This window comes from Furipterus horrens, unplaced genomic scaffold, assembly GCF_987537825.1.
Source record: "Furipterus horrens unplaced genomic scaffold, mFurHor1.1.pri manual_scaffold_2, whole genome shotgun sequence".
In the NCBI taxonomy this organism is placed as follows: Eukaryota; Metazoa; Chordata; class Mammalia; order Chiroptera; family Furipteridae; genus Furipterus; species Furipterus horrens.
The window spans coordinates 63,984,408-64,041,010 of record NW_028327172.1 but is presented as its reverse complement, the minus strand read 5'-3'; the positions used below and the strand labels follow the sequence as shown (position 1 = coordinate 64,041,010).

The 56,603-nt window shown below is 39.1% G+C and overlaps 1 protein-coding gene across 2 annotated transcripts; it reads left to right on the top strand.

Moving 5' to 3' along the window:
• Positions 1 to 18,737: 18,737 nt before the first annotated feature.
• On the top strand, positions 18,738 to 46,192 carry BIRC2 (baculoviral IAP repeat containing 2). 2 transcript variants are annotated; one of them, XM_090265814.1, is made up of 9 exons: positions 18,738 to 18,927; positions 20,132 to 22,277; positions 22,368 to 22,467; positions 28,200 to 28,278; positions 28,848 to 28,896; positions 42,722 to 42,964; positions 44,798 to 45,052; positions 45,328 to 45,369; positions 45,475 to 46,192. In XM_090265814.1, the coding sequence occupies exons 2-9, from the start codon at positions 21,446 to 21,448 to the stop codon at positions 45,666 to 45,668; spliced, it is 1,794 nt and encodes a 597-aa protein (XP_090121940.1). In that variant the 5' UTR covers positions 18,738 to 18,927; positions 20,132 to 21,445; the 3' UTR covers positions 45,669 to 46,192. The 2 variants fall into 2 exon arrangements, with proteins under 2 accessions (XP_090121940.1, XP_090121941.1); XM_090265815.1 differs by lacking the exon at positions 18,738 to 18,927 and adding an exon at positions 18,971 to 19,051.
• The last annotated feature ends 10,411 nt before the right edge of the window (positions 46,193 to 56,603 follow it).

Genomic DNA, 56,603 nt, shown 5'->3' with positions numbered 1-56,603 from the left:
ATTTTGTGGCCATAATCAATAATTCCTGAGCATCTTTAGTACCAGTGTTTTGAACTCTGCATCTGATAGGTTGGCTCTCTCCTTTTCAGTTAGTTCTTTTTTTGGAGTTTGATCTGTTCTTTCATTTGGGCCATACTTCCCTGTCTCAACTTGACAGCCTTCCTGTGTTTGCTTCTATGTATTAGATATAGCTGCTGCACGTGTTACAATTGTAAGGGGAGGAGCCTTAGGCATTCATCAGTGCTGGGTGACCTGGATCACCACTTTGTGGGACTGTATGTGGGGGGGGGTCAGAGAGAGAACAATGCTGCTTGTTTGGCACTTGCCCGATTTCCAGTCACTTCACCTGCTTCTTGTATGTGACTGGTGCCCCTCTAGCTGTTGACCAGGTGATAATTCCCAGAGTGGGTGGGTTTGCATATGTAAGACTGTGAGGGCCCTCTAAATGGACTCACCTGAGAGACAAGCAGTTTCTACCATCATTCCCAACCCCCTCTGGTATTCACCACCAGAAGCAATGAAGCTTATTTTCCCAGCGCTGGCCTGGCACTGGAATCATTACCCAGATGTCCCTCCTGGCTTTTATAACGTGGGGCTGCTCATTCAGCCAGCCAGCTGTAACCACTGCCTTGCCACTGCCACCCACCACAGCCACACACATCATCTCTGCCCCAGCTTATCGGCTCAGCCCTTCCTGTCTGTGTAAACACTTCCCTTTTAAATCTTTGGTTGTCTGGCATTCTGGTTGTTTTCTTTGTTTTGAGGTAGTTATAATCCTTAATAGTTGTGCAAGGAGGAGAATCGTGTCCACCTATACAATTCCATCTTGGCTGAAAGCTCTTGCCTGGGTCTTTTTTATGCTGTTGCAGTACCCAATGCGTTCTTTGAGCATCATGAAAACCAGTGTTTTGAACTTTGCATCTTATATGTTGCTTAGCTCCACTTTGTTTAGGTTTTCTGGAGTTTTGTTCTGTCCTTTCATTTGGGCCATATTTCTTTCTCTCTTCAATTTTGCAACCTCCCTGTGTTTGTTTCTGTATTTGACTCCCTAATAGTGTGGCCTATTGTAGAAAAGGACACCTGTAAATTGTGTTGGGCAGAGCCATTGATAATCACCAGGGTGGGGCAACCCATTTCACTACTTTGTGGATCTGTGTGTATGTGGAGGGGGACTCAGAAAGGGCACAATGCTGCTGCCTGGCCTTCGGAGATTTTCCCAGGAGAAAGCTGTCTCCTGACACTTGCCCTGTTGCTAGTCGCTTCACTTTCTCCCTGTATGCCACATGTGCCCTTCCAGCTGTTGCCCTAGTGCTGAACCCCAGAGAAGTTGGGTCTGTGTGAATCCTAAGACCTTTGCAGGCCCTTTAAGAGGAGTCTCCTAAGAATCCTGCAGTTTCTTCCACTGACCTAACCCCCACTGGTTTTTACTGCCAGAAGTTATGGGGACTTATCTTCCTAACGTGGAACCCTAGGCTGGGGGGTTTAGTGTGGGGCTGGGATCCCTCACTCCCAAGGTATCCCTCCTGATTTTTATCCACCACACGTGAATGTGGAACCGCCCATTTCACTGTCTCTCTGCACCACCCCGCATCTCCATGCCTCTGCGCCTCTCCACTTCTCTGTGTTTCTCTGTGTCTCCACTCCTCCTACGCATCCAGATGCTGTGGTTTCTTTAAATCCTTGATTGTTGGACTTTCATATGGCTTGATTGTTGATGAATCTGGTTGATGTTTGTTTTGTAGTGTAGATGTAATTTCTGCTATAGTTTATGGGAAGCCAGGGTGCTTGGTGGTGGCAAATGTAGCTCAGCTCCAGAGTGGAAAACCACTGGGAGCGTGGTGGCACGCAGGACCCACTCCACACACCGGTTTTCCCATGGGGGACCAGGCATGCATTTCTCTAATAGTTAAAAAGCTTGCTTTCTGCTAAAGGACCCCCTCATCCTGGGCTAAGAACAACAAATGTTCAGCGTGTAACCTTGAATCAATCTCTTAGAGCCTATTCTGGGCCAATTTCTAAGAACAGGATATGGCTAGACAAGTTATCCTTATCATCCATGCATGTATAACATTTTTTTCTCTAATATGCAAAGTAATAATCATATAAGGCAATGATTGGTACTATGATTCACAACTTTGTTGGATGTAATCCACCTAAGAAATCAATAAAAGCCTGCTAAGGCAGGGGCAAACTGCACTTTCTCCTCTAGAAAGTGGCCAGTTCTGTCCCTTCTTCTCCACAGGATTCTTGCAGTCGATGTGCATTTATTCCCTCATCCACAACACCGTGGACTCTGCTGGTCAGAAGTCCACGACAGTAATTGCGCAAGGCAGCAAAGCGTGTTTATCTACACCTCCACCTTGGCTGGAAGCCCAAAAATCAATGCCCTAGTTTTAAACATTGTGAAATGTTGCATATATTTCAAAAATTATAATGGTTTTGAGCAATCATCTTTTTAAAACTCAAAAGCAAAAAAACCTAAACAACCCAATTAAAAAATGGCAGAGCACCAGAAGAGACATTTTCCAAGGAAGCTATACAAATGGCCATTAGGTATATGAAAACATGCTCAACATCACTAATCATTAGGAAATGTAAATAAGAAAAACAATGAGATATCATCTCACACCTGTTAGAATGGCTATTGCCATAAAAAGACCAGAGATGAGTGTTGGTCACAATGTGAAGTAAAGGGAAGCCTTTTGCACTGTTGGTGGGGAGCAGACTCGTACAACCACTCTAGAAAGCATAATGGAGTTACCTTAAAAAATTAAAAATAGATCTGCAATCCCACTTCTGGGAATTTATCCAAAGAAATCCAAAACACTAATTAGAAAGAACATAAGCACCACTGTGTTCATTGCAGCATGATTTACAATCACTAAGATTTGGAAGCAGCCAGTGTCCATCAGTAGATGAGTGGATAAAACAACCATAGGACATCTACACAATGGAATACTACTTGGCTGTAAAAAGAAGAAAATTTTACCATTTGTGACAGCATGGATGGACTTGGAGAACATTATGCTAAGTGAAATAAGCCAGAGAAAGACAAATACCATATGATTTCACTTATATGTGGAATCTAATGAACAAACTGAACAAGCAAAAGAGAGACTCATAGATGGAGAGCAGGATGACAGCTGTTTTGGGGGGAGGTTAGGGGTGGAGGGATCGAGTACAAAAGGAAAAAGGACTCATAGTCATGAATTGCTGGGGGGAGGAGGGTATAAGGGGGTTAAATGGTAATGAAAAAATGCAACAATTTTTTTAAGGAATAGAAGTATATATTTTCAATATTATATATAATCTAGTTTACCTAATGTGTAAGAACTCAATTTTCTAAGTTATCGAAAGTTTTATTTATTTATTGCACTTGTATAAAGATTTTGAATAATTCTACTACTGATTCAACTGATCAGTCTCTCCCACGTGATTGCTTTTTGAAAAACCACAGGAAAAGCTTTCTCTGCACTTGCATCAGCTTTTTGGATTCTAGAAGTCTTTTATCTTTTCCTGCCTTGACAGGAAGTAGTATATAAAGAACAAGGTCCTCTACACTTTGTGTTGGCCAGCATGAATTGTTATGACTGTTTTTCTCCAATGAGACTTTTTATTTTGTTGAGTATGAGGATTTGGGGGCTGATGAAGGAAAAAGCACAAGGTGGCAGTAGCACACAACCTAGCTTTATTTTGATGGCACTAGACAGGTGACAAGCAAGGGTTAGTCTCACAGCAGGAAAGCTTTCAGAGGCAGAAGTGTGGAGTTACCACCAGAAGGGAAAGCAGGCAATGGGGGCACCAGAAAGGTGTCTAGGTGACGTTGCACAACAGCTAGATGGGGAGTCTCTGAGTCAGAAACCACAAAGGGAAAGGGCGGCTTGGGGTCTTTTATAGCCTGAGGGTTCGTCTTTGGTGGATACTGGCTATGCAAAGCAGGCAGGCTCTAAATGGTTTAAAACATCATTATTTGGGATATATTTATAGCAATTAGATGTGTAAAAATTTGAGTTTGGAGCAGGCAAGCTTTTGAGCTAATGGTTCCAGTCTGCCATGAGTAGTAAACAGTATAAAGCCAACACAGGACAGGGCAGAAGTAGGTATACCATTGTGAGTATGCAAAACAGTTTATTCTTATATTATTATTTATTAATTATCATATTATTTTCCACATGAACAACTGTAAAACTACTTTTGTTCCACTCTGTATATAAGGGCCATCTTTAACCCATTTATAAAACCTTTATCATCCTAACTTTTAGTTCATTGATTTTTTTAAATTAGAGCTGCTGAAATTCTAATTGACATTAAATTAAGTCCACTAAGCTTTTAAATAATATTTCTGAAATTTAAAAAATTTGACTTCTGATACAAACTTTTGAAGCTGTCATGACATCCTCACGTGTAAAATAAACAAAGTAAGCTTTCAGATTATTTCTAGTTTCAAAACCCTAATGAAAAGATTTTATGTAAAAAACCAAACGAACCAAAGTCTTAAGACAAATATATGAAGTGACAGGTAATGCCTCTAACTAAAAGCTGGAAAAGCAAGTTGCGATGTGGCCATAATTTAATTTCCAAGTTTTTAATGTACTGAGGGGTACCAGAACATGCAACCTCAAAATGGACCTCTTTGGCATATAATTTTGAGCTAAAGGTCATTGAGAACCAGCACAAAAAGCTCTAAAAATATGGCACAAGTTTTCCCTTCCTAAGGGAAATTTACATTTTTAAAGTACTACAGTAGTCCCTGTCTATATCGCGGTTCACTTAATGTGGGATTTTAGAAAATATTATATTTAATTATTTATCGCGGATTTTTTGCTACATCACGGGATTTTGCAGTACTGTATACGTATGCTGTTAAAGTTACGTAGGTTTAAGAGTGTAGAATATGTTTAAGAACATAAGTCGTCGGCAGTCGCCCGTCTCGAGAGACGATGGTGTAGCTTCTTAAGTGTCTATCTGCACCGCCGAGAATGGTTGTGCAGTCCGACTCGGGAGTGACACGGTATCTGTCTCCTCCCGTGTTGAATCGACATCTTACGATGACGCTGGAGTGTCCTCTCCAGTGAAGCTGAAGCTACAGAGCCTCGAGAGACGATGGTGTAGCTTCTTAAGAGTCTATCTGCACCGCCGAGAATGGCTGTGCAGTCCGACTCGGGAGTGACACGGTATCTGTCTCCTCCCGTGTTGAATCGACATCTTGCGATGACGCTGGAGTGTCCTCTCCAGTGAAGCTGAAGCTACAGAGCCTGGGCAGGGTGATATGGAGGGTCTGCTGTTGCCCATGCAGCAGACCCCCCCTCTCTTTGCAGCTGAAGGGTCCAAGGGAAAGACGGAGTCAATACAGCTTGGCTTCAGGTGCGCCGCAGGAGTTGCCGGTGTTGACTACAACGTCAAACCGCCTTAGGGACTCCAGCTCCGGATTTTCTGTCGTGGTTTACTCCCTTAGCCTTTTCCCTGAAGAGGTATGCCGCAAGGCAGCGGAGGTTTTTTGGAATCAGAGTTTTCCTTCTCTGATGTGCCCTGACTGGAAGATCGAACCAGCGACACTTAGCTCGCAGGCCGACGCTCAATCCACTGAGCCGAACCAGCCAGGGCAAGAACATAAGTAGTGTTTATAAAAGTGGCGTGGAAAAGGTTAATAAGGGAGTGGGAAAGGTTAATAAGGGACTGGGAACGGTTTATAAGTGTGTGGAAAGGGTTTATAAAGCCTTAAAATATATATAAATACTAAATAAATGTAACGTTCCTACTTCGCGGATTTTCACCTATCGCGGGGGGTGGTCTAGACGGTAATACCCATGATAAGTGAGGGAATACTGTCAAACATCTTTTCCTTTGATCGTATTTAAACCCATGTTATAGCCACCTCTTTGGGTTACTCCTCAATGTGTGAGGAGTCTGTTAATAAACTTGTTTGTTTTTCTCTTACTAATCTAGTTTTCAGCACCCCAGCTGGAGAATCTAAGATGGTCAGAGGTAGAGATTTTTCTTTCTCTACAGTATATACTGATATAGGGGAGGAACCCAAGACAACTGTGATTGGACACAGATTAACATGAATAAAAATAGAAGTTTAACATGTATACCTCATGTATACATGGGAGATACCCAATGAAAAATGAGTAATTCTTTGAGGTGAACTAAGTCACAGGCTTAAGTACATTCTTCAGCTAAAGACAAAAGAAAGAAGGGTGTGATGAGGTTACCAGGAAAAGCATGGTAAACAAGGGTAAATAGTTTAGTAAGAACGCCACCACCATTGATAGCTGACCAAATTCCTTAAATTCCACCTTTGATGTGTAAGCCCTCGGCCTATCTTCATCAAGAATCCCACTGCGCATGATGTTTCTACTAAGTAATTTTACATCTACTGACCCCCCCACCCCCATTCTGCTGGTTGTCTGCTGTATTCAGAGTTGAGCCTGATTTCTCCCCCCTACGGCAATGCTCTTAGACCAATAGTCCTGAATAGTCTCTTTCTTACCTGTTCCTTACTTGCTGACATCTTAACAGAAGTCAAAATAATTTTTCTTTAACAAACCAAATAACAACCATAATCTTTTATACTTATTTTTAAAACAAATAAACATTACATATGCAACTGATGAATATGAAAATTTTTCAATGTCATTCATAATAGAGAAAATAAATTAAAACTACACTGAAATAAGGGCTTCTGGTTAAGAAAGCAGTGTAACTAAATGCATTACTCACATCCTTCCACAACCACATCAAAATTATAACTAAAGAACAACCATCATTCAGAACCACTGGGAACATAGCTGATAATAAGTCCTACAACTAAGAACATAAAGAAGAAGCTATCAATACATCAAGACTGGTAACAGGGGCAGAGACTTGGAGTGGTCTGGTCACACACGTAAATGTGGTAGATAAAAATCAGGAGGGATATATCTTCTGTGGAGGACCCCGCTTGAGGAGTGATGGGTCCCGGCCCCACACCATGCCCCCCAGTGCCAGGAAGATAAGTCCCCATTACTTCTGGCAGGGACTGTGGCTGAGTGATCCAGAGGGCTTCTGGAGTCCCAGCTGTTTCTTTTAAAGGGCCCACACAAGAACTTATTCAGATTCACTGGCTAAGCCCCAGTGCTGGGGCAGCAGCTCAAAAGTCATTAGGGACATATAGGAAGGAAATAAATTGCCCAGCCTCGGGACGAGAGCTGAAGAGGCAGTTCTCTCCCAGACACAAGTGCTCACAGATTTCATTGTTCCTTTGCTGAGCACCCCCTCCCACTCCAGAGCCAGCAAATGGGCACCATATCTGAGTCTCCATTAACCTGGCAATCACTGTTTGCCCTGCCCTGGTAATTCCCTGAGACCTTGCCTCCTCCAACTTGCAGACCCATACAAGCTGTTTCCAGTGGCTTTCCCATACAAATGGCCTGCTTTGGCTCATACTTCAAACTTTCCTAAATTCTCTCAAACAAGCAGCATGGGGTCTCAGTGTGCCCTGTACCTCTCCTTAAGTGGCCTTAAGCACTAGTGGCAGCTGGCCTTGATTTGTAGCTTGGCCTCACCTGGGTACCTCAAAGCCCAACACAAATAGCAGCCATCTACAGATCACCCTGTAGCTCATGCCAGGTGGCCCTAGGTGGAATACAGTTGGTATATGACTTTGGCTTGCACCTCCTGGGAGGCCCCAAAGTCAGCTTACCCAGTGGACAGCTTCAGACCATTTCGAGGCACCACCTCACTACCTCCACAAGCAGTATACTCAAGGGGTGGACTCTGGAAACCTGAGCTCCGCTTAAGTATTGGTAAGTCCTGCTCCATGGAATGGGCCCCTGTAAAGCTAATACTACATGGTGGTCAAAGTTAGTACTTGTAGGTGATTGGTCTGGAGGTAAATCCTCCCATGGACATGCCAACAGCAATCAAAGGTCAACTAAAATAGGGGGGTATACACAGCCCACATTGGGAGGGGATGCACCTGGAGTGTCCAGCTTGGGTGAATGGGGAGGCTGTGTCACTGGACCCTACAGGGCACATACTATATAAGGCCAATCTACCAAACCTAGGAGACTTAGAAGCTCTGACAAATACATAGAAACAAACACAAGGAGGTGGCCAAAATGAGGAGACAAAGATACATGTCCCAAATGAAAGAATAAAAAAAACTCCAGAAAAAGAACTAAGAAAAATGGAGACAAGCAATCTATCAGATGCCGAGTTCAAAACACTGGTTATAAGGATACTCAATGAACTTAGGGGAAGAGTAGATAAACTTCATGAGAACCTCAACAAAGAGGTAGGAACCCAAAGGAGGACAGATGAAGACACATCATAATTAAATTGCCAAAGGTTAAAGACAAAAAGAGACCTTAAAAGAAGCAACGGAAGCAATTAGTTACCTACAAGGGATCTCCCATAAGACTGTCAACTGACTTCTCAACAGAAACTTTGCAGACCAGAAGGGATTGGCATGAAATACATAAAGTGATGAAAAGCAAGGACCTACAACCTAGATTCCTTTACCCAGCAAAGCTATCATTTAGAATTGAAGAACAGATAGAGCTTCTCAGACAAGAAGTTAAATGAGTTCATCTCCACCAAACCAGTGTTACAAGAAATGCTAAAGGGTTTTCTTTAAGAAGAAAAAAAAGATCAAATATCTGAATAAAAATGGCAATAATACATATTTATCAACAATCGAATCTAAAAAACAAATGAACATGCAGAAAAGAAACAGACTCATAGATACAGAGAACACTGTGATGTTTGCCAGATGGGAGGGGGATTATGGGATGGGTGAAAAAGATGAAGGGATATAGAAGTACAAATTGGTAGTTACAGAATAGTCATGGAGATGTAAAGTATCGCACAGGGAGTAAAGTCAATAACATTGTAATAACCATGTATGGTGTCAGATGGGTACGAGATTTACCAGGATGATCACTTAGTTATATAATGTCTAATATATGGCTTGTACACCTAAAAGTAATATAATATTGTATGTCATCTATAACTGAAAATTAAAAATTAAAGTCAAGAAAGAATATTCTGATTACATTCACTACATTTCTTTAGTAGGGAGAAAGGAAAAAGAAAAGAAAAAAAAAAACAACAAAAAACCCTAGTATTACCCCCACCTACAAAATTTCTCACTGTCTTAAAACAAGGACTGTTAAATATGGTAAAGGCATTTCTCCCACCCTCTTTCCAAGTCTTCATGTAAAACTGGGTTCTCTTTGTTCGCGCTACAGGTAAGGACAGTCATTTAATATCAATTTCAACCTATTGACAGCCTAAACGCAGAACAATATGCACTTTGTGGACATATAATGTACACATACATCTATTTCACATATGTATACAGACCTGCATGTAAGAATGAAAGATATGAGAGCATTAGACAGCTTTTTTTTTTTTTAAAGATTTTATTTATTTACTTTTAGAGAGAGGGGAAAGGAGGAAGAATGAGAGGTAGAGAAACAGCAATGTGCAAGAGATACACGGACCTGTTTTCTCTCACACACCCTCAGCTGGAGACCTGGCCTGCAATTCAGGCACATGCCCTGACTGGGAATTGAACCAGTGACCTTTTGGTTGGCAGTCCAGCACTCAATCCACTGAGCCACACCAGCCAGGGCTATTTTGACAGCTTTTAAGCTGACAAAAACTTTGTTCTTAAATGCATGTTTTATTTTCTCCAAATAAAAATTATCTTTTATTTTTCCTTGGGTTTATATAAAAAAACAAAACAAACTATACTGAAATATAATTTACCTAACAGCCTGGCAAAAATTCAAAAGTTTGATAACATACTACCCTGGTGAAGCTGGCTGCAAAATGGAATCTACATACATTGCTTGCTGGATTGCAAAATGCTAACACTCCCATGGAGGGAGAGGGATATTTGGCCATATCTAGCAATGCAACTTCTGAGAATATATCCTAAAATAAGATTTATGTCCATGACTATTCATTACAGCACTATTTGTAATAGTAAAAGATTGGAAACCACTCAGATGTCTATCAATTAGGGAAGTAGTCGAATACATATGGTACTAGTTCAATATAACGGTACATCTACAGAAAACAAGACCATATTACCCAGCTCTGTCCATGGATCAAGTTATAAAAACAATACAACTCAGTTACAATTAGCAGCACAAAGATTCAGATTTTTGTCTTTATGTACCATTTCCCATTAAAGGAACAGGCCACCCTGAATAAATGGTTTATTATAGGTAACAGGAAAAGATATGTACAAAACCAGCCCGGAAAGCTATCAAAGACTATTAGGGCCATGCCAAAGGACTCAGAAAACCAATGTAAATAAGCTTCTATTAGCCTAAGATTAAAACAAACAAACAAACAAAAAACCTTTTGAGCACCAATAATGACAATAACTGTAATGGGTTACAACTCACAACATATGTTTAAATCCCCAGATTCACAATGACAGCTATTCATTTTTAGGGTTTTTATCTACCAGGATTGTTTTTAATAGTTTAGGTCAAGATCTGACTTTTCTATGAAAATAACCATTCATTCAGCATTACTTATTGACTAGTTAATCCTCTTCTCACTAACATCAATGTCATATATAAAATTCATAAATAATACATGATATAGTCTATATCCATATACCTATATCTATCTATATATTACATATATATCTTTTAGGGGGGCTTCTTATCTTGTTCTTTTGTTTACCTGTCTATTCTTGTGCTAATACAATACTATATTAATTACTGTGGCTTTATTATACAACTTGTTATCTGGCAGACAAGTCCTTCCAATCTTGTTATTCCTTAAAATTGTCTGGAACGCTATACATATTTTTTCTACATAAATCTGAAAAATATTATGATGGCAATTCAGGAGAAATACACACTTCTATTGAAAAAAATCGCCAGCAATTCTACACTGAAAATATGAAAAAAATTAACTGAATAATTTAACACTTAACTATAAGATTATACAAGATTAGTTATAAAGTAGTATTTATTATATCCTATTGCTATTACATACTTTTGGGGGGAAATATCTAAGGCTTTTGAAGTATATTCATTACCTTTTTCGGTCAGGACAAGAACTGAAAAAGAGAAATAACTTTAAATTCAGAATGAACAATTCTTACTATAAAATTTTCCCACATGTGTAAGGAAGGTTCTGTAACTTTCCGAGAAATAGTCGTCGTCGGCAGCCGTCCGTCTCGAGAGACGATGGCGTAGCTTCTTGAGAGTCTATCTGCACCGCCGAGAATGGCTGTGCAGTCCGATTCGGGAGTGACAATCCCTGCCGCACTTGGTACAGGTGAAGGCAGATGGCTGTTGTTGCTGCTGTTGACGCTGCTTCCGCCTCGATCTTTTCTGGACCGCCTCCTCGTTGCGCGCAGCCTCCGCGCGTGACGTACCTTGCCTGACCGCGAGCCTCCAGGCTAGGCGGTCGTCTGCTTGAACTTCCCATGTGTTGAGATTGATGGAGCATTGTGTCATGTCCTTTTTGCAGATGTCTTTGAACCGCAGTTTTGGGCGCCCTGTCATCCTCTTGCCTTCTGCTAGCTCGCCGTAGAGGAGGTCTTTGGGGATACGGCCTGCATCCATTCTTTTGACATGGCCGAGCCACCTGAGGCGTCTCTCGCTAAGAACTGCATGCAAACTGCTCATATTGGTTCGCTTCAGCACCTCGGTGTTGGGGACCTTATCCTGCCAGGCGACATGCAGGACGCGTCGCAGGCACCTCATGTGGAAGCTGTTGAGTTTCCTTTCGTGCCTTGCGTAGGTGGTCCACGTCTCGCTGCCATAGAGGAGAGTGCTGAGTACACAGGCTTGGTAGATGCGCAGTCTGGTTTTCTCAGTGAGGCTGGAATTATTCCACGCTCGCCGATTCAGTCTGGCCATAACTGTGGCTGCCCTGGCGATTCTCCGGTTGACCTCCAAGTCGACTGACAGAGAGCTTGAGATGGTGGACCCGAGGTAAGTGAAGTCGTTGACAACCTCCAGGGTGTATCCGTCGATGGTGATGCATGGGGGAGTCCCCGTGCCTTGAGCCATAACATTTGTCTTCGTCAGGCTGATGGCTAGTCCGAACTCCTTGCATGCGTGGGAAAGGCAAGTGACTAGCTGCTGGAGTCCCTCTTCGGAGTGTGATGTCAAAGCTGCGTCGTCGGCGAAGAGCATCTCACGGATGAGCACCTCTTTGACTTTGGTCTTGGCTCGTAGACGGGCCAGGTTGTAGAGCTTGCCATCGGATCTGGTGTGAATGAAGACACCCTCGCTGCAGTCCTTAAAGGCGTATTGGAGGAGCATGGAGAAGAAGATTCCGAACAGCGTAGGCGCGAGGACGCAGCCCTGCTTTACTCCGCTGCTGACTGGGAAGGCCTCAGAGGTTGCGCCGTTGTAGGACACCGTGCTGTGCATGTTGTCGTGAAAGGACATGACCACAGCAAGCAGATGTGGTGGACAGCCAATCTTCCGTAGCAAGCTGAAGAGTCCGCTTCGACTGACCAGATCAAACGCCTTCGTGAGGTCAATAAAGGCGAGGTAGAGTGGTTTATGCTGCTCGTGACACTTCTCCTGCAGCTGGCGTAGGGAGAAGATCATGTCCACTGTTGATCGGCCAGCTCTGAAGCCACACTGGGACTCTGGGTAGACGCGGGAAGCAAGGGTCTGCAGGCGGGCAAGAGCGACCCGGGCGAATACTTTGCCGACGACGCTGAGGAGAGAGATGCCCCGGTAGTTGTTGCAGTCGCTGCGGTCTCCTTTGTTCTTGTACATGGTGATAATGTTGGCGTCTCTCATATCCTGGGGGATGTAACCCTCCTTCCAGCAGAGACAGAGTAGATGGTGGAGTGGCTGTAGCAGGACTGGTTTCCCGCTCTTTAGGATTTCTGGAGGGATTCCGTCGCTTCCTGGTGCTTTCCCGCAAGCGAGGCGGTCGATGGCTTTGCCGAGCTCTGCCGCAGTAGGTGGGGTATCTAGCTCCTCCATGACTGGTAGGTCTGGGATGGCGTTAAGAGCAGTGTCTGTTACGGTGTTCTTCATTGCGTACAGCTCGAGGTAGTGCTCGGTCCACCGCCGCATTTGCTGTTCCTGGTCAGTGATGACCTCACCTGTCTTGGACTTAAGGGGGGCGATCTTGGAGGGGATTGGGCCTGTTGCCTTCTTGATACCCTCATACATTCCTCGTGCGTTGCCTATATCGGCGGCTTCCTGAATGCTTCTGCACAGGTTTAGCCAATAGGTGTTGGCACAGTGGCGGGCGGTCTTCTGGACTTTGTTCCTGGCAGCCCGTAGAGCTTGAAGTGTACTGGGAGTGGGCGTGACCTTGTAAGCCAGTAGGGCCTTCCTCTTAGCCTCGATCACGGGTTCCATTTCTTCCCAATGAGCCTCGTACCAGTCAGCGTTCTTCCGCTCTTTCTTACCGTAAGCAATAATGGCGGAGTTGTATATGGCGTCGCGGAGACGTGGCCAATTGGATTCGATAATGTCATCTGCCGCCACTCCCTCGCCGAGTGCATCTTCCATCTTGTTGATGAATTGCTGGGTCTTAACTGGGTTGCTGGCACAACTGGTGTTGATGCGTGGGCGACCCTTCATCTTGGAGTGGTGCAACCTCTTCGGTATTATGCGCACCTTGCTTACCACGAGGGCATGGTCCGTGTCGCAGTCTGCACTGTGGTAGCTGCGGGTGAGGAGGGTGCTGCCAATATCCGTTCTTCTGGTGATGACGAGGTCAAGCTGGTGCCAATGGCGGGAGCGGGGGTGCCTCCATGACACCTGGTGGATCTCTTTGCACTTGAAGAATGTGTTTGTCACGCACAGGCCGTGGTGACACAAAAGCTCAAGCAGTCGCTGACCATTCTCATTGATCTTTCCTCTCCCAAAGTTTCCAAGGCAGGTGGGCCAGGCCATGTGGTCGGCTCCTACTCTTGCGTTGAAGTCTCCAAGGAGATAGAGAGCGTTACTTCTGGGAATCTTGGATAACGCTTCGTCCAGTGCATGGTAGAACTGTTCTTTCTCTTCAGTGGTGGCGCAGAGGGTTGGGGCATACGCGCTAAGAATGCTGACTGGGCCGAAAGTTGTTGACAATCGGAGGGTAAGTAATCTCTCTGTGCCTCCTGTGGGTGGCTCTATGGAGTTAACAAGCGTGTTCTTCACAGCGAACCCAACACCGTGCTGTCTTGGTTGGTCCGGAGACTTCCCTTGCCAGTAGAAGGTGTAGTTGGTTTCTCTGATAGTTCCGTTGTCGGCCAACCGGGTCTCCTGTAGAGCCGCAATGTCGATGTTTAGTCGTGCCAGTTCCCTATCGATGACAGCGGTTTTCCTGGCACCCTTGATCCATGGAAGGTCTGCAGTAAGTCCGGGGCACATGGTCCTGATGTTCCAGCTAGCGAGGCGAAGAGCCGGAGGCTTCTTTCTTGTTGTTTGCTTGGAATTAACTGGTGCGGGTGTTTTGTGGCCCACTTTTCGAGAGGCGCCTCTCTGATCCCCACGCACCCAGTGGGGCAGGCGAGCCATGGCGAGACGGTAGCTGTCCAGTGAGGTGCGATGACCTCTCCCACCGTCAGAGGAGACCCCTGGCGCTCGTTTCCTTCGCCAATCGGATGAGCTTATAACCGGTATCTGTCTCCTCCCGTGTTGAGTCGACATCTTGCGATGACGCTGGAGTGTCCTCTCAAGTGAAACTGAAGCTACAGAGCCTGGGCAGGGTGATATGGAGGGTCTGCTGTTGCCCATGCAGCAGACCCCCCCTCTCTTCGCAGCTGAAGGGTCCAAGGGAAAGACAAAGTCAATACAGCTTGGCTTCAGGTGCGCCGCAGGAGTTGCCGGTGTTGACTACAATGTCAAACCGCCTTAGGGACTCCGGCTCCGGATTTTCTGTCGGGGTTTACTCCCTTAGCCTTTCCCCTGAAGAGGTATGCCGCAAGGCAGCGGAGGTTTTTTGGAGTCAGAGTTTTCCTTCTCTGATTTTAGAGATGTCCTTCCTCTTTCCTCCTTTACAGTCTTGAGGGCAGCATTTACAGGCTAAAATAGAAAACTGGCAGTGTAACCTTCTAAGCAGATACTACCAATACCCTGCTTGGGTATACTCACCCAACAATAAATATCTCTTAAATGTCCTCCAAGTGCCATGCCTCGAATTAGTAAATGGCAGTGCAATGGCAGCCAAACATTTGGATCAGTTTCACTAAGTAAACCACCAACACAAGTAGGTTTTTAAAACAATAGAATAGTGTCTCATTTTATTAAAAATAATAACTATTTTTAAGCAACTTACCAGCAACACTGAATAAAAACCTGGCTGTGTTTCCCATTGTTTTAACTGCTCCTCAGCTGGCTTTAACACAGCAGTATCCTGACTGGTGGCCTGAGTTAAGACTTGAAGAACAACAGTGCTGGCACTATTGAGATCCATGGAAACCAATTGGCTCAGTCCGAATAGCCCAGCTCTCCAGCTTCCACTGTTCAACACGAAGTGGTGTCGGTTGGTCCCGCGCCCCACGCTTGCAAGTCCACGCGCCGCCGCCCACTGATGCCGAAAGCGGCTTCTAGGAACGTGCCATGTTCTGAGTCGCAGCTCTAAACGATGCGGACGCTAGAATATCGCGTCACAGACATCCACAGCAATAAAAAAGATCAAAATACTGATACACAAAACAACACAAATGAATCTCAAAAAGCATTACGCTAAGTGAAAGAAGCAAAGCATAAAAGTCTACATGAAGTTCTAGAAAATGCAAAATTATAGAGACAGAAAGTAGATCGCTGGTTGCCTTGGGCTATGGGGCTAGAGGAAAGGATGATACAACAAGACACAGGATAATTTTTAGGGAGATGGAAATGCTTTAATCTTGATTCAATAGTAGTTATGCTACCGAAAAGCAATTTGGGGTCCTGCTGCCTGCCGCCACCCTCTAGGCAAAATTCCAGAAGCAAAGGTTTGGTGATAAAGAAAGTCTATCCAGTCACAGCTTCAATTACTTAAGCCTATCAATTAAGGCTAAACTCTAACACCTGGGCCCTGCTATCATTTCCCCCTGTTTTAATCACCTTATTTCTATAGGGCTAGTTACAAACTAAAACAGCATAAAATACAAAAACTACACAACTTTGGAAGAATGACAGGCTTCTGCTTCATAGCCTGTTCCCTCTAGAACACCCAAAGAATAAACCAGGGACCCTCTGCCAGGCCAGCCCAATCCTTTAGAAAAATAGGAAGCCCCACACTTTGTTCTTCCACAGAGACACGAACTTAACAATATACTGTCTAAAAACGCTTTAAGAGAACTCCAGAAACCAGTTAAAAAGTCATAATATCCCAGGAAAGTGCAAAGCCAAAACCAGCTACATTAAAATGGTTAAAAAAATTATTTCACCCATGAGAGCCCCTCCCCTAAGCCAGCACAGAAACAACCTTAAAGAAATGAAGACCTAATAATTATGAGACAAAAATAAAAACGACCATCTTAAATAAGTTCAATGAACTTCGAGAGAAAACAGACAACTAAGGAAAATCAGGAAAATGATGCGTGAACAAAATGAAAATATCTTAAAAAACAGAACTTCAGGAATTGAAGAATATAATAATTCAATTAAAATATTCACTAGGAGGACTTCTGGCCAAGATGGAGGCATAGACAGACATGCGGCGTCTCCCTCCACAACTAAGAAGGAATACAATTACCTCAAAACTAGAAACAACCATAAGATCCAGAAAATCAAAGTGCATGGAAGTCCAGCAAACCTGGTAGATGCTGCCACTATGGCTGGCCCTCGAAATGGTCAACTAATATTTGACAAAGGGGGAAGAAACATAAAATGGAGTAAAAAAGCCACTTCAACAAGTGGTGCTGAGAAAATCAGACAGGGACATGCAAAATAAAAATGAAACTAGACCACCAACTTACACCATACACTAAAATAAACTCAAGATGGATCAAAGACTTAAATGTAAGCCATGGCAGCATAAAAATCCTAGAGGAAAATATAGGCAGAAAAATTTCAGATATCCCACGTAGCAATATTTTCACTGATATATCTCCTAAGGAAAGAATAAACACATGGGACTATATCAAACTAAAAAGTATCTGGTCAGCAAAAGGAAACATCAGCAAGATGAAAAGGGAACCAACCATATGGGAAAACATATTTGCCAATGATACCTTAGACAAAGGATTCGTCGTCGGCAGCCGTCCGTCTCGAGAGACGATGGCGTAGCTTCTTGAGAGTCTATCTGCACCGCTGAGAATGGCTGTGCAGTCCGACTCGGGAGTGACAATCCCTGCCACACTTGTTACAGGTGAAGGCAGGGTACCAGTGAGTAAAGTAGCTGTGTGCTTTGTGCTCTCGTGGAAATACCACTCGGTAGATGTGGTGTCTCTCAGAGTCCAAAGAGGAGAGAGGAATAGTGACTTGAACTAAATACTGAACTACTACCAAAACTCATGTGCATATTTAGAAATTTTTAGTCATTGGGAACCATGGCATTTCTTTTCTCTGTATCACAAACTATTACAAATGCTTTCTTTTTATTGTTAATGTTGGAACAGAAGACCTCCTGTTCTGTGACTGATAGGCAGGCAGAAACGACAGGGAGAGGAAATAGGAAATGTTTCAGGGTCTTGGAATTCCCGGCTGCCTAAGTGGCTTGTTATTTGGAAGTTTTTGAAATGTCTGTCCCCTAAAGTTCCCCTGAGAGAAGAAGACATCTGACTTCATTGGCAAAGAGTGTCTTCACAGAACATAAATTAAGAAGTTTGCTCGCTGCAATTCAATTTTTACTGCATCGCACTGCATTTGAGGCACCACTAGAAGGGGTGGGGAGGGGAGACAAAGCGTCCGTGACTAATAGCACCAAGATTTCTTATTTGCAATTTCCTAAGTTAACTACTGAAAACTCCAGTAAGTGGGCTCCTTTGTGGTTCATGTACGATTTTTTTTATCTATACACACACATATGAATATATAAATTCCATTTTAGTCACTTTCAGAAAAAAATTGGGAGTAAAACCTGGCTTGAAACTGTTCACGTTGCTGGCGATGAGCCTTTGAAATCAGGACACATTTTTGTTAGCGCATGTGTCTCCAGAACAGAAAACCAAAAGTTTAAAAATATGAGACACCCTTTTATTGCACAATAGATATAATTATAACCCCTAAAAGATTATAAAATCAAGCCTTCAAAATTAACCTGAAGCTGTTCTACTTCTCAACATTCCCGCTTTTTTCCAGTGTCATGCTAGCTGTTGAATATTGATGGTACGAGGCTGAGCTCGGAGGAAAAACGGTTACAACTGCTTAAAAACGGTTACAGTTGTTTACTTAATTGAAGCAAAAATGCCAATAGACTGACTCTATTCTCAAAGGCAGTCACCTACGTCGCGCAGAGGCGTCACATTAAAGGTATTTGGCCAGGAGCTGAATCAAATACCTCTGAGGTGACGCGGTGAAAAGGCGCAAAACCCCCGGCGTAGGGACGTTTCCACAGGGTTTCCTAAGATTCAAACTCTTCGGCTCATGGCTTGTCACGTCTCCCTCGGGAGAATATTAGGGACAGAGAGAAGGAAACGTGAAAAGTAATCAAATCGCGAGATTAAAAATAAAAACACAGGGTTAATTATGCGTGGTGCCGCCTCATCTGCAGGTTGCCCAACTGACCACAGCAGAAATGGCGAGTCCCGCTCTCCGACCACAGACTCCACGGCGCCCTCGCGCGGCCGTGACGTAGTCGCCGGCCAGGCGCGCTGACGTCGCCGTGCGTCGGTGTTGGCCCTGCTTGCGTGGGGGGCTTCGAGAGCGTTGGATCGGAGCCGGCCGCGCAGTAGCTGGTGTCTGCTCCGCTTCTCTTGTCTGTGTGTGTGTGTGTGTGTGTGTGTGTGTGTGTGTGTGTGTGTGTGGAGGCCGCCAGGCAGTCGCGCCGTTTCCGTGTGTGTGCGCCTGTACTGAGGTAAGTGCAGCTCCTTCCGGGCCCAGGCCGCGGGAGGCGGGTTGGGGCGCGTGGGCCCCCAAGGCCCATTTCCCAGAAGCTGCGGCGGGTCGAGGCGAGACAGGGCCCGGGGGTCGAGCGTCCAGTGAGTGCTCTGGTCTCTCCTTTTTCCTAGGCTTTTATTTATACGCAAGCTGCGACTCCAAGACTTGCAGTCGAAAATAATTTTTAAAAATTGATCTATTTGCATCCTTTCCCTGGCCGCCGCCCACTTTCCGGCCGTTAGACTTTGACCAAGATGTTTTCTCTCAGCGTTGGCAGGGTTTTAAATTTAACCCTCGGTATTCTTTTTAATTTGTTGAAACCAAGGCAGTTCTGTGGCTGCGAGATACCCTGTTTAAGGTTCAACTGTGCTTCGCCGCTTTAGTGGTCCTTTGTGTGCTGTGTGAAATAACACCTGGAAATTAATGGGTAAATCCCATAGTTGCTGTTCTTTTTTCTTCCAGTCTGTCCTCCCACCTAGCTAGAGTTTGCATAAAGAGGGCAAAATTCACACTACGGTTCTTGTGGGTAAAAGTTTATAATTTAAAGATGTAATATCAAGGCCTGGTGTAACGAAAGCATTTGTGCAAGTGGTCAGTCACGTTCCCAAGGCCAGTGTTTCACAGGCCTTTGTGCTGCGTTTTGTTTTTGAGGTGCTTTCTGTTGCTGTTGCTTTGGAATTGGGAGGGAATTGTAGAGCTTAAGGATTTACCTTAATGCCTTTCTGATGCATTTCACTCTTACTGGTCAGTTTGCCTAGACCTAGAGAGACAACGTTACTCTCTTAGTTATTGCACCACTATTGCTGATGGGGTGTAGTCAGTCTCTTTTTCACCACTGTCTCCTTTTGCCAGAGATACTATCCTTAAACTATTAAAAAGTCGTCACCAGAAAAAGGGAGGAGACCAAGGATAAAATATTTTCCTATAAGAAAATGTCCATCTGTCTGTAAAGTTGTTTTTTTAAAAATATGTATATACTTAGTGTTAAGGGGGCTACATTGCATTTATTTTAATTAAAGCTTTTCCCATTAGAAAGTTTAGGTCACAGATCGCTGGACTTAAGATATATTACCTAAAGTGTAAATCGTTTTTAGACTTCATTGAATGAACTGAATGATCTATAAATGCTCTTTACTATAAAAGTAGTTTCCTAAAACAGTGTTATTTTTTTTCTTCCCCAGATTTACAGCTTTGAAGATACTGCTTTTTTCCTCTAATTTTTTTCCTGCTGCAATAATAAATCCCATTATGGAGACCCAGAAACTTTATAAAGGGATATAGCTTGAATTCTGTGGAGTGTAATTTTGTGTATGAATTACATGTATTTTTAAAACATGAAGGGTTTTCAGAAAGAAGGCTAGTAGGGTTAATTACTGATACATTATGTATAAGTAATTCTGTTGGTAATAGAATATTTTATTAGGCATTTGTGATAATACTAGAAAGGACAAGCTGTATCTTGATAAATTGACTTATCTTTAATTACAAAATTAATGGTATTATAGATGCATGATCCTCAAATAATTTTTAAATGCAGTGTAGAAAGTTTCTGCTGGGGAAACTTTATGGTTAACTAGTTAAGTTTATGGAGAAAATACCATCAGTTCATCAAGTATAATAGTAAAGTGGTATGCAAAGTTAGGAAGAAAGACTATTGATGCTGCAGGAAATGGAAACATATATAGACAGTTATTAACAAAGGTAGAAAAATTAACAGTTTGTTTTAAGCAAAATTCATTTCATTTGACATCATACATGATATAATAGGCATAAGTTCAACATAAGTTGATGTTGCTCACAAGTTATCTGAAACTAATGTAACCCACTTAAGTAAATACTATGATAATAAGTTGTGTGAAATTAGCCTGTAGATAATGTGACCCCATGAAGACTTATTGTTACTAGCCTAAAACAAGATTTGGGGCATGGAGGTAAATCATATTAAAGTGCTTGTGGTGAAAGAAGCTGGCCTATAGTTTTTCCCTCTTCTAGCATATTAAGTAATTGACTTGCTATCCGGGCTTTGTAGCTTGTAACCAAAAGCAAAATAAAGGTATAATTTAGGTATTCTGTGGTTTAAAATTTTGGGAGTATAAACCTCCTTGAAAAGTCAAGGAGTTTTAAATATTTTCAAAAGTATGTCAATTTCTTTCAGACCATTATGTTAGTGTTATACCAAATAATGAGCTGATAGCACCTTAGTTACCTAAAAGAGTTAATATAATCTCAAAGAGTACTACAAAGTATCTTGGTAATTTAGAAGGGATATTCATCCCTGAGTGTAAACTCAGGTATAAATCCAGAAAAGTATGTATAGTAAATTTTAAATAGGTGTCTATCATTTGATTCTTTTTTATAGTAAAATTCTAATTTAGTGTGAAGAGATGAGAAATTTCATGTGAGTTTTTACCCATTAAAAAGTAAAATCACTCATGCACAAAACTACCTCCCAATGACTTGTCGCAGGTCCCTTGTATCAAAAAATTAAGAGTACAATGGAACATAGCACGATCTTGTCAAATTGGACAATCGACAGCAAACACAAAATGAAATACGACTTTTCATGTGAACTCTACAGAATGTCTACATATTCGACTTTCCCCACTGGCATTCCTGTGTCCGAAAGGAGTCTTGCTCGTGCTGGTTTTTACTACACTGGTGTGAATGACAAAGTCAAATGTTTTTGCTGTGGCCTGATGTTGGATAACTGGAAACAAGGAGACAATCCTATTGAAAAGCATAAACAGCTCTTTCCTAGCTGTAGCTTTGTTCAGAATCTTGTTTCTGTTACTAGTTTGGAATCCATCTTTAAGAATACTTCTCCAATGAGAAACAGTGTTGCGCATCCATTATCTCCCACTTTGGGACAAAGTGGCTCTTTCAGTACTTACACCAACCTTTCATCAAACCCTATTAATTCTAGAGCAGTTGAAGATATCTCTCCACTGAGGACTAATCCCTACAGTTATGCAATGAGTACTGAACAAGCTAGATTTCTTACTTACCATATGTGGCCATTAACCTTTTTGTCACCATCAGAATTGGCAAAAGCTGGTTTTTATTACATAGGACCTGGAGATAGGGTAGCCTGCTTTGCTTGTGGTGGGACACTAAGTAACTGGGAACCAAAGGATGATGCTATGTCAGAACACCGGAGACATTTCCCAAGCTGTCCATTTTTGGAAAATTCTCTAGAAACGCTGAGGTTTAGCATTTCAAATTTGAGCATGCAGACACATGCAGCCCGTCTGAGAACATTTATGTACTGGCCGTCTAGTGTTCCAGTTCAACCTGAGCAGCTTGCAAGTGCTGGTTTCTATTATGTGGGTAAGAAACTAACATAGCTCTACATTTTATCTAATTAATTTTGATTTATATGTTAGAACGTGTATTCAATTTTAGTTTTGTTTTCTTAAGGTCGCAATGATGATGTCAAATGCTTTTGTTGTGATGGTGGCTTAAGGTGTTGGGAACCTGGAGATGACCCATGGGTAGAACATGCCAAGTGGTTTCCAAGGTAATTGTTTTTAAAGATATTCCTACACAAAACTGCTTAAAGAAGTAGGCATCCTTGCAAGCTTAAGTTTACATCCCAATATAATAAAGTTCCTCTTATGCTATTGGGGAATTAGCCTTTTAAAACTCCCAATTTAAACATAAATTATTTTGATTGAAAATGTTGTAGAATGTTCTGTGTACTTTCTTTTTTTGTAGGCCATGTATTCAGGATATAGTTTAACTTGATGACTCATTTACTGTTATGGCCATACATTTCATTTATATAGTTTCCATTTTGCTTTAAGGAGACTTAAAGATTAAAGGTATGTAAAATACAACAAAAAGAACATAAGTTGGTAAGAAGGGAAAAGGAAAACAAGAAGTGACAGAAAACGGATCTACGAATAAGATAAATATAAATGCATATAATAAAATGTGATTGTTAAGTCTCATAATTGTAAATAATTTTTCTGCACTATTTTATCTTATGTCACATTATTCCTTTGTCTCTAGCAGTATTTCCTATTTTTAGAAAGAACTTAGAGGCAGTGTTGTTAGTGGAGATAGAAGTTCTGTTTTTGTTATGGAGTAGCTATGTGAACTTGAACAAATTGTGTGATGCCTTTGAGCCACCTGTAAATTGAAGGAGTTGGACTAGATAATTATTTTTTAAATTGTGGTAAAATAATCATAATGTAAAATTTATAATTTTAAACATTTTTAAGTTATGTGGCATTAAAAACATTCATATTATTTCTCAACCATTATTACCATTCATCTTCTCAAACTGAATCTTGGTACTCATTACACTAACTCAGCCTTTACTTGGCCCCCCAGGCAGCCACTGTTCTACTATGTGTCTATGAATTTTACTACTCTAGAACCTCTTATAAATAGAATTGTATGACATTGATGTTTTGATCTGTGAGTGCCTTTCACAATATGAGGAATCTCTTGAACCCCTTCAGGAAATTAAAAGATCGTTTTGTCATTTTTGTGTAAGATTAAAAAATTGAATAACAAATATTTTAATTGTTAGAAGTGTTTTAAAATTATATCTTTAATATTCATAAGGAGGGTACTGGGCGGAGGGGTGCAAAGGGGGAAAATAATTGGAACTATTGTAACAACATAATAAAATATACAAAATAAAAGATACTAAAAAATAAAATAAAATTATATCTTAATATTCATAACATATAAAATAAATTTGACTTTACAACTCTGAAAAGTGATATGTTTTGTCTACTTCAAATAATTTATATAGGAAGGAGCATGTTTTACTGTCAGAATTTTTTTTTTAGTATTTATATACTTATTAGAGAGACAGTAAGGGAGGGAGAGAAACATCAATGTGAGAGAGAAACATTGATCAGTTGCTTCTCGTATGCAACCCAGTCAGGAACTGAACCTGCAATTTAGGCATATGCCCTGACTGAGAATCAAACCAGCGACTTTTGCTTTGCAGGATGACGCCCAACAGAGTTACACTGGTCAGAATATTTTATTTTATTTTCATTTTTATATTTTTAAAGATTTCATTTATTTATTTTTAGAGGGAAGGGAAGAAAGAGAGAAAGAGAGGGAGAGAAACATCAATGTGTGGTTGCATCTTGCACTCCCCCAGCTGGGGACCTGGCTGCAACCCTGGCATGTGCCCTGCCTGGGAATTGAACTGGCAACCCTTTGGTTCTCAGGCCAACATTCACTCCACTGAACCACACCAGCCAGGGCCCATTCAGAATGTTAAATTACAATTATGTTTGACTCTATGGGATTGTGTACATATAATTTGAAATTTAACTGTACTGTATGAAAAAGACAAAGTAGTTTTTCAGTTCTAGTGTTTGAATAGCTGTATTTTGTTCTGTATAAAACAAAACAAAATAAAATCTTGGTTTATTTTTGTAACTTATGTTTTGCTTTAAATGGTTAAATAAGGGAAAAAGCTTTGGGGTGTTTTTTGTAAACATTTATAAATACAACAAATTTCCATTGTGGTAATCTTTCATCTCAGTAAATAAAAAACCAAAATGGATAATTGTTATTACTATGTTTTAAACAGTTCATTTATTTCTTTGTTCATTTATTTCTTTATCAAATATTTGAATGTCTAATGGAAATTATTTTAGATGCTGGTGATTTAACAGTGAATAAGACACACAAAAATTATCTTCATGGAATTTATTAGAGAAGGTGGAAATATGGGGCAGTCAGAATTTATTATACTTCCTGTCTTTAATCATTGTGAGTATAAAGTAATCAGTCCCAGGATAATAAAAAATTTTAAACTATCTAAAGATCAAAACACAGTGACAACTAGCTATGTTATTTGCATGATAAACTTGATTCTTGAGTATGCATATGATCTGCATATGATTACTAATTTTACCCATCCACCAGTTGAAGGACATTTGAGTTGTTTCCAGTTTGGAGCAATAATAAATAATGCTACTCTAAACATTAATAAACATTTGTGGATGCATGTTTTTATTTTTCTTGGGTAAACATGTCCAAGTGTGATTGGTAAGTTGTATGGCAAGTTTTTGTTTTAACTTTATAAGAAACTTCTAAATTGTGTTTTGAAATAGCTGTAGTACTTAAAATGTAAAATTTCCACTGACAAGGTATGAGACCTATAGCTGTTCTACAGCATGGTCAGGTGAGGACCCTCTTTGGAACTGCAGACTTTTTCTTTTAATGTATTTTTTTTTTTTAGATTGTTTATTTTTAGAGGTAGTGGAAGGGAGGGAGAGATAGAGGGAAACATAAATGTGTTGGGCGCACCCAACTGGGGACCTGGCCCACAACCCAGGCATGTGCCCTAACTGGGAATTGAACCAACAACCCTTTGGTTCTCAGGCTGGCACTCAATCCACTGAGCCACCCCATCCAGGGCCAAAAAAGGTCTTTAATATTAATTAGAATCTTCAATAGTTGGCTTTGCAAAAACTTTTTTAACAGTCATCACAGACAATATTGCTATGCTAAAGACATAAATACTTTTCACAACACTTGCAAAAGTATTTTGATAAGCGACTTGTTTTGGGTGCATAGCACCTAACACATCTTCTTTTTCTGCTTCTCAAGGGAGCCGTATCTTTGTCATCATTAGAATTTCCTTCAATTTGTGTTTGAAATTGATGACATCTCAAGTGTAAAGGCTTTATGCACACCTGTAGAGATTTCTGAATGCCTTTTTATTTGTTCTGACATTTAACTGTGTTACGAGATTTCTAATAAATATTCTCCTTATTTTCACATTGCTGTTCAGCATGTATATGAATAGTCTGAGCATTTATTCCTGCAATATTCAGAATTGTGTAGAAAATAACCAAGGCCATCTTCTGGTGTTCCTGGCCACATTATATGGACCTATCATTTGGTCCACAGTGTCAACTCTTCGTTTGGTTGTAATTTTCTATTATGTCAGGCTTTTACAAATCTAAATATACAGTGTCATTGAAATGCATGCTTGAAACTAAAATTTTGTTTTTTCCCTTTTTGAATATATGAGATACAAGTGTGCAATCTGCACCAGAAGCAAATAAGTTGGATTTTTTTGGCCTCTGTTTGAAAAACACAAATTCAAGGGGTAGTTGGGGTTTATTCTTAACAAATAGTACCTACATATGAAAGTTGCTTCTTTTTTAAGTTTGAGATAAGATTTTTATCAGTGAGCCAGTTATCTGCTGTAATGTTATTATGTCCTGATGAGTAAATGGGTTCTGCATGTCTCTTGATTATGTCTGCTGGTTTATTGCTAATCAAGTAAGGACCTTCAGGCTGCTTACTGGCATATATTCTCAAGATTTCCTGTGTAAAATACTTTAGACTTGACCATAACAAAAATTTTATACCATATTTATTGGACTTGGTGGAATATATTGTCTAAACCCATATTTGCCTCTAAATTCCGGTAACATTTGGTCTATTGTTACATTCTGTCCCATAGAGAAGCATAATTGACCATTTTCTACAAACGCTAAGAAAATGTCTCCCACAGCCGCTATTTTGTCCACTTTCAGGCATTCTAAGTGGGTAAATTTGTCATCAAACCTGTTAAATTATGAATAAATCTAAATCTCCATATGTAAAGATATTGTAAGCCTAAACAGTTCAATTCAACTACCATCTGTAACCCATAAGGCCTGTAATTTAGCCAGTTGCTTCTATGTAAACCAGCTAGATATGAGACCTAAAAATGCTTTCAATACAGATTTGTCTTATTTGTTTGGCATCTCTTTCTCATGAAAATTGACTCGAGGTAAAGTCAATGTATTTGTATATAATACGATTAGATCTAAAATATAATTTAGATAAATAATAAAGCCTTTTCTAGTTTCAAGTTCTGTCTTGGCATTTTTTGCATTTGGACAAACTAACGGAAGTTGACACAAAATATTCTGTGCCTATTTTCTAATTTGTCTTAATGGATTTTTCCTTCACTTTGATTCTTTTTCCTTTCCAAAAATATACCGTTCATTCATGTCTAATTCATCTTCACTTACTTCACTAGAATATCTTGCTTGGTATCTAAATCTTCTGAAGGAGCTTCCACATACATAATCTTCATCTTCTAAATCGCTTCTATTTTCACATTCGCTTAAGTTCTTCAGCATCTCTTGGCTTGTGGAATCAGTATGTTTTTCCAGCCATTTTCAACAGTAAATGGAAAAAAAAAGAAAATTACACCAACACTGACTTTGAAGTTTGTAGTATCTCTCAGATACAATTTACTGTCAAATATCACACCCTCACAAAATACGTGTTATAACTGAATTGACAACTTAAACATTATGGCTTAACATTAGTCATGTACAGACACGCAGCTAGCCATGACCTTGAACCTGTGCACCTGATATATGTAACAATATTTAAGAAAAGAGCTTTGTAGCTTTTAGATAGTTGTGACCTCTGCAGGGTTAACAGTGTCTTTTGATGAGCAGACTTTAATTTTGATGTCAGTTTATTAATTTTATCTTTTATGGATTATGCTGTGATATCTTAATCTGTACCTAACATAAGGATAGAAAGATTTTCTTTTATGTTTTCTTCTGTGTTTTACATTTTACGTTTACGTATATGGTTTATTTTTGTGTATAGTATGGGCATATATTGATGTTTATTATTCATTGCATATGGGTGTCTAGTTGTTTAGCACCATTTGTTGAAAACAAAAGGAATGAAATGGAAACAGCTTTGATGTGAACTTCCTGCAACACCTTTGGGAAACCCTAATAATTTAAAAACAAGTATTTGGAAAACACTGTCACATTACATATAGATGAAAATATTTGATTGAATTTTTTTTGGAGGGAAGGTTTCTACTTTAAATGTAATGGAAAAGTGGACACTGGAGAAAGATTATTAGTTATTATATTGTGAAAGATCACATTTTTAGGAATACTGTGTTATAGTTTCTGAAACTGTGTTAAGCCCCAAAAGTAAATTGTCTGAAACGACATTTTTCACACCTCACCTTGTTCTCCTTTGTAGGTCGAGGTCATTTTATTGTTGTTACTGTGTTAGTGGAATTAAAAAGAAAATATCACAATGCATCAACACGCAGTAAGAGTCTGTAGTACTTTATGAGAATTTTGTTCCTGTCAGGTTTGTATGTGTACTATGTTGTGATTTAAAGTATTTATATTATGGGGTACAAAGAGCATGAAAGCCAGTTTTTAGAATGATCAGGTAATATTTTTGATATAAAAAAATTTTAAAAATAATTTTCCTCTTATGTTTCAGATGTGAGTTCTTGATACGCATGAAAGGACAGGAATTTGTTGATGAAATTCAAGCTAGATATCCTCATCTTCTTGAACAGGTAAATAAATTTTTATGATCGACAACATTGAATTCTCCTAAATAATAATCACAAGAAATATTGTTAGAAGTGATAGTTACAGGTTTTGTAGCCATATTAATACTTTTAATTTTTATTTTTTTTAACTACCTTGCTGAAGGGCTTAAAATTAGATTGTCTTTTGTTTCCAGTTTTTTGAAAATCACAAAATACTAATATATAATTTGTGGTAAGGTTGGAGGGGACTCTTTAGTGTCTCCTCCATCTTTTCCAGAAAATACATTGTCAGGAATTTGGAACCTTGGAGAATGGTACAGCCGAAATATGACTTTCTAAAAGCAATGAGAAATCATTATTATTTTTTGCTACTTCCTGAAACTAGAAAAATACTTGAATTCTAATTTGGAAGTAGGTAAATTTTAAGAAAATTTTTATGATGATAAAGGTTAAAGCAAAGTGAAGTATTATGTAAATTTCCCAGTTTTCGAAAGGGTATGCACATTACATAAGGAAAACTTATTTTAATGTTGCTTTGTGCAGGTGGTTTGAGATTTCTGACTTTACCTATTAATTTTTCTCTTGTTTCATAGCTGTTGTCAACCTCAGACACTCCTGGAGAAGAAAATGCTGATCCACCAAGTATGTATGAAAGTACTTCAGATATAAAATGGTAATTTTCATAAGAATGTTGGGAATGAAAATATGTAAACAAAGGATTTCTGAGGTCATAGAAAAAAAAAACTGGAAGTTAACTAATATTACGTGTCGACTAATATTCATGACATTGTTAGAGGATCCTTAGCAGTACACTAGTCTTAGAGTACTGACATTCATGTGGGAGACAAGACACATGTAGAAGAAAAAGAACTGTAACAAATAGCTCAAAGAATACCAAAGCAATATGCAAATAATAAGGCCTCCAAAGAGGAAAAGTTGTTTGCTATAACCTAGCATGTTTGAAAAGACCCAGTTCACATATGATTTAGGAATTGGGCTAGATGTTAAGTATTTGTCAGGTATATAGTATTTTGGTGCAAGGATAAGAAGTATATCTTCTGGTTAGTACTTAATTTTAGCCATATCTGTCATTTAGTTCAGGGGTCCCCAACCTCCAGGCTGAGGACTAGAACCAGTCTGGGCCTGTTAGGAATTGGGCCTCACAGCAGGAAGTGAGCTTGAATGTAATGTGCTTGAATCATCCTGAAACCATCCCGCCTCATGCTCCTCACCCTGGTCCATGGAAAAATTGTTTTCCATGAAACCAGTCCCTGGTGCCAAAAAGGTTGGGGACCGCTGATTTAGTGTATATACATGTTTTGGTGTCCAAAATCATGAAGATAATAGTTCACTGATTTCTGTACTAATCGTGTTTAGAAAGGAGTATTCTGTACTTGGCACACCATTTCAAAGAGGACTATATTGGCAGATTGGTAGCAGGACCAGAAGATTATAAGATACATGAGTCCTAGAAACCATGGCTCAGGAAGATTATTTAGGATTTGAGTAGTATTTGACTTGGAAAAGAACAATAGTTGTTTGGTTGGGTATGTGATAACCATCTCCTGTATAATAGAGCTAGAAAAAAAAATATGACAGTAGTGCTGACTATTCTTTTTTATATTTTAAATATGTTTTATTGATTATGCTGTTACAGTTGTCCCAATTTCTTTTCCTTTTGTTCTCCTCTACCCAGTGACCCCCCTCCCTCCAGTTGTCCCCTCCCCCCCTTAGTCCATGCCCATTGGTTGTGCATGTAGGTCTTCTCAACATCTTCCTATCTACTCCACTCCCTTCTACTATGCTTCTTAATTCCTGCACCATCTCCCTTCCTTTCCCCCTTCCCCCTCCCTGCTGACCTCCCCCCAATATGTTCCCCATACCTATAGTTCTTTTCCCACTCTCGTCGCCTACTTAGTTTGCCTTTGTTTCAATTCCCTAGCTTCTGTTGTTGGTTGTTGTGGTACAGTTTTCATTTTAATGTTCATAGTTTTGATCCTCCTTCTCCTAAACAAGTCCCTTTAGCATCTCACATAACAGTGGTTTTGATCTGATGAACTCCTTCTGTTTTACTTTGTCCTGGAAGCACTTTCTCTGCCCTTCTATTCTGAATGACAGCTTTGCTGGATAGAGTATTCATGGCTGTAGGTTTTTGCTTTTCATTACTTTGAATATTTCTTGCCAGTCCCTTCTTGCCTGCAGTCTCCTTTGTGAAATCAGCTGATAGTCTTATTGATACCCCTTTCTACATAATTCTCTTCTTCTCTCTTGCTGCTTTTAAGATTCTCTCTTTATCCTTATTTTTTAACATTTTGATTATAATGTGTCTTGGTGTAGTTCTCCCTGGGTCGAGTGTATTTGGAAATCTCTGTGCTTCCTGGACCTGTAATTCCATTTCCTTCCCCAAGTTCGGGAAGTTCTGCTTCATTATTTTTTCACATAATTTTTCCATTTCTAGTTCTTAATCACCTTCCGGCAACCCTATGATTTGGATGTTGGCCCACTTATAGCTGTCCCAGAGGTTTCTGAGCCTCTCCTCATTTTCCTCACTTTTCGTTTCCTCTTACTGTACTGGTTGACTGTTTGTTCCTTCCCTACGTCCCGATTTGTTGATTTGATCCCTGGTTTTCCTTCCCTTACCACTTGTTTTGTATGTGTTTTTGTTCATTTCAGCAGGACTAGCCTTCATTCCTTCCCCATCTTGTTTAAGATCTGCTGTTAGGTCTGTAAGCTTTCTTATAACTATAGATCTGTACTGAGCCTCAGGAAGATTTCCTATCTGCTGATTCGATAGATCATATATTTGCTGTCTGGTCAGCTGTGTGATTGGGATCTCTATCATGATTTGTGCCATCCTGACAGTTTTTGTTTACCTTTGCTTCCTGGGCGGGGCTGTCACACTTCCTGTGCTATAGGGGGCGGAGCCCTGTGCACTGTCACTACTGGGCTACCCGTCTCACCACACTGTGGCGCTTTGTGTGGGGCGGGTGTCCAAGATGGATTCTTGCCATTCACTCTCCGCTGAGAGAGAGGGAGCCAACTCTTCCATCCTAATGCCCTCCAGTCCTCACAGTTTTTAATATTGTTTCCTACCTTATTCTCAGCTCATAACCTTGTTTCACTGAGAGAATGAAAAGAATCAAAGGAGAACTCCATCTTCTCACCAGCAAAAAACTACAGTCTTCGTAATGTACCAACATACTCTACTTTGTTTTTTTATAAAGTACACATTGTACTTACCCTTATCCAAACCCAACTCTTCCACTCTTTCCTTTGAATCTCATCTCCTTTTGCCAACTTAAGAACAATCTTTGGCAGTAATCTACCCTTTCTCTCTCACATCATCGATTTTTCTGTCTCTTGACTCATTTATTTCAGCATACATATAAAATATACTGTTGCCAGTCCTAAGAAAACCTTCCCTTGAACGTATGTCTTTTTCCAGCAGTTGTCTCATTTCTCTGCTTCTAAATACAACAAAATGCCTAAAAAGATTTATTTGTGCTAATTTTCTTCTTCACCTTTCATTCTTTCTTTCACTAGTTCTACTAAACAGTTTCTGTCAGGGTCATCAAGAACCACCGTCTTTGCAAATCTACCACTTGTCCAGTTATCTGCGTTTGAAGCAATTGAGTGCTTTATTCCCCTTCCCATGCTGCCCCAGCTTTATTAAAGTAGAATTGACCTATGGTGTTGTGTAAATTTAAGGTGTATAGCGTCATGATTTGATACACATACTGTACTGCAAAATGGTTACCAAATTAAGATTAGTTAACACGTCTGTCACCTCACATAATGAAATTTACTCTTAGTAACTTTATAACACAGTATTGTTGACTGTTGTCACCGTGCTGTATTATTAGGTCTACAGAACTTACTCATAAGGTCCACCCATGTTGTCACCAATTGCAAGATTTCATTCTTTTTATTGGGTAAATTATATATACACACACATATATTTATAGCCACATTTTCTTTATTCATTCATTTGGTGATGGACATTTAGAGGTTATGTCCAGTGAACATGAGGGTGCAGATATCTCTTCAAGATAGCAATTTATTTTCCTTCAGATATATGCATGGAAGTGAGATTGTTGGATCATATAGAAGCTCTATTTTTAATTTTCTGAGAAACTTCCATACTGTCTTCCAGAAAGGATGCACCAATTTACATTCCCATCAACAGTGCAGAAGGGGTTCCCTTTACTCCACAGCATGACCATAACTTATCTCTGACCTTTTTTTGGTAATAGCCATTCTAACAGGTGTGAAATGACATTTCATTGTTTTTTTATATGCATTTGCTAATGATTAGTGATATTGAGCATCTCTTTATGTACCTAATGGCCATTTATATACCTTTGGAAAATGTCTCTTCAAGTCCTCTGCCCATTTTTTAATTGGGTTGTTTTTTTGTTTTTTGTTTTTTTTTGCTATTGACTTGTATGCGTTCCTTATGTATTTTGGATGATACATTGTCTGCAAAATTTTTTTCCATTTTGTGTATTGCCTCTTCATTTTGTTAATGATTTCCTTTGCTGAGCAGATTTTTAGTTTGATGTTGTCCCACTTGTTGATTTTTGCATTTGTTGTTTGTGCTTCTGGTGTTATATCCAAAAAAAATCATAGCTAAGGCCAATGTCAAGGAGTTTTTCTCTTCTAGGAGGAGTTTTATGGTTTCAAGTCTAAAATTTTACTTTTTAAGCCATAGAATTAATTTTTGTGAATGGTATAAGACAGGGGTCCAGTTTCATTCTTCTGCATGTGAATATCGGTTTTCCCAAGTAGCATTTGACAAGACTCTTTTCCTCACTGAATATTCTTGGATCCTTTGTTAAATATTAATTTTCTTTATGTGCATGGATTTATTTCTGGTCTCTGTTCTGTGCCATTGGTCTGTGTGTGTGTTTTTATGCCAGTACCATATTATTTTGATTTCTAGAGCTTTGTAATATAGTTTGAAGCCAGGAAGTGTGATACTCTCAGCTTTGTTCTTTTTTCTGATGTTTGCTTTGGCTATTTGGGGTCAATTGTGGTTCTATATGAATTTCAGGATTGTTGTTCTATTTTTGTGAAAAAGTACCATTGGAATTTTGATGGTGAATGTATTTAATCTATACATGGTTTTTGGTAGTGTGGATATTTTAATAATATTAATTCTTTTGGTCTATGAACATGGGCTACCTTAAGTTTTTTTATTGTTTTTAAATTGAGATATAATTATTATTTTTTACACTATAGCAACTGGCATTTTCTTTATTTCTCTCTCAGGTATGTTTCATTGTTAGTGTATAGAAATGCAACTGATTTTTATGGTTTTGTTTCTTTAAACTGAATTTACTACAGTTTTACTGAATTTGGCATTTCTAACAGATTTTTGGTGGAATCTGTAAGGTTTTCTATGTATAAGATCATGTCATCAGCAAACAGAGACAATTGTTCTTCTTCCTTTCCTACTTGGATGCCTTTTATTTCTTTTGTTGCCTAAATGCTCTGACTAGGATTTCCAGTGTACTGTGTTGAATAAATATGGTGAGAGTGTGCACCTCTGTCTTATTACTGATGATAGAGGAAAAGCTTTGAGCTTTTCTCTATTGAGTATGTTAGCTGTGGGTTTGAAATATTGGTCTTTAATATAGTGAACTATGTTTTCCTATCCCCAATTTGTTGAGAGCTTTCTATCATGAAAGGGATTGAATTTCTCAAATGCTTTTTCTGAATCTGTTGAGAGGATATGTTTTTTATTATTCTGTTTAAGTGGTCATTGTTATGGTTTTTGTTTTGTTTTTTTTAAGATTTTATTTATTTATTTTTAGAGAGAGAGGAAGAAAGGAAGAAAGAGAGGGAGAGAAATGTCAAAGTGTAGTTGCCTCTTGCTTGCCCCCAATCCGGGACCCTGGCCTATAACCCAATCATGTGCCCTGACTGGGAATCAAACTGGCAACCCTTTGGTTCGCAGGCTGGCACTCAATCCACTGGGCCATACCAGCCAGGGCGATTATTTATGTTTATTGATTTGCATGCATTGAACTATTCTTGCATCCTAGGATAAATTCCACTTTATCATATGTATGATTCTTTTAATGTGCTGTTGAATTGTTTGTTAGTGTTCTATTGAGATTTTTACTTCTGTATTCATCAAGAATATTAACCTATAGTTCTTTCAAGTAGTGATTTTAGTATCAGAGTAATGCTAGCCTTATAAATGAGTTTGGGGATTTCCCTCCTCTATAATTTTTTGGAGTAGTTTGAGAAGGATTAGCAGTGATTTTTTTTTTTTTTTTTTTAATCATTGGTAGAATTCACCAGTAAACCACCTGGTCTTGGTCTTTATTGGAAGGTTTTTGATTACTGCTTCAATTATCTTAGTTGTTACTGTTCTGTTCACATTTTCTATTTCTTTACAATTCAGTGTTGGTAAGTTGCATGTTTCTCGAAACTGATTCGTTTCATCTAGACTATCCAGTTTTTTGCACGTGCTAGCTTTAGTTGTTGTAATAGTCTCTTATGATCATTTGCATTTCTGGTGTTTCATTTGTAATGTCTTCTCTTTCATTTATAATTTGAATCTTCTCTTTTTTTCTAACTGGTTTTTAGTCTAAATGGTTTTTAGTTTCTTTTTTTCTATTTTCTTTACAGTCTATCATTTATTTCTGCTCTAATCTTTGTTATTTCCTTCCTTCTGCTAACTAGGGCTTAGTTTCTTTTTCTGAGTTCATCATGTTTAAAGTTAGGTTATTTGAAACCTTTTTTTAATGTAGGCATTATTGTTGTAAACCTCCCTCTTAGAACTGCTTTTGCTGCATTCTTTAAGTTTTGGTACATTTTGTTTTTGTTTTTGTATGTTTAAAGATATTTCCTGATTTTTCTTTGATTTCTTTGTTGCATTGGTTGTTCAGGAGTGTATTGTTTAATTTTCCTGTGTTGTGAACTTTTTTTTTTTTCTTCAGTTTTCTTCCTGTTGTTGATTTCTAGTTTTATATCATTGTGTTTGGAAAGGATACTTGATATGATTTCAGTATTCTTAAATTTGTTTTGTGGTTGGCCTGACACATGATTTCTCATGAACAATGTCCCATGTGAGCTTGAGAAGAATGTTTTCTGGTGCTACTACTGGGTGGAATGCTCTGTGTATTTCTGTCAGGGCCATTGGGTGTATACTGTTATTTGGGTTTGCTGTTTCTTTGTTAATTTTATGCCTGGATGACTTATCCAGTGTTGAAAGTGGAGTATTGAAGTCCCCTACTATTATTTCTCTCTTTATTTCTGTTAATATTTACTTTAACTATTTAGGTACACTAATATTTGGTGCATTTATATTTGCAATTGTTATATCTTCTTGATGAACTGACCTCTCTCTAATGAATTTTTTTGTTTTGTTACTGATTTTGACTGAAAGTCTTTTATTTGATGTAAGTATAGCCACTCCTCATTTCTTTCTGTTATCACCATTTGCACGAATATCTTTTTTCATACGTTTATTTTCAGCCTGTTTCCTTAAAGCTAAATTGAGTTTCTTATAGGCAGCATATGGTTGAATCCTGCTTTTTTAATCCATTCAGCCATTCTGTATCTTATCAGAAAATTTAGTGTGTTTACATTGAAAGTAATTATTGGTAGTTAAGGACTTACTATTACAATTTTAATTGTTTTCTGACTTTTTACAAGTTCTTTTTTTCATTTCTTCTTCTCTTATTGTCTTCCGTTCTACCATGAGGCTTACATGAAACATCTTATAAGTCTGTTGTAAGCTGATAATGTATCCTCTATCACATACAAAAACTCTTCACTTTTACTTCTTCTCACCCTACATTTCCACTACTGATGTTATACTTTTACATTTTTTTACATTTTATATTTTTTTATATTATTAATGCATGAGTAAATTATTGTAGCTATAGTTGTTGTTGTTTTTTAACTTTCATTCTAGAGGTAAAAGTGACTTACACTCCATTGTGACAGTATAGGGTAATCTGATTTTGACTATATTTACCTTTACCAGTAAGTTTTATACTTTTATATGTTTTATGCTGTTATTTAGTGTCCCTTCCTTTTGAAGAAAAATCCCCATAGCAGTTCTAGTAAGGCAGGTCTTATTTTGATGAACTACCTCAATTTTGTTTGTCTGGAATGTCTATCTATCCTTCATTTTTGAAGGATTATTTTGCATGGTTGATGGTTTTTATCTTTAACCACTTTGATATATTAAGTCAGACTCTCCTGGCCTGCAAGGTTTCTGCAGAAAAATCTGCTGATAGCCTTAGCGGGTATGTGAGATGTTTTCCTCTTGCTTCTTTGAAAGAATAACTCTTGGCTTTTTAAAATTTTGATTATGTGTCTTGGAGTAATCCTTGGGTTGATCTTGCTTAGAGTTTTTTGAGCTTACTGTTCCCGGGGATCTATACCTCTCCCAAGATTTAGTAAAATTTTCAGCTATTCATTCTTTTAAAAAATGTAGTATTTGTGCCTTGGCCAGTGTGGCTCAGTTGGTAGGAGTGTTGTCCCATAGACCAAATGACTGCAGGTTTAATTGCTAGTCAGGGCACGTATCTAGTTTGGGGGCTCGATCCCCGGGTTGGGGAGTATACAAGAAGGCAGCCAGTTGATGTCTCTCTCTCACATCTTTGGTGATGTGATACTTCCCTGATTTGCATGGTACGTGTAACCTTGCCTTGGTGACTGTGCACTTGATCCTTCCAGCAACTCTTCCAGTCTTTACAGACCGGTTTTGGCAGGTGAAGACCTCCTCATGTTAGGTACCCTGGCTGATGGGATTTGCCTCTGGATTGTAGTCATGCTTGGTTGCAGTTGTTATGAGGCTCTTTTGGGTCTCTTGGGATATTCATGGTTGCTGGGCTTGTTACTGGGGCTTGGGCTGGTGTGGATTCTATCTGGTCCCATGGTGGATGGGACTAATTCCAGTACGTTGTTCAGTAGGATGTTGTTGGGACAAGGGTCTGCTTAAGTGTCCACATTTAGGCTTGGGATAGCAGGCCTGTTACCAGATGTGTAGGTGAATGTGTCTTCCTTCAGGTCCCTGGAGGGGCTGCTGTCTAGTCACTGGATTTGTTGTTTAATAGGAACTGTTTCAGGTTCAGCCAAGATTGATGTCTGTAGACCTAGCTCTGGACGCACGGATGGTCTCTTGGTGGACTAGACTGCTCTCTAACTTGGTTAGAAGACTGGAGTAGTTTCAGGATCTCCTGAGGTACAGATGTGAATGTCTCCCCCAAGGTCTCTTTGCTAGAAGTACTGCTGTGGCATTGGCTGAGAGGGACTAAAGCTGAGTATTGGACCCTTTCAGGATCTTAAGGTGCTTAGTTTGGGAGTGTCTCTTGCTGGGTCCCTGTGGTAGCATGACTATTTGTGTATTGCAGCTGAGTTGGGTTGGTACCTAGTTACCAGGCCCTTTCAGAATGTACAGTCTTGACAAGTTCACCTCCAGTGGCTCCTGGGCCATGGCTGGATCTGGTCCATAGGCAACTTCGGTATCCACATCTGAGACTGAGGTCTTTACACCAAAGCATAAGTGGGCATGGCTCCTCTCCATTTTCTTCGTGTATTGTATCAGAGACAGGACCAAGTTAAATTGGATTGTAGCCACATCCTGAAGGTTATGAAGCTGTTTCTGGGTCTGTAGCTGGGACCATGGTCAGTGAGTCAGCTGCCTGGGTATAGGCCTTTCTTCTTAAAATGGTTCTCCTTGGTCTTGGACTGCTAGACGGTTTCATAATCTAGCTGGATCTCAAAGGCAATTTATATTATTTAATTTACTGATTTTTAATTCTCACCAAGGGTATTTTTATTGATTTTAGAGAGAGGTTGCCTCCTGTATATGCTTGGACCCAGGATAGAACCTATAACCTAGGTATATGCCCTGACTGGGAATCACACCCACAACCTTTTGGTGTATGGGACAATTCTCCAACTAACTGAACTTCCTGGTCAGGGCCCACAAAGACACTTTTGTCTGTGGATTGACTCCTGTTGTTGATTTGGGGTGGACAGGGATGGGAGGTGATATGAGTGGAAAACGTCTTATTTGGCAGTCTTGCTGACATCACTCTCCTTCATCCTTCTTAAGACATCATCTCTCTTTTTCTTAAGTATATTTTATTTATTATGTTGTTGCAGTAGTCCTAATTTTTTTTCCCTTTGCTCAGTTTTGTGTGGATTTTCCTTCGTTTCATTTAGCATAGCCTTCACTTCTTCCCTTATGCATTTGCTGTACTCAAGCATATCTGTCAAGCCTGTGAGTATCTTTATCACCAGTGTTTTGAACTCTATCTGTTAGGTTGGCTATCTCCCCATCGTTTACTTCTCCCTCTGGAACCTTGATCTGTTCCTCTTTTGGGCCATACTTCTCTTGTCTCCTTATCTTGACAGGCTCCTGTGTTTGTTTACCTCTGTGTCTTAGGTAGAACTGTTGTTCCTGTTACGTTGTAAGGGGCAGAGCCTTAGGTATTGGTCGGTATAGGGCGACCTGTTTTACCACATTGTTGCGCTGTATGTGGGGGAGGAGTCTGAGAAGGAACAATGCTGCTTGCTCAACACTAACCCCTTTTCCAGGAACTTCTCCCACTTCCCTATGGTAATGGCGCCTCTCAGCTGTTGCCCTGGCTGTCATTCCCAGAGTGGGTGGGTGTGCAGATGTTCTAGAACCATTGGGCCCTTTAAACAAGTGGGCTCTGCTGAGAGACCAGCAGTTTCTTCCTCTGCCCCAACCCCCACTGGTTTGCACAGTCAGAAGCAATGAGGCTTTATTTTCCCTGGCGCTGGAACCATGAGCTACACGGTGTGGTCTGGGGCTGGAAGCGCTCCTCAGGTGTCCCTCCCGACCTTTTAAAATGTGTGACTGTGCTTTCCACCGGCCTGCCACTGCTGCTGTTGCTGCCGCTGCTGCCACCACACCGCATCCTTTCCTCCCCGGCTCCACCCTCCTACCTGTCTGGATGAGTATTTTTTTTTTATATCTCCATTTGTTGGACTTCCATGCAGCTTGATTTTCTGGAACTTCTGATTGTCTCTAGTTTTGAGGTAGTTCTATTCCTTCTTAGTTGTTGAGGGAGATGCAGCATGTCTGTCTAGGCCTCCATCTTTGCCGGTAGTAGCCTCTCTTTAAAAAAATGTTTTTTTTACTTATTTATTTTTAGAGAGAGGGGAAGGGAGGGAGAAAAAGAGGGAGGTAGACATCTATGTGTGAGAGAAAAATCAGTTGGTTGCCTCTTGCATGCCCTCAACCAGGAACTTGGCTCACATCCCAGGTGTGTGCCCTGACTGGAAATTAATGAGCAACTTTTCAGTTTGTGGGAGGATGCCCAACCCACTGTCACACCATTCAGGGCTTAACACATCATCCTTTGACTTTCCAAACACCATATGCTTGGTTTTTCCCTGGTTGAACATGAACAATCTCCTTTTGATAGCTCCTTTTTCAAACCTCTAAATGATGGAATACCTCTCAACACTGAAGCCAAGTTTATTTCTCTATCCTGAACTTCAGGCTGGCTTGTCCAACTATGTATTTAAATCTCTACTTAGCTATAACATTTTCTCCTGGTCCTTCATCCCTCAAATCTGCTCCTGACCTGGTCTTCCCCATCTCTGTTAAAGGAACCCACTTTCTAAGGTCAAAAGTTGACTCAGGTAGGTATCATTCCTGACTCTTCTCTTTACCTTATATATTTAATTATGGAACCACAAAAGACCCCAAGAAGGAAGAACAAAGTTGGAGGAATCATGCTACTTAATATCAAACTATACTATAAGGCTATAGTAATCAAACCAGCATGGTACTGACATAACAGAATAGTGAGCCCAGTGGAACAGAATAGTGAGCCCAGAAATAAACTCATGCCTTTATAGTCAATTAGTATTTGACAGAGGAAGCAGGCACATACATTGGGCTAAAGATAGTTTATTCAGTAAATGGTGTTGGGAGGACTGGACAGATATGTATAGAAAAATGAAACTAGACCACCTTCTTATGCCACACACAAGAATAGATTAAATACTTAAATCTTAGATCTGAAACCATAATAATCATAGAAGAAAACATAGGCAGTAAAATCTGGACATCGCTCATAGCAACATTTTATTTGATATATCTCCTCAAGCTAGGGAAACAAAAGAGAAAATAAATAAATGGGAATGTATCAAACTAAAAGGTTTTGTACAGCAAAGGAAACCATCAACAAAATAAAAAGATAACCCACTGAATGGGAGAACATATTTGCTGATACATCTGATAAGGGGTTAATATCCAAAATTTATAAAGAACTTATAAAACTCAACATCAAAAAAAAATCCAAACAATCCAATTAAAAAATGGGCAAAATATCTGAATAGACATTTCGCCCAAGTGGACATTCAGATGGCCAATATCATATGAAAAGATGGTCAATGTCAATAATCATCAGAGAAATGCAATTTAAAACCACAGTGGAATACACCTCACACTGGTTGGAATGGCTACCATCAATAAATCAACAAACAAGTGCTGGCAAGGATGTGGAGATAAGGGAACCCTTTTGCACTGTTGGTGGGAATGCAGACTGATGCAATCACTATGGAAAACAGTATGGAGATACCTCAAAAAATTAAAAATGGAACTGCCTTATGACCCAGTGACTCCATTTCTGGGAATTTATCCAAAGAAACCCAAAGCACTAATATGAAAGAATATAAGCACCCCTATGTTCATTGGGTGTTATTTACAATTGCCAAGATTTGAAAGCACCCCAAGTGTCCATTAGTAAGATGCGTGGATAATGTAACTATGGGACATTTACACAATGGACTACCACTTGGCTGTTAAAAAGAATAAAGTTTTACCCTTTGCAACATTCATAGACCTGGGGAACATTAAGTGAAATAAGCCAGTCAGAGAAAAGACAAGTATCTCATGATTTTAGTCATATGTGGAATCTAATGAACAAACCGAACTAACAAGCAAGAGACCGATTCGTAGATAGAGAGCAGGCTGACAGCTCAGGATGGAGGGTGAGGTTAGGGTTGGGGGGAATGAGCAAAAATGATTAATGGGCATGGACAACAATGTGGTGATTGCAGAGGGAGGTGGGTATAAGGGGGATAAATGGTGATGGAAAAAAATACAATAAAAATAAATTTAAAAATAGAAGGTTCTTCACACACACAGAAGTCCTTTCATCTTGTATATGTATTAGAAGTCATTTAATCTCTACCTTTATAATATGTCCCTAATCTTACAAATTTTCTTCATTTCCACCCCTGTCAACTTATCCAAACTGCCTTCATCTTCTATTAAAATATCCTAACAGGTCTCCCTGTTTCCATTTTACCTCATTTTAGTATATCACCAAGCTGCCAGAATCATCTTTTGAAAAAAGAAATCAGGTTTTATCAGTGGCTTGCTTGAAACCCTCCTAGAATATTCTGGCAAACTTAGAATGAAATATAAACTTCTTGAAAGGCTCTACATGATCTGGGGATCCTCCTCTCTCACTTTCACCACCTTCTTTCTGTTTCTTGAATATATCCAACTTTACTCTTGACTTAAGATTTTACACTTGCTTTTCTCTCTGCTTGAAAGACTTCTTTCAGATATTTCCATAGCTAGCTTCTTTTTATCACATATTTGTTCTGCTGTTTTCTCTTCAGACAGGGCTTCCACATATGTTTAAGCAAGGGAGCACAGTACTCATTGTAGCCATTGTATATTTATATGTTTATTATAACAATTTTCCAGCAGATGGCAGTAAAGTGTCTTGAAGGGTTGTCTTTGCAATTTTCATAGAGTGACTTATTGGCTAGTGTTGATTCATCCTGTTATCAGAAAATGCTTCCCTGATTACCTTATCTAAATTGCCCTCCTGCCTCCAGGTTTGTTTTAATCATCTAACATTGCTTTATTCAGGGCATCTGTCACTATCTGAAATCATGTGACTTTGTTTACTTTTTTAACCATATTTGTTTGTATCTGTAGACATATTTTGCATGAACTAGCTTTGTTATTCTCTCTGTTTCATCTATTGCTCTCTTTAGGTTCTGTTTATCTCCATGTCAGAACTTTAATGCCACTTTTTTCATGTAGTCTTTGTTGATTTCTCCCACTTTCCTGGTTAAAGTGAGATAATTTCTCACTTTAAAATTAGTATAGCATATTGGTTTCTAAAAATGACTGTACGTTGGAATTGCTTGGGGAATTTTTAAAAGACAGATTTCTAAGCCCCGTCCCTGCTATATGATTAAGTAGGTCTGAAATGTAGCCTGGGAAGTGGAATTTTTTTTTTAAGTACAGCATATTATTACTCTCATTTGATCCTGAACAAGTTTAAATTTTTGTTGGAGTTATTGGTAAGTGGTATATCTAGCTCATCTCTTACCAGGATATAAGCAGCGTGGGAGTAAAGCGTATGTCATAGATATTTTTCTACATATATTTGTTCTTGTGGAATTTAACATTTGTACATGTCTTTTCAAACAGTTGTTCATTTTGGACCTGGAGAAAGTTCTTCAGAAGATGCAGTTATGATGAATACACCCGTGGTTAAAGCTGCTTTGGAAATGGGCTTCAGTAGAAGCCTGATAAAACAGACAGTTCAGAGTAAAATCCTAACAACTGGAGAGAATTACAAAACAGTTAACGATATTGTGTCAGCACTTCTTAATGCTGAAGATGAAAAAAGACAAGAGGAAAAGGAAAGACAAACTGAAGAAATGGCATCAGGTATCTGGGAATGTTAGTCAGCTGCATCATTTCTCAGTGGGGCTCATAGGATTGTCTCACATGTCACAGGACAGTAAGCATCCTCGTCTCTCCACTAACTGCTCATAGCAGCCTCTAGTCATTTCCAAACTGCACGTCCCCTTCTCCACGGTGGACAGTGGACGACACTACTTGAGAACTATTGACTGTAGCCCTTTTTTATTTGTTTATTTTCCAGTAAGATTCTCTGATATATGCTAATCTGAGAATTTTAACATAACCCTTCTTGAGCTCTGTTTACTATTTATAACAAATTTAAGTTGTTCTGAAAAAGCAAGATTTTAAAGTTAAATGCAGGTCTTATTCCTATCTTTTTAAAGTTCTTTCAAATCATGTTTTTAATATGGGACTTGACTCTAATCCTTATACAAAAAACATAATTGATGATGAAATCCTAGGACTTGGTGAGAAGCCCATGTCCAATCCAAAGATGGTATAATAAAAGTTATGTGAATGCCTTTGGGGCCATTATTGAGTAAAACTATGGTTAACTTGAACACAAGTGCTGCAATACCATGGCAGTTGATCTGAAAATCTAGTGATTACTGTGTGGGTAGTGTATACCGCATGGGTACACTGGACAAAGGGATTTTTTACTTCCCAGGTGAGACAGTGAGATTTCAGCACACCTCTGAATGGTGCAGAATTTAAAACTCTGTGAATTGTTTATTTCTTGAATTTTCCATTCACTGCATTTAGACTGTGGTTGACCATGAGTAACTGAAACAGTGGAAAGTGGGACCACAGGTAAAGGAGGACTACTGTACTGTGTCATAAGCATGGAGTTGAAAAGAACCCTAGGACCTGGGTCTGTAATAGATTCTTTCTGTGACCTTGGGCAGTTTCACATTATTTTTCCTCAGTCTTTCTATTTGAAAATGAGAAGCAGTCATACCTATCTGACAGATTCTTTGTATCAAGTGAGACAGTTTGCATGAAAGTGCTTATAAAAGTGATATAAATCTTTTTGAATTAGTGTTTTCATTTGCTTTCAATAAATACTGAGAAGTGAAATTGCTGGGTCGAATGCTTTATCTGTTATTAATTTTTTGAGGAATCTCTATACTGTTTTCCATACCTACCAAGAGTGCTCAGGGGTTCCCTTTTCTCTTCATCCTGGTCAGCACATGCTCTTTGTTAACTGTGATAGTAGCCATTTTGACTGGTGCGAGGTGGTATCTCATTGTAGTTTTCATTTACATTTCCCTGATGATTAGTGATGTTGAGAATCTTTTCATTTCTATGTTGGTCATCTGTATGTCCTTGGGGAAATGTCTTTTCATGTTTTCTCCCAATTTTTAGTGGGGTGATCATATGATAAGGTATAAATGTCTAATTACTATCTTGTACACCTGAAACTAAAAATCAATTTAAAATTTTATACCAACTATACTTAAATTTTAAAAACTTTTACAAAAGTAAAGTGATATAATGCAAGTAGCATTAGTATTATAAATATATGGGGTAAGTACAGAGGAGGGAAATTTTTATTATCCTCTAAAATTCTCTGCTTGCTTTCACCAGAATGAAGGAAAAATAGGTTTCTAAGAATATAAATGTATTGCCTTAAAAAAGGGATGCAAACAGATTCTGTGTACATTTATTATATGCCTTGGCTAGATCTCCTAGAAGTTTTTCAAGTGAGAGACATTAACGTGCAAACAAGTAAATTAGTCCTTCATTTTCAAGTTCCTATTTATTTAGTGCCTGTATTGCTTGTAGGGTTGGTATGAGTATAACTGGAGCAGTTTAAAATCTAATGTTTTTTTTTTTTCTTTTTTTCTTAAAATGAAGATGATTTGTCATTAATTCGGAAGAATAGAATGGCTCTCTTTCAACAGTTGACGTGTGTTCTTCCTATCCTGGATAATCTTTTAAAGGCCAATATAATTAATAAACAAGAACATGATATAATTAAACAAAAAACACAGATACCTTTACAAGCAAGAGAACTCATTGATACTGTTTTAGTTAAAGGAAATGCTGCTGCCAACATCTTTAAAAGCTGTCTAAAAGAAATCGACTCTTCATTATATAAGAACTTATTTGGTGAGTTTTTTAGTAAAATTATTTTAGAAATACTTGGAATTACGTTCATCTTTGTATTTGACAAACAAAATAAATTTAATTAGCAAACTATAGTCTATAATTTAACATGTTCTAAAAAGCTGAAGTCTTATTGCCCAAGTAGTATGGCTAAATATTTTCTGATAATATACATACCTGAAATCTCTGTTTTTCAATAGATAGTAAGTAAAACAGGTAGTAGGTTAAGCAGTGTTATATTTGGTAATGATGCTTTGTGTATGTTTTTCTTTCCATAGTGGAAAAAAATATGAAGTATATTCCAACAGAAGATGTTTCAGGTAAAACAAAATTAAGACAGGACCAACATGAATCATTACTCATATTTTTAATGGGAGCTAAAGTAGAAATTCAGTTTCACTAAAGATTTTTATTGTTGTTACTAGGTCTGTCACTGGAAGAACAATTGAGGAGGTTGCAAGAAGAAAGAACTTGTAAAGTGTGTATGGACAAAGAAGTTTCTGTTGTATTCATTCCTTGTGGTCATCTGGTAGTGTGCCAGGAATGTGCCCCTTCTCTAAGAAAATGCCCCATTTGCAGGGGAATAATTAAGGGTACTGTTCGTACATTTCTTTCATAAAAGAAAGGCTATATGTTAGCCTGTATGTAAAAGTCTTTAAAATATTGTTGAACATTTTTTAAACCATCTGAAGTAAAAAGGAATATTGATTCTTTAATTAGTAATTAAAGAATTACTGATTAATTGCTTTGTTACTAGTAATGTTTTTAAAAAATACAGTATCGTATATCATATTTAATCTCAACCTGTTATATCAAATGGAAGATTTTATGTTTGGTGGGCTATGTTAGTGTACATTTGTCAACATAGGAGAAAGTAAAGGCATAAGTAGTCTCAGTGCTATTATGTATCATTTCAGGGGTGACTGAATTTGGTATTTCTAAAAGCTCTGAGTATTGAGTACTACATTAAGAGTGTAGTTTAAAAGAACTGGAAACTAGAAACTCGAGTTCATCAAAGTTATGGTGCCAAATTCTCTTTGGTGTTTTTCACTTCTGTTGTAGAATAAGAATTATTTCATTAACTGGTAAATAAGCTTTTTCCTTGTTTGTGAGAAGGATCTTAATAAACTTCTTTAAAAAGAATACATCATCAAAATTTTTTCTCTTAAAAAATAATCTTTATATGTCTTCAAAGGGTTATAAAGATTAAATGAGATATCGTCGTAGGCAGCCGTCCGTCTCGAGAGACGATGGTGTAGCTTCTCAAGAGTCTATCTGCACCGCCGAGAATGGCTGTGCAGTCCAACTCGGGAGTGACACGGTATCTGTCTCCTCCCGTGTTCAATCGACATCTTGTGATGACGCTGGAGTGTCCTCTCCAGTGAAGCTACAAAGCCTGAGCAGGGTGATATGGAGGGTCTGCTGTTGCCCATGCAGCAGACCCCCCTTCTCTTCGCAGCTGAAGGGTCCAAGGGAAAGACGGAGTCAATACAGCTTGGCTTCAGGTGCGCCGCAGGAGTTGCCGGTGTTGACTACAACGTCAAACCGCCTTAGGGACTCCGGCTCCGGATTTTCTGTCGGGGTTTACTCCCTTAGCCTTTCCCCTGAAGAGGTATGCCGCAAGGCAGCGGAGGTTTTTTGGAGTCAGAGTTTTCCTTCTCTGATGAGATAATATATGTAAGTATTGTCCCCATCACATTGTAAACACTCATATGCTAACTTACATAGCATTTAGATAAATTAGATAAAAAATTGAGCTAATGAAACAAATTAATAAGCAATTTTAAATAATGTGATTAATGAATATCCCTTTAGATACCAGTATTTGTCTAGTCTGTATATTATAGATATAACTTAAATTAAAATTTATATTCTTAAAATTAGATGAATTTGCAATGGATTTTTAAAAAATGGTGTAATTGCTTTGTTGTGTAGGTGTTGGTGGGATAAGGAGGTGCAATATAGGCAGTGGTTAAGTATCTCCTTTTGGGGCTCCATCATGTTTGACCTTTTCCAGATTTGGATCTATGGCAGTCTTGAGGCCAAGTGGACTGGAGGTTAATATTAAAAACTCCATTTTTCTTCTTATCTCACAACTCCTTTAGATTCCTTTAAATAGAGAATACACTAGGAAGAGCAAAAATTGATCCTTCAATCTCCTGTCTTGCCTTTTTCCATTCTGGTAGTGCTGATTTATTTAAGTCCAAACACCTACATCTTAGGTGCAAGACTTCATGTCAGAGAGGGAATTTCTTCTCTGTCCAGAAAGTATCCAGCCACGTACTATGAAAAATAGGGACATTTATTGAAGAGATACAAGAAACTAATGCATAGGACAATGACACCTCAGTCCCCTTCAAAGTAGGCACCTTGGGACCTCACAGTTCTCCCAATCGCCATTAGCTTCTCCATTGTATTTTCCCGAATTTCATCAATGTTCTGAAATCTCTTCCCTTTCAAAAGTGATGTTAGTTTTGGGAAAAGCCAGAAGTTGCAGGGCACCACATCTGGGCTATAGGGGGGCAGAGTCACCTGAGTGATATGATGTTTTGCCAAAAAACTGCATGAGACGTGGTGTATGAGTGGGTGCATTGTTGTGATGAAGCTGCCAATCACCAGTTGCCCATAGCTGCAGCCTTCTGAATCATCTGGATAGTTTCCTCAGAGGAATATTTCAGCTTAATGCAAAATTTGATGCAGATTCGTTGCTCTACTCAGGCATTTTGAATGTGATGTCCACACAGTACACATGCTCACTCAACGGGCATTTATGGCCCCCACTGACTAGTACAGTGAAGTCTTCATTGTTCATGCATGTGCATTCCAGTCCACTCTCCTTGGCTGCCAGGTTACATCGGTGTTATGCAAACCCTTCTCGTTATATTAACAATGGTTGGACTTTTTCTAGAAAAACCTTGTATAGAGAAGGAATTAAGTTTTTTTAGCAACTGTTCTCTAATTTTCCTTTTTGCTTACTAATAGCTACTATATATTGAGGATCCACTGTGTGCCAGGCAGAGTGCTAGATTCTTTAAATAATATGTATTATGGGCTAAATTTTGCCCACGCAAAATTCATATGTTGTAGCCCTAATCTTCAGTACCTCAGAATGTGACTATATTTGGACATAGGATCTTTAAAGAGATAATTAGGGTAAAATACGATTATATGAACCCTAATCTAATATGAGACGTTAGGTCATAGACACATTCAGAGAGAGGCCCAGGTGAAGATGCTGGGAGAAGATGGCTATCAACAAGCCAAGGTGAGAAACTTCAGAAGAAACCAAATCTTCCAACATCTTGGACTTCTAGCCACCAGAACTGTGAGAAAATAAATTTTTGTTGTTCAAGTCACCTAGCTTGATACTTTGTTATGGCAGCCCTAGCAAACGTAATACAAGGTGCCAGATACTTCAAAGCATATTAGTTTACTTTCAACAACTGCAAAGTAAAATATGAACATGAATCTATCTTGACTCCTTAGCTTGTGCTTTTGGAAGAATTGTCCTTTAAATCTATTAATCTTTTTAAAAATTACATGGGCTGTTATCTAGCATAAGAACTATAACTTTCTGAGTTGTGTTTGAGAGTTTATATTATTTGGTTATATTCAGGTACTCAAGTTTTGATAATGTAAAAGAACTTTTTTGCATTTAGCAAAAATATTGCATAAAATAGAAGTAAGTAATAATGTAACTATATAGGGAAAAACAGAGTCAGTTGCTCCCTCTACTCACAACACTAAAGGGAAAAACAGAATGGAATCAAAACTGGCACTGTGGGGCCCAGCAGTGTCCCTACATTAGCATGTTAGCCACACAGTTTGTTGTTGGTGTTTTCCTTCTGTGAAATTCTTTAAAAACTCGCAACCTGGCCCCCTAACTGCTTGCCCCTACTCTCCCCTGCCCAGGTTCCCATGCTGGTTTCTTTCTCAGGGTCGTCTTTGGTGGGCAGCCCCTCTCCCCAAGAAGCTGCCATCGGTTACCTGCAGTCCTGAGGGGTCTGCATAGGTCCAGGTCCTCCCGCCCCCAGAGTGGGGGGTGCCCCTCCTGGGATGGCTGCCAAGGGCGCAGACCGCGTGTCGGGGCCTGCACTGTGCCGCGCCTGCTGGCAGGGACGACCTTACGATCAGGAGGACAGTTCCGAGGGGGCACTGGGCTCCGAAGCCTAGTGTTGACACTGGAATGACAGCACAGAACATTCTTGGACTCCCAGTACCTTCTGGAATAAGGCATTTCCCCTCTTGAGTACTGCTGCCCTCCTCATTGACCTTTGCTAAACCGAGGAAACTGATGAATTAAAAGCATTCCTTTTTTTTTTTTTTTAACTAAGATTTGCACATTTGCATAGTATCTTTCCAAATCTTTGCCTACTTTTTTTTTCCTTTGACAGATGGTACCTTTTCCTGGATCATTCATTTCACTTGGTTTCTGACTTTAGATTCACCTTCAACTTGTTATTTGACTTGGCAGGTGCAACAAAAACAGCAAACAAGTGTGCCCACCCCACTCTCCTCTTAACTGAAAAGCTTAAAATAAATTTTTGAAAAAAAAAAAAAATAATGTAACTAATATTTAATCCACTTGCTGAATTCCATGTACCTAGAGTGTAGGGTTTGAGTTTCTTATCCTTTTTTCCCTCAGGATAATAATCAGTGTCAACAGGTATTTGTTATGTTGAACAAATAGATGAAAGATGTTTTGTTAGGTTTATTTATTGCCTTATTTAACCCTTAAAATCCTAGGAGACATATTATCCTTTTTTTGGATATGAAAGAATTTAGGCTCAGTAAAATAATGTAGGTTCCTGGAGATAATAGGTAGTGGACTGTGAATTGTATATGGTATAGGAGGGAAAAACTCCAAAACATTTACCTTATAAAATTTTAATTTTTTAAGCCACACTTGTTTTTTACTTTCTACTTATATTTGAAAATACTGTTTATTTACTCTCAACATAAATTGGGGGAATTGTGTAATTTATCATTAGTTAGGCCTTCTGCTTCCACTGTGGTTGTTTCCAATGTTCTCTCTTTTTTTTTTTAATGTATTTTATTGATTATATCGTTACAATAGTTCCAATTTTCTCCCCTTTACTCCCCTCCACCCAGCATCTCCCTCCCCCAGCAATCCCCCCCACCAAGTCCATACCCCTGGTTCATAAAAAATAACTATCCCTCCCTCTCAGATATTAAGACCCTTTGTAATCTTGTAAAGGACAATGGGCAAAGGTCTCAAGCTCCTCTAGCTGCTTCAAGCTGGACATGGTCATCGTCCTACCTACCCTTGGGTCCAGAAAACCCTATAATAATAGTGGGGGTGTGGAGGGGAGGGTGGCCTTTCCACATGGGGAAGGATCGTGCAGACTCCAGGTCAGTTGGCTGTCCCCGGACAATGGCATGCTCGGTTTAACAGGCTGGCATTCTTGTTGTGTTCTGGGGGCAACAGATTTGGCGAAAAGGGTTAAAAGACATCATTCAATCCATAACTACTAGATGTCAAAAGGGAGGGATTAATTTTTCAATGTTCCATATTAGGAGAAAAAAAGAAAAAGAAAAAAAGGGCTTCTTTGGAGGAAGGTGTGCTAGGCACATCTCACCTGTCCAAAACCCTTTTGCCCATTATACTTAGTTTGGGCTGAGGGAAATAGTTTAGGTTTCCCCCCTCTCAGACCTCTGGCCCTTTCTGTCTAAGCCATTAGGATAGAAAAGAGAAACCAGTTTTAAAGTGAAGCCCACAGACCACCCCATTCTTCACCAACCCAGCCATTTAGTTCAGCCAAACCGTTGAGTCTCAGGAGGCAGCGCTGCAGAGAGGATTAAGTGAGGCTTATGCATACAGACAATCAGGTAATGCAATCATAGGCTTATGTCCTTTGAAAACAGAAAACACATGTTAATTTATGTAACATAACCCACAAACAAGTCTCTAAATCTGTAAGACTGTTATTGGGAAGACATCCAGTTGCAAGGCACTTGACATTCTACTTGCCTGCAACTTGATTATCTTTGATGATATCACAGACATGGTTTAATTTTCAAGTGAAGCCATATTTTAAATGAGAAGAAACTTTTAAGACGGTTAGTTGCCCTATTTCATAGTCTACTACTGATCATTGTGATTTTCCTTGAATAGTGATTTTTCTCCCTAAGATTACCTTCCTTGTCTTTAAAGGGACTACATTAAGTCCATTTTTAATTTATCCTGTTCATTTGCATAAACATAACAAGAGCAACAAATGATCGCTTATGATCTTTAGTTCTGCTTTGCTGGTACTTACCCAAGGAATATTTAGGGTGACCCTCAGTCTGTTCTTCAGGGCACAGAAGCTGAGCCACATACCTGGCATTCATCCTTGCCTGTACACACCTGTCCTTTCCAAGTCTTTCTGGTTTTTCATTGTGCCTTAAGGTCCCTTCTAGCCATCTGTCAGGAAAACAACCTTCGTTCCTTCCCTGGAAAGATTGCTGTGGACCGCACAACCAACCATGGTACCAGGTCTTTTATCTCGCGGGCTTTTATTACCTTTGAAAGTCATTCCCCGTTCCTTAGGGCTTTTTGGTAACAACCTGAGCCCAAGTATATCTCCTTTAGGCTTGACATTCCAGTCAAAGACTTGGTCAAAAAAAAAAGAAAAAAAAAGGAACCTCTATTAACAACTGGTCTTTTTAGTTCTATGCAAAGAAACATGTCATTACTTACTTGTTTAGAATGCCAAACTCTGGAGGGATCAAATAGGGAGAAAAATATACAACGTGAAGGAAAATCTTTGTCCTAATATTCACTGAACTGGCATTTCCATTCTTCATATTTTCATTTTTCCCCCACTAAAAAAAATTTTTTTTTTCCATTACAGTTGTCTCACTTTTTTCCCCCTCTTGCTTCCCTGCATCCTGCCCCTCCCTTCCCCCACATTCAGTCCTCACTCAGTTGCCCATGTCCGTGGGTTGTTTATACATGTTTTTTGACTTGACACTTCCCCTTCTTACCCCCTTCTCTCCCTCCCCCCTCCCTCCTTGTTACTGTTAGTCTACTTCTTGTTTACATAGCTCTGGTTCAATTTTGCTCATTTGTTTGTGTTGTTCATTAGTTTCCTGTAATAGGTGACAGCATAAGGTATTTTTCTTTCTTTTCCTGGCTTATTTCGCTAAGCATAATTTTCTCTAGTTCCATCCATGTTGTTGCAAATGGTAGAAGTTCCTTCTTTCTTTCTGCTACATAGTATTCCATTGTGTAAATGTACCACAGTTTTTTGATCCACTCATCTACAGATGGGCATTTAGGTTGTTTCCCCACTTGACTATTGTAAATAGTGCTGCTATGAACATTGGAGTGCATAGGCTCTTTTGAATTGGTGTTTCAGGATTTTTCGGATATAATCCTAGCAATGGAATTGCTGGTTCAAAAGGCAGTTCCATTTTTAGTTTTTTGAGGAAATTCCAAACTGTTTTCCATAGTGGCTGCACCAGTCTGTATTCCCACCAGCAATGCACCAGGGTTACCGTTTCTCCGCATCCTCTCCAGCATAACTTGTTTGTTGATTTGTTAATGATGGCCATTCTGACTGGTGTGAGGTGGTATCTCGTTGTGGTTTTTATTTGCATCTCTCTGATGGCTAGTGATGTTGAGCATACTTTCATATGTCTATGGGCCCTCTGTATGTCTTCTTTGGAGAAGTGTTTGTTCAGGTCCTTTGCCCATTTTTTAATTGGGTTGTCTGTCTTCTTGGTGTTGAGTCGTATGAGTTCTTTATATATTTTGGAGATCAATCCCTTGTCTGAGATGTCATTGGTGAATATATTTTCCCATATGGTTGGTTTCCTTTTCATCTTGCTGATGTTTTCTTTAGCTGAGCAGTAACTTTTTAGTTTGATGTAGTCCCATTTGTTTATTCTTTCCTTTATTTCCCTTGCCTTAGGAGATATATCAGTTAAAGTGTTGCTACATGGGATATCTGAAAATTTCCTGCCTATTTTTTCCTCTAGGACTTTTATGGTATCACGGCTTACATTTAAGTCTTTGATCCATTTTGAGTTTATTCTGGTGTATGGTGTAAGTTGGTGGTCTAGTTTCATTTTTTTGCATGTCCCTGTCCAGTTCTCCCAACACCATTTGTTGAAGAGGCTCTTTTCATTCCATTTGATGTTCTTTCCCCCTTTGTCAAATATTAGTTGACCATATGAACCTGGGTGTTATTTCTGGGCTCTCTATTCTGTTCCATTGATCTATATGTCTGTTTTTATGCCAGTACCAGACTGTTTTGATTACCGTGGCCTTGTAGTATAGTTTGATATCAGGTATTGTGATTCCTCCTACTGTGTTCTTCCTTAAAATTGCTGTGGCTGTTCGTGCTCTTTTTTGGTTCCATATAAATTTTTGAAGTATTTGTTCTAGGTCTGTGAAATATGTTGCTGGTATTTTAATAGAGATTGCATTGAATCTATAAAGTGCTTTGGGTGGTATGGACATTTTAATGATGTTGATTCTTCCCATCCATGAGCATGGTATATGCTTCCATTTATTTGTATCTTCTTTAATTTCTTTCTTCGGTGTTATGTAGTTTTCTGAGTACAGGTCTTTTACATCCTTGGTTAAGTTTATTCCTAGGTATTTTATTTTTCTTGTTGCTATGGTAAATGGGATTTTTCTTTCAGTTTCTATCTCTGAGTTTTTATTGTTGGTGTATAAAAATGCCTTCGATTTCTTTATATTGACTTTGTATCCTGCTATTTTGCCGAATTCACTTATTAGGTTGAGTAGTTTTTTGGTGGAGTCTATAGGGTTTTCTATGTACACTGTCATCTGCAAATAATGACAGTTTTACTTCCTCTTTTCCAATTTGGATGCCTTTTATTTCTCTTTCTTGTCTGATTGCTGTGGCTACAATGTTCTGTCTTGAAGACAGCACAAGCACTGGAGCTTTTTCTTCTGCTCCACACTAACAAATTAAGAGTCCCTTCACTATTGACTGCAAATGACAGCTCGTTGTCTGCTTTGAAGACAGACCTAAGTTTTTCCTAGAAGTGCAACATTTCAACCAGTATCCCCTACTATATGTAAAATAAATCTATTAGTTTATAGTAGCACTTCTTAAACACTGGTCTCAGAATATTTTACAGTCCTAAAATTTTTTGAGGATCCCAAAGAGCTTGTGTTATGTGGGTTGTGTATATTTATATTTACCATGCTAAAAATTAAATTTTAAAACTATTTTTGAGTTTATTTAAAAATAAACACCTTACATATTTTAAAAAATAAAGCAATATACATTACATGTTAAGGTAGCACTTCTTATGAAAAATGATTAATTAAAATATTTAGTGAGAAGAATGCCCTTGTTTTACATTTTGACAAAGTTCTATGATGTCTGACTTAGTAGAAGCCAGTTGGATTCTCCTGTCTATTTCTGTATCTGATCTTTTGTAATATGTATGTTTCAGTTGAAGTATATGAAGAAAATTTAGCCTCTCAGTGTATGTTGTTGGAAAAGGAAGGAGAAATTTTCAGGTATCATGGGTATTCTCTTTTGAAGCTACACCAAAACGTGACAAGTGGTAGATAGTTCCTTAATGGTAGTCGGATTGTGGAATCTAAAATCATTACTGATCTTCTAAAATTTTCTAAATTTAAGTTTTTAAAATTTATACATTATATATTTCAGAATACTTTTAGGTTCACAGCAAAATTGAGCAGAACATTCAGAGTTCTCCTCGACCCTCTTTCCTGCATATGTACAGTCTCCCCAACTATCAACATTCCTCACCAGAACAGTACATTTGTTACAATCAATGAGCCTACATTGAGACATCATTATCACCCAAAAGTCAATAGTTTACATTAGGGTTCATTCTTGATGTTTGACAGATGTATAATAATGACATGTATCCACCATTGTAATGTACAGAATACTTATATTGCCCTAACAATTTTCTGTGCTGCACATTTTAATCCCTCCCTCCCAACTACTCCCCTGGCAACCACTGGTCTTTTTACTCTTCAGTTATCTGTTTTCTGTTATATTAAGATCCATTGGTGAATCTTGCACTTGGAATGGGTCTTTTACCCATGCATAATCTTGTACCATTATGGGTTGCTCATCTGGAAAACAGTATCAAAAAATCACATTTGTTCTTACACCTTATATACTTTGGGCAACTGTAAGAATTGGGAAGCTCTCAAGCTCATAGCGGTAGATACAAGTTTCTAAAATTTTAATTTTCATTGAAAAGGCTGATATTTATCATTAGCTATAAACATTGTTAGTTTTCTCAGACTCACTTCAAGAGAATGAAAGCCAAATACTTAGGTCTGTCAGTTTTTTTTCCTAGTTAAATTTAAAATTTTTTCAATATTCAATATATTAGTTTCAGGTGTACAACATAGTGGTTAGACATGTATATAACTTAGCAGATGATCCCCCTCAATAAGTCTAGTACCCACCTGGCACCATACATAGAACCTATCAGTATTATTTGGTCAGTTATTTTAAATAAAAATGCTATTTCATGAAGAAAGCAGCTATTTCATCTTGCAGTTCAATCATATAAGTGCTTTACTTTGAAACTTGTTACTTTTGTATGTAGCATAAGTACTTTATGTATACTTCCAATTTTGTTACATCGTGTTGAAATGATGTCTACCCAAGGTTAGATTTAATAAAAATAATTTTACTGCTTCATCAAGAGTATTCTTAAATGAAAAGTCTAACTTTTCACTATCAGTGAAAATGGCAAATAACATGTTAGCATTACTTTTGAATTTTCAGTGTCCCCAAAGCAGCAGTCCCCAGTGGGGACTGGTTTTCGTGGAAGACGATTTTTCCATGGATCGGAGGAGGCTGGGAGGGCAGGATGGTTTGGGGCTGATTCAAGCACATTACATTCAAGCTCACCTTCTGCTCTGCAGCCAGGTTCCTAACAGGCCCAGACTGGTACTGGTCCATGCCCCAAGGTGTCTCTGGTACCCTCAGAGATCCTTGGGCCATTCTTCAAGAACCACTGGTGTGTGGTAACCATTAATCTTATTCTTTGCAAAAATTAATCCATGAAAGATTGTATTAAGGGATAACATCTAGTCCTCTCCTTTGAGGTTTCCTTCAGCATATATGGTGTTCTCTTTGCCCTCACACTTACATTCTTGGTGCTTTTGGAAGAGAAACTTGAATATGCCTGATAGCTCAATGCCGTATTTCTTCTTTCTCTTTGGGAGCCAGCGTCCCTGCAAAGTGTACTCTGTTCCTCTGTGATTTTGGCATCACAGGAGCTGCCCTTGGCTTTTTCATTATTTCCAGTGAACTGAGTGGTCAAGTTTTTTCATTCTGGGACTATTAGGAAATCTACACCTAAGGTTTGTTCTCCAAGGCCTTTGTCAGTAATAAAGGTGATTTCTATTTTATTACTTTCACGCTTTATTGGTTCTGAACTTGTGTAAAAGAAGTGATATTTATTGGGCCCCACAAAACCCACAATGGATTATGTTGCGTGGTTGATCTGTTAGGATATGTGTGATTAGCTCATCAGAAATGGAAAAATTATAATAATTGATTAACCTAGG

Coding starts and splice junctions, on each gene's coding strand:
- BIRC2 (XM_090265814.1), top strand. CDS start 21,446: ATGGAACATAGCACGATCTTGTCAAATTGGACAATCGACAGCAAACAC. Junction 28,897..42,721: donor AGAAAATGCTGATCCACCAA/GTATGTATGAAA, acceptor CTTTTCAAACAG/TTGTTCATTTTGGACCTGGA. Junction 42,965..44,797: donor AACTGAAGAAATGGCATCAG/GTATCTGGGAAT, acceptor CTTAAAATGAAG/ATGATTTGTCATTAATTCGG.